General features: G+C 33.2%; 2 protein-coding genes across 3 annotated transcripts; one reads left to right on the top strand and one right to left on the bottom strand.

Moving 5' to 3' along the window:
• Positions 1 to 15,595: 15,595 nt before the first annotated feature.
• Positions 15,596 to 17,393, top strand: LOC18434868 (uncharacterized). The gene has a single exon (XM_006844930.4). It carries the CDS (start codon positions 16,011 to 16,013, stop codon positions 17,106 to 17,108), a length of 1,098 nt encoding a protein of 365 aa, XP_006844993.1. The 5' UTR covers positions 15,596 to 16,010; the 3' UTR covers positions 17,109 to 17,393.
• A 23,976-nt stretch (positions 17,394 to 41,369) lies between these two features.
• On the bottom strand, positions 41,370 to 48,580 carry DXR (1-deoxy-D-xylulose 5-phosphate reductoisomerase). 2 transcript variants are annotated; one of them, XM_011625344.2, is made up of 12 exons: positions 48,433 to 48,580; positions 45,794 to 45,969; positions 45,167 to 45,253; positions 44,895 to 45,020; positions 44,697 to 44,759; positions 43,703 to 43,852; positions 43,336 to 43,403; positions 42,995 to 43,106; positions 42,807 to 42,911; positions 42,426 to 42,547; positions 42,157 to 42,303; positions 41,370 to 41,924 (listed from the first exon to the last, which is right to left on the bottom strand). In XM_011625344.2, exons 1-12 carry the CDS (start codon positions 48,527 to 48,529, stop codon positions 41,759 to 41,761), a joined length of 1,419 nt encoding a protein of 472 aa, XP_011623646.1. In that variant the 5' UTR covers positions 48,530 to 48,580; the 3' UTR covers positions 41,370 to 41,758. The 2 variants fall into 2 exon arrangements, with proteins under 2 accessions (XP_011623646.1, XP_006844992.1); XM_006844929.3 differs by having other exon boundaries at positions 45,794 to 45,975.
• Positions 48,581 to 72,089: the final 23,509 nt, after the last annotated feature.

Here is a 72,089-nt window from a genome sequence, read left to right on the forward strand (position 1 = left end):
ACAATAACCCTCTATTTTGTAGGAAGTACCTCTTTACTAAACGCTAGATCAGAGGATTTACTTTCTAACCTTAGATGTCCCCCTTTACCTATCATACTTATCTAGAACATCTAATATACTCATCTAATATATATCCGTATAGATATATATCCATATTATATTTATCCAGACGATAACAATCTCCACATACATCATTGGATTTATGTGGCCATAGCAATGCAAAGAAGAGTCGGTTTATGTTGTCACAGCAATACAAAGAAGAGAAGGAGTTAGATGACAAGAAAAAACACAGAGGTAGGAGTCCAACACACACAAAAAAAATAGAATCCAATAGAAAAAAATGAAAAAAAAAATTGGATTCTAATAGAAAAAAAATGGAGGCAGCTATGAAGGAGATCAGAGAGAGAACCAATAGCAAGAATGAACATACGGTTGAATAGCAAAAATGGACATGCCCTTGATTTAAGAAGAATGATGCTTCAAAGAAAAAAATGGAGATAGTTATGAAGGAGATCAAAGAGAGAACCAATAGCAAAAATGGTACAGTTGAATAGAAAAAATAAAATGGACATACGGTTCCATAGCAAAAAAAAATGGATATACGGTTTGATTTAAGAAGAATGATGCTTCAAAGAAAAGGGACTCTTCCAGAATTGTTGTGGTTCATAGAATTGTTGTGGAGCATGGGCTACTCTAGTTTTCATGAAGATTGATGGTTGAAATGTGTGGGGCTCTCCTATTTTTTTTCTATGTAATAAGAATGTGCGGGGTGTCAATATTTTTTTTCTCTATGTAATAAAAATGGTCTTTTTATCAATGTAGTACCCATTCAAGAGAATGTCTTATTTTTTTTATTTTGTTTTCCCAACTTTGATGGCGTATTAAAAACCGGGCGATCTAACCAGTAGTCTCTCAATTAGATAGGAACCGGCCATTATGTAGTATCAATTCAAGACAATGTCTTCTTTTATTTTATTTTCCCGACCTTCATTATGAAAATGGTGTATTCCATTGTTAGAAAAATTGAATGATCTAACCGCTAACCACCCGGTTAGATCGGAACCGACCAATGGCCGGTTCTGGTTTTGGGTGGTTTTGGTGATCGACCGGAATTTTAAAAAAAAAAATCAAAAAAATATATATAAATTCCAAAAAATAAGGAATTTGGTTTGTAAACTATTTTTTAATATTATTTACATTATGGTAAAGTTTAAAAATTGTTTTTGTCATTAATACTCACTTTAATTCAAACATTGATTCGTTAAAATCTATTTTTCATTATTTTTCAACTTCATTTGAATTTTTTTCACATTTTTTTGACCGCTTGGGATTTGCTGAGTTAGAACATTTGAATCGGCCGGTTTACCTGTTAGGCTAGTTAAACCACTTCGGAGCCTATATCGAGTCAACCGTTCCGGTTCAATTTTGCGAACACTGGTGTATTCACTCAAACAATTGGTTGGCCCTATCCACTATCACATACGCGAGAAATATCTTTTATTCTCAATGGAATTGATATTCAACATATCAAGAAATATTAATAAAATGAATATTTTAATATTTTGAATTCAAAAAAATATATAAAAATGAAAATAGAATAAGAATGTAATAATGAATTGAACAGCCCAGCTAAAGAAGGAGGAGAGGGCCGAGGTAAGTTGCCACTATTGGTGATGACAGTGGTTTGTGGGGATTGGAAGAGAGCTAGCAAAAGAGGGAGTTGATATTGTTGGTTACAAAATATGTTATGTGCGTGCATTCTTATTTTACAAGAGACCGCGGTCCTAGTTTCAGTGATGCTAGCGGTTTTACTAGTGCGGATCTTGGGTCTTGTGGAGTGTATCGATGTCATTTTCATAGATTTGTGGTGGTAGTATTTCAGGCTCTTTTTAATACTTTTCAGTGGGCTTTATTGAATGTTTACGAAACTAATATTTATGCTTCGAAGCTAAGTGTTTTGAATGATATTAGTTTTGTTGTATCAAATCTTAATTTATTTTGGTGTGTGGGATGAGATTTTAACTTTATTAGATGATATGTTACTTTTAATTTTAATTCCTCGCGGAAAATGTTCAATGATTTCATGATGTCACATGAACTATTTGATATTTTGTTAATGGCATTTATGCAAGTGCTAATGATCTGAAAAATGAGCAAATTGGATCGATTTATGGTGTCTAGCGATTGGGAGGAATTAACGCTCTACCAAAATTCTCTTTGGACCGTAATCCTATTTGTTTACAGACTGATAGTATTAGGAGGGATCTAAGGCCTTTTAAAATGAAGATTGCGTAGCTCGAGGACTTAAATGTGATGGATTGTATAAAGCGTACTTGGAATAACACCACCTTTGTTTACAGTGGAAAAAGGAGATTAAATTCGATATCAAAAGGGGAGGCTATTGAACATGAGATGAAAATTTTGGGGATTATTTCAAAGGAGCTTTTAGGAGAAAAGAGGGAACTTTTAAATTCTTTGCAAAAACTGCTTAGATGTGCGGAGATTTATTGAAAATAAAGATCGCTGGTTAAATATTTCAAAATAGGGATATGAACACAACTTTTTCCTGCCATTGCTAATACTGGAAGTAGAATGACATCTCAAGTATGCCTTTTAATGGAGTTGAAGCTTGAGATGGTGAGTTCATTAAACTTTTTCAAAAGGCTTTTTTCAAGTGAAATGAACCTTGCGTTTAAATTGGAAGCTTTTCCTTTTCAAAAGGTTGCATGATCATACTGCAAATGATTTGGAAAGTAGGATTACTGAAGAAGAGCAGTTTTTTTTATGGCCAAGAGATAAAAGGCACCGGTTCCTGATAGATTCCCATTATATTTTTTAGAAAGATTTTGGATTGCCATTAAAGATAACCTTTTTGTTTACAGTGCAAACTCATGGAGATCTTTGACTGAAGATTTTGGGTTGCCATGAAAGATAACCTTTTTGTTTACAGTACAAACTCAATAGAGATCTTTGACTGAACATCCCTCAAATCTTAATATTACAAACTTGTTTTTTTAATTTTGATAGAGAGTGAGATTAATCGCATTTTAATCTAAGGGTAGATCTATTCAGAAATGAACAGATCGGCTCTCATAATAGCAGTATGGCCGACATTAATCATAGCACGAAATACTAAAATAAAATCAATGATCTAAATCAAATAAAATAAACAAAACAATTGAAAATGGAGAAGAAAGGTCACCTGGCCGGGCAAGTTGGCCCGGAACACCTGAGGCTTTGAGGTCTCGATCTGCGGTTGTGGCCATGGGTCATTCGTGTCTCTCTTCAAATTTGACCAAGCCTTGGCTTAGTTGAACTAAGATTTTTTTGATCTGATCTAAAGTTGCAAGTTGAAAGCGGTTTCCATGGCCTAGGGTTTTGTTTCTAGGGTTTGTCTAGATCTAGGGTTTATTTCTCACACTGTTCCTCCTTCTGGTTTCCTTTTGGCTAACACTATCTCCGATTTTCCTAGCTTTTTCTCTCTAACCCTAAATTGATTATGTAAATGCACTTTTAGAGACTGAAGATGAAGAAAATGGATAATTACCAAAAACTACCGGATCTGCTAGCTCAAAACCAAATTTTGGGGGTCAGAGGACTGGGTGACCCACGACACACCTAGTGTCGCTCAGACCAGACCAGTGCTTGTGTGACACAGCCTAAAAGTGTCCACATTCATTGAATTTTGATTGAGTTAGACTGGGAGTGGTTTGGAAATTGAAACTTTCTTGAAATCCAGGATTTGGCTTGATCAGGCTTGGGCGACACAGACTGGTTGCCCCACAGATTTGGGCAACACAGGCTGTATCACCCCACCTAGATTAGGTCCAAATTGGAAAATTCCAGTTTTGTGCTGATTTATGCACTTATTGTAGATATTCTTCCAAAAATTAGGTCAAAAAGAGATATTTTAATATTTTTTCTAGACTAATTTCCAAAAAAACAGTAATATGTCAGGATATGGTGTTTTGTGGTTCAAGGGTTCTGGGGAATAGTGTGGTCTTAATGGTGTAAGAAAATCATGAAATTTGTCAGTTTTAAAGTTGGGTGTCTACACTTTTACTTATGGTGGAGGAGTTCTTGGATAGGGGTATTTTACAGAAAAGGATTAACTCTACCTACAGTGCCTTAGAAGAAGTCTACCATTTCCTATATGAATCATATTCAGCCGATCAATTTGTTGACAATTTTATATATTGCGGTCATACCTTTTTATTGCAATTTTCTTCAATAATCATGGGCATTTCATGTGCTTGCTAGTGTACTAGTGTGATTGAAATTTTATTGTTGGGTGTCTTCGACTCTTAACGTATACATGTAGAAAAGAACAAATTTCAATCTAAACCGTACACTTTAGAAGAAATGCATTAGATGGGTTGTAACAAGTAGTTTTGAGTTTTCACAATACCAAACAGGTGAAAATACCACACCAAAGGTTATTAATCAAAGTTCTAACTTTTATGCTACCAATTTTCACTGTCCTCCCAGGTTCTAAGAAATTTGGTTAAGTGGGATTTTTTTGGGAAACTGCAAAGAAAATTATCAAGCTTAAAAGTTTGGAATTTTGCGCTTCTCTCTCAAACAGCTAAAAAGAGTTCTTATATTTTTCACTTCTACCTCTTGTACGAGAAGAAAAGAGAAAATATTACCACCTTAGGAAGATGATACCCCTTTTTAGTCTGTTTTATTTTATTGCATGTTTTTTAGGTTTTTTTATTGATCTTCTAAGTGGTTTTCTTTTATGGATGGCACATATATTCAAATCTCGTGGGTTTCACTTAATTGAGATCTCAGAGATTCCTAGATAGAGAGATTTTTGTAGCGATGTTGAACAAGGATGTCAAGTATCATAAAAGGGGTCCTCTTAAGAATTGGTGTTGGGCTTAAGTGGCTAGTAACTAATGTTTTGTAACGCTACATCTTAAGTTCGATTCCTACTACTAAAGCACAAAAAAAAAAAAAAAAAAAAAAAAATCCTCTTGGTTCTTTGAGAATTCATAGTTCAATAAAGCTTATTGAATTTTTAGTGAAAGGGAGAGACTTGCTAAAAAAAAATCCTCTTGGTTCTTTGAGAATTCATAGTTTAATAAAGCTTATTGAATTTTTAGTGAAAGGGAGAGACTTGCTCTTAAGGGAGAGGCAGGATTTAAAAACTAAATTTAAATAAATATCTAATCCAACAGGTGGAAATATCGAAAAAATACAATCAGACAATTACTCTTTGTTATAAAATGACCACGATCAACAATCACCTTAGCTTTAAAGATAGGAAAAATATCCGGTCCACATGATGTTGACAGGTGCCATATTAGTCTCTTATTTTATTTTTTTTATTTTTTATTTAAATAAGAATTTTGGTGTGTAGGTGTATTTTTATAAATATAACTAAATAAAATAATTAAAAATATCGTAAACAAAAAATTACCAAAATACATCTAAATGTATCTTGGTCAATTTTTATTCAAAACAGTTTTTTTATTAATTTTAATCAATCTTATTTATAAGAATGAACCAAAAACCAAAAATTCAGATTCATATAATTTTAAAATATAAATAAAAAATAAAAAAATATTCAATATTGGCCATTGGATGAGCATGGTTCATTCTGACCCATTAAAAAATGGGTGCGGTTTGTATAGAGCCTAGGATCTAAACAATCAAATTAGAGCCTACCTTCAAATAGTATCTAGAAATGTGATTTCAATACTAAAAATCTTTGTGATATCCTTAAAGTATATTTTCATCTTTATTTATAAAGTGTATAGTTTCAAAAATAGTGGAGATTGACAGATCTATGAAAACTTGAAAATCTTAAAAATTGACGGTTCAAAAATGTGTTACAAAATACAATATTTCCAAAACCTAAAATCCATTTTTTTCTCATGTCTATACATATTGAAATCCTCTTGTTCACGTAAAATTCATAATGAAATTAGAAATTTAAATTGAAAATTAAAAAAAGAACTTGAAAATCTTGAAAATTGACGGTTCAAAAATGTGTTACAAAATACAATATTTTCAAAACCTAAAATCCATTTTTTTCTCATGTCTATACATATTGAAATCCTCTTGTTCACGTAAAATTCATAATGAAATTAGAAATTTAAATTGAAAATTAAAAAAAGAAAAAAAACTTGCCTGACTGGGCCAAGACAATCAAAGACCTGGTGTTGAGACCTGTATTTAATTTACTCCTTTGCTTTCTCATTCTTCAAGAATTTATCCATAGCATGTTTGTTCTAGGGTTTAGTTCCTTAGGGCATTTCTTTCTAAGGCTTATGAATTTGGGTTTTGAAGATTGTAGATGATTAGGGTTACAGAGAATTGGTTTGTGGGTTACATCACCTAGAGTTTTCTTGAGTTTCCCACCTCTAGGGTTATTCTAGCCTAAAGGATTTTCTCAAATTTTTAAGGGATTTTTTTGTTATTTTTTTAGGATTTTATGTGGATATTTAGGTTATGGGATTTTGGTTTTTTTCTTAGTTTTCTATAGGTCTGTCCAGTGGTTTGGATAAGTCGAGATCAATTACAGGCAATGGTGTACTAGGTTTATTATGTATAGCTCCTAAAGTTCAGAATTTTAAAAATTAAAAAAATTAGTCAATGTCAAATCGGGTGTCCACACATGCATACATTTTTTTTCAAGACCTGAAATTCCTCAATGTCATTTCTCATATACAAAATAGACAACATCACTATCTCAGGAGTCCAGGTCAGCAACTTTGATCAATAATTGTTTATAACATCTCTGGCAGATGCGCCAGGGTCCAGGGCCCAATCTAAAATGAATTTGGATGTCGATAGAATTAGTATGAAATTAAGTGAAAATATTTGGTCTTTATTTTATTTATGGCGAAAGGAAAATTGTACGATACTCGAGGTAGATCATACATCACCATCGGTCTTTGTTTGGAGGCAATTGCGAGCTCTTTTTACGTGTTTTATACGTGTATGATGCCAATTTATGAGGATAAAGCAAAACAAAATTTGTACAATGAAAGGCAACTAAATTTTCAGTAGAATGCAAGAGAGATATTGAGATACCAAAACATGAATTCAGTGGTCGAATTGAAGCAAGATACTGTGAGGTGAGGTGAGGTGAGGTATCTTCGATATGAGCCTCCCCTGCTATTCTTCAAGGAGTATGAGCCTTCAAGGGGAGTCTGACTTTGCATCTTTTCCCACAATAACCACCTATGGGAAAGTGGGTTTCTTTCTCTCTTCTTTAGGGACAATTTCAGTTTTTTTTTGTTACTAAATTCACCTAAAGTTAATTTTATATATATATATATATATATATAGAGAGAGAGAGAGAGAGAGAGAGAGTATGAGTGAGAAAAAGATATTTTAGATGGAGAACTCGAACCCCTGTTTATAGAGTGGCGGTTGTGCTTGTTGTGTGTTAGTCAAAGCACCTATTTAAAGATGGTTTCCTTTCAAAAATTATCTTAGAAATAGATTTTGCAAAAAAATATTTCACTGGTATATAATAGTGACCAACATGATAATGATTCTTAAAAAAAAAAGAATTTTTGAACATTAAAATAATCTTTAAAACTTTAGTTTTAGACCATTCATCAACTACAACAGCTAGTCAGATCTGCCCTAATTTTGTTTTTTGATCTACAAAATGGACATACATCGATAGTAACTTATAAAAAATGCCAAATCTGGGGACCTGTATTTGAATAGAACCTCATTTAAGTTTTCCCTTAACTAAATAGAAAAAGAATGATATACTTGGCAGGCGATAAAGGTCGATTCTATCACTCTCACAATGGAGCGTGATTTGAAAGGACTTACCTAATCGGAATTGTTTTAGGGTTCCTGAAGCCTTATTTCTTCAATTGAAAGTTGAAATCTCCCAACTATAATATTGTTTAAACCTTTCTCCTTGCTATAACTTGTTTTAAAGCCGAGTCAACCACCTGCTTTCAATTTAGGGGTGGCAATGGATCCGACCCAACATAGGACCGAGGGGTAGACCCTGGTTTGGGTTAGAAAATTGGACCTGGCAAGTCGGGTCTAGGTCCGGGTCCGGCAATATTTTTCGTGTCTTAATTTATAAAATATATTTAAATATAATTAATTACATATATTTTTTAATTTTTGGGTCGGGTTTGGGTTCAGGTCTCCCACTATTTTTTTGGTGAATTCAAGTCCATTCGCGTCTGGGTCCCACAACTTCTTCCAGGTCCGGGCTGGAGCGTTATTGCCACCCCTATTTCAATTCCTCATGGTCAATCTCTCTCTCTCTCTCTCTCTCTCTCTCTCAATTTTAACTAATCTCTGTCTCTCTCTCAAATTTAACTAAAGGGAGAAGTTATCATACGAATGCATCCGCAGCAGTAGAGGTAAGGTGCACCTTCAAATTTTATCATGGTATATATTTTTGATGTAAAATGTCCTTAGGAATATCTCATAATCTATTTTTATATCTAATTATAAAATTTTAAATTTTAAAAATGGTTAAAATCAAGTAGATCTATAAACATATGAAAATCTTGAAAATGGACGGTGTAGATAATATGTTGTAAAATGCACTATTTTTGAGACTTAAAATCTTTTTATTTTTCATGGTCATATATCTAGATGTTGAGATGATCAATCAAAGGGTTTTTTAGCATTAAAATTACCTTTTCCAATGGATTTTTGAGGTGCATCCGTATTTCTACATTATAAAGTTGCATCCTTATAATGTAAAAAGGTGTAGTATGTTCTTTGGGAACTCCGCTCTTTATGGATACAGATTATGGATGTTGCTGCATATTTATCTGTTACTTTTTTCCATGTTTTTCGAGAGGCTAATGAGTACACCGGCTAAGAGGGGTGTTGATCTTGATTCCCTTACTATTTATGATGATGTAATCTCTTTTTATAACTTTTTAATAAGTATTGAACATTGGTAAAAAAAAAAAAAAAATTTGAACATTGGTAAAAAAAAAAAAAATAAGTTACATCTTTATATAAACTTTTTCCTTAACTAAATTCTTGGGGTTGACAAAAAGAGCTGATGACACAAGGAAGAGCTTAAGATCACGTCATTTCCCCTACCATTTCTCTCTACCCAAGCAGGGTCAAAACACATGAACATTATTCAATAATAAATCCAAGCAAAGGTAACCACACTAATTATTTTATAGTGCTTTATGAGCATCAACACCCTCTAGAAGTTCTTCTTAAGGAATTCATGTTATTCAAACTAAAACGTCTTTCAAAGTTTTCTATCTTCTACGACCCTATCCACAAAATCCCCACCCATTCAATATTTATATTTTATGCACATGACCATTGACTCATTCAAGATTCATATGTTCAAACTATTTACTTTGAATGTCTTGGAAAGCATATACAATTTAGGGATAGAAGCTAGGTAACAAGTCTTCAATGGTCCCATTTAAAAAAGAAAATAAAATCCTGAATGAGTCTTCATATGTTATCTACAAGTGTACTTGCTGGTCCATTTGGGCTAGTACACCCATAAATGAGCCTCCATGAAATGCAAAAGGGCATGTTATTTTTTATTGGTAATCATTGCTTCTGGCCCCTCTTCTTTGAAACTAGTGGACTGAAGAAAACTAGCCTTGTAATGCAAAAGAGCATGTTTTCTTTTTCATTTTTGTTTTGCGTTTCTAGGTATATTCTGATGTTTAAAACCTCGAGAAATTTTCTTATTTTGTATTAATTTTTGAAAGTTTTTTTTGTAGTTTTTTGCCGATCCGAATCATACGTGGGTAGATAATCCATCCCACCTATCTGGTTTTTTTTTAACAGTGATTGACACCATGCTTCTGATTCTTTATTTTTCAATTTTAGTTCAAAAAAAAAAGAACAGTAGCCTTCCCCACAATGGCATAGTGGATAAATTGATGGTCTTGACCATCGAATATTTGACATGCTAGTCAATGACGGTTCATATCACCTTACAGGCAAATCCAACAGTTCACAAGGTGCTACCATATCATATTAGAGTGGAGTGGCGTACTATTTGATCAAGGAAAGTATTTAATTAAGGCATTTAAGGCACATTTCGTTTTTAGAAGATGCAATTTTAAAAGATCGCGTCTTTCAAAAACAGTGAATAGTATAAATTTCCACCCATAAAACTTGCGGTATAACACTCCTTTAAAAAAATGTAGGAGAAACAACAACCAACCTTAGCTCAGTTGGTAGATTTATATTCATTATGTTAAAATCCGGCAGGTCGGATGATTCGTAATTTATATTCATTATGTTAAAATCCTCATTTTTATTGTCCAAAAAAAAAAAAATTTGTAGGAGAAAACGCATAATCCCAAGTCTCAAATGTCAATGTAAAAGCTGGAGCAAAGTGCGTCAAAATAAACAAAATTGCTGCAATAAATTCACGCAAACTATAAATTAACAAAAAAAAATGTTGCTACTATCAACTCGCAATAATGGGAATGAACATTTTCATGCCAAAAGATTTCATGCTCCCCACAGGAGCACACCGTTGTTTACTCCAAATTATGAAGATGTAACATTATCGACCCATAAAATAACTTCATAAAAGAAAATTTTCAAATCACACTCTCTATGCACTAGGAAAAACAGTGTAATAAGATTGAACTGAGACCGTTCACTTTTTTAGGGTGAGATTAAGAGTTAGAAAACTCAAAATTCAAATTTGGTCCTTTAAAAATGATCATATAATGATTTTTTTATAGATTCCAAAATTTTATATTAAAAAAAATCCCCCCCAGTAGGTTTTTGGCGAAGGGAGTAGATGGACAGAGCATAGTATACGTGCTCTACTTTCAAAGTGGGTGAACAGCTAAAAAAAAAAAGAGGAGCTGAATATGCTCTCTATTTTCTATATATTTCATTTATTAGGCTCCCTAAGTGACTTTAGTTATTTTATAGAAGAAATCTTGATTGTCAAGGCAAAGGTTAAGCAAATATTCTTTTTTGAGAGAAAAGTTGAGCAAAAATTTTTAGTTATTTTGTAAAAATGTATAGGATGAAGTTTGGCCTAGGCTTTATGGAAACAAAACAAAGCCTTACCTCAAATCGTCATCCAAAAAGCACTTTCGACATCGAAAATCTCCATGATGGCTCTAAAATTAATCTCCATCTCCGACAATAAATTTTGAAACTCAAAAAATAGTACAGATGTTGCGGATTTGTGAACACTTATTTTTTGTGGTGAATTGGATGGTCTAGGTGATTTGTTGCAATATACACTATTTTTAGAATTTCAAATCTTAATTTTTTTGCACAATCATAATGTTCCAGCTGAGCCGATCAATTTAATGTTTTTTCAATACTTGAATGCAATTTTTGATGAGGTATGTGGTGACGCTTTACTCATTTTGAAATGCAGCCCTATAAAACCATTTTCCAAAAATATATTGGGGGCATTTGGATCTGTAGGCATTGTACTCCTATGGCTCTGAGGTGGCTAGGTTATATCTAAAGGAAACAGTTTATATAGAGCCGAGGTTCTAAACCATCAAATTAGAGCTCACCTCAAAATTTTCATTAGAAGTGGTTGTTTCGATGTCTAAATATCTTTAAATTGATCATCTCAACATCAAAATGCATAGACATAAGAAAAAATGGATTTCAAAATTTGAAAATAGTGTATCTTGTAACGTATTTTTGGACCATCGATTTTCAATATTTTCAAGTTTTCAAAGATTCGCTTGATCTACACTCTTTTTTAAGCTTTAAATTTTATAACTAAAGATGAAATTTTATTTTAATGCTATCACAAAGATTATCAGTATTAAAACCATATTTCTCGACACCATTTGAAGGTGCGCTTTACTTTGATTGTTTAGAGCCGCGGTTCAATACAATCCGCGCCCCTATCTAAAGCCTAAGCTTTCTTTATTTGCTTTCTTTAAGTTGAAGACTCACGAAAAAACAAATGTTTTGAAGTGTTAAAAACTTACAATGCCTTGCATCTCATAACCTAATTCCTCCATTACAAAATTTGTATTCACACAAGTTGAATAGATGGTTACAAAATTTTATAATTAAAATATTCCTTAATATCGATTGGGGAAAGTATTTCATTATTGCTGTTTATATTAAATAATATATGCCACTCTTCAACAACAAAGGGTTGAGATGTTCCTTTCCCAACACACATGGTTTGACTAAACCGTAATTGTAGCTTTTATCTATGGTAACTTCTTATCTCCACAAATCTCACAAAACATTGGGATCTCACAAATATTGGAATGTTGGGCTTGTACTTTTATATATATATATATATATATATATATATATATATATATATATATCACTGTGTAAAGTAATAGAAGATAATTCAATTTTCTCATTCAAACTTTTTGTTAACAGATGTGTTGTTCCTCCGCTGATTCCTTATAAAGGAATTCACCTCAACTGTCCACTTTTCAAATGGGACGATTGTGAATCTGCGTGTACATTGTTTGAAACTAAAGTGTCACCTTATCTGCTTGCATATTGTTTGAAACTAAAGTGCCACCTTAGTTACTCTCTTGTATTTTAGTGTTATTGTACCCAAACTAAATAAAATAGTCTTATTGTATACTTTTTCTCTTATAAATTGCTAAGACTAATATATCTTTGTGACAAAAAAAAAAAAAAAAAAAACAAAAAAGAAGAAGAAGAAAGAAGTGGCATTGCAGCTGGTGTATATGGGTGCAGTTTGTATAGAGCATAGGCTTTAAACCATCAAAATAAAGTGCACATTTAAACAATGTCGTGAAATGTGGTTTTAATATTGGAAATATTTATGATAGCCTTAAATTATATTTTCATATTTAATTATAAAACTTTAAAGCTTCAAAAATATTGTAGATTGAGCAGATCTATGAAAACTTAAAATCTTAAAAATTGATGGTCCAAAAATGTGTTCCAAGATGTATTATTTCCAAAATTTGAAATCTATTTTTTTTTCTCATGTCCATATATCTTGACGTGGAGATGATCTATTTGAAGATATTTGAGCATCACAACAACCTCTTCTAAGGCATGTTTGTTTTTCTGAAAGATATCTACTGGAAAGTTGAATGTTTTTAAATCTTCTGAAAAATTGACTATTTTGTTCTGGAAGGTTTAAATAAGTTATGGGTATTGTGTTTGATAGCCTGCTGGAATGTTAAGAAAGTTATGAGTACTGTGTTTGATAACATATATATATATATATATATATATATATATATATATATATATATATATATATATATAAAATATATTTTATTAATATATATTTGTATTATATATAACATATAATATAATATTTATTATAATATAATATAAAATATTTATTATATATTATATAAAATATATAGTATAATATAAGATATTTGTATATTACGTATATAATATTTATATTATTATTTATTATATTATATATAATATATATTATATATTACATATAATATATAATCAATATATACCATATAATATACATATATATAAAAAAATATAAATATATAGTATAATATTATATTATATAATATTATGGTATAATAATATTATATTATATCATATTAATAATACTAATATTATGTTTTTATATTATGTACAGTGAATAGTAATCAACAAAAAAATTACGAGATTAAGTTCCTACTCCTTAACAACTTAATTTTTCATTTTTTAGCAAAGCAATGGGATTTTTTGTTGAAAGATTAGTTTATGACTTTTTATGGAAAGTGTGAAACAAACTCGAAACTTTTTCAAAATCTGATAAAAGACTTCCAAAAAAACAAACACCTCCTAGTGAATTTTTTGAGGTGGGCTTTAATTTGATTGTTTAGAGCCTCGGCTCTATAAAAACTAATTTCTTGAGGTTGGCTCTAATTTGATTGTTTAGAGAGCCTCGGCTCTGTAAAAACTATTTCGTTTTTTGGTACATGGTGGAATCCATCGGACACACCGAACCCAACCAGATAAGCCTGGAACCAAGTTTCAAAAAATTGGGGTGGGCCAGGTCCAGGTCTTTAAAGACCGCACTGAACCATACATCAAGGACCTAAAAATGTCTCATGAGTGAATCGTTTCGGACTTGCCACGACGATGTCGCTTGATGCCAGCGCATTGCATACGTGGATTAAAAACGTGCCACGTGTGAGTGAAGTTAGACCTAGACGACGCGCTCTCAAAAGCGTCAAATCCTTACGAGCCTTTGCGTTGCGTCAAAGCCGCCGTCACAAACTGCTTCTAACGTCTGCCCCGTGTGACACGCTCATCCGATTAAATAATGGACATAAATAAAAACACCATTATAATTGTTATTATTACAGTATTTTAACCCAAGTTTCTAGAACGTGTTCCATATTCTCCAAATTTAAATAGGATGTGGTTTTTATCTGTTAGAAAACTATTAGGTTCTGGCTTTAACTTTTATATGTTGATAATCTAAACACCATGAATAAATAAAAATGGATTTGAACTTTGAAAATAAATTATTTTAAAATTAATTTTTAGATCATTTGTTTTATTTATTTACAAATATCAATTTTTGAGCAGCAAAATCATATTCAATATGAAATTTCATCTAGAGTGACTCAGAATACATTTTAAATCCAAAATCTACCTTTAAATACACTTTTGCACATTTGAAGATAGAGACAATTCCTCATAAAAAATATTGAGGTTTCAGTGCATCCCATTCTTCGAATGCACTATGTTTTCGAAAAAACACATTTAAGTGATGGATTTTGGATCTAAAATTTTGAGAGGTCTTTTTAATTTATTTTGATACTTCTATTATCATGAATATTGTACTTGGACATGTATACTCTTAAAAAAAAAATGTCAAAATACATCTAAGATATTAACTATTTAATATTCTACTACATGTTTTAATTTAATTCCAAAATAACCATCAAAATACTTGCTTTTGACATGGAATAGTACAAAAAGGGTAAAATAATAAACAATTAAATGATAAAATATATTTTAATGGGCGTGCCTGGGCTCTAAACAATCAAATTAGAACCTAACTTTAGATAGCGTCCAGAAATATGATTTCAACATTGAAAATCTTTGCGATAACCTTAAAATATATTTTTATTTTTATTTATAAATTTTAAAGCTTTAAAAATGTTGTAGATCGATATATCTATAAAAACTTGTGAATCTTGAAAATTGACGGTCAAAAAATTTATTATAAAATATATTATTTCCAAAATTGAAATCAATTTTTTTCTTATGTCCATGCATCTAGATGTCGAGATGATCAATTTGAAGATTTTTGGTCATCAAAACAATCTCGTCCGGTTAAAATTTTGAGGTAGGCTCGAATATGATTGTTTAAAGCCTCGGCTCTGTGTAACTTTTCCCTATTTTAATTAATCTCCCTACTTGACAGGGAAATATGGACTTTTGGGAGAGAAGCTTTTAACTCTTTTATTTCTCTTAAATTAGATTTAAATAGATTTAAACATTTTTTTCAAAATAAAAAAAACACGCCCAAGCCAGGGGTGAGGGCCCGAACCTTGCAAGGGCAAAATAGTCATTCTCCGACCGCGGAAATCTCTTTTCCACCTGTCGTTTTAAATAAAGATGGATTTCACTTGAGTCAATTAATAATGGAAAAGACGTGGTTTAATATGGTCGCTCCTATTTATACATCGGAAAATGAAAGGACAGCAAAATCCGGAACAGAGCATGTCACGGCGACACAAGCTCTGCTCTGAGAGGCCATTTTAGCGGAGCGTTTACGCCCAAATTTAGCAGAGCTTTTAGCGGCCAAATATTATCTCTGAGGAGCCATTGGTCAAGAGGTATTGGGGCCAAATCTGGAGGAGTTTCTATAAGCGTTTTGAGCCCTTTCAGGAGAAGGGTTCAGAGGAGCTTTGGTAAGCTATTTTGGCCCACCTGAGAGGATTTTTTAGGGTTCTTTTTTTTTTTTTTTTCGTCATAAGGGGCCATTTCTGCCACCTTTGGAGGTGGTTTTGGTAGTGTTTCTCTTTTGCCACCTTTGGAGGTGGTTTTGGAAGTGTTTCTTCCCAGCAAAATTTTGGGCAGAGTTTAGAGGCGTTTCTCAGATGCAGAGCCCCGTTCTCTCCCACTCGCCGAGCTTTGGCAGATGCCAATCGGCTAGATTTAGCACGAGCCCCACTATCTTCAGAGAAGCAGAGGAGGAGGCAGCCTGTGCTCGACTAAGCGATGACGAAGACTTTGAGTTCGCGGCCCCAAACTTTGAGTTCGCGGCCCTTGACTTTGAGCCCAAATCTGCCGACGAGCTCTTCTTTAATGGCCAAATCAAACCGTTTTTTGGCAGGGAAATTTCTCCAGCCATCTTTCCGGCGACGGAATCATTGGATTCCGGTGAAACTCAGAAGCCAGCTCGGTTCCCCTTGAGAGACCTCTTCTCTGAGGAGACCCGGGCCTCATCGGTCTCTCAGGAGGATCGGCCCTCGTCGGCAAATGGTATCATCTCGCCTGAAAGTGATGTCCCTGTGCAGGTGAGTAACAGCAAGGTGTCGGAAACTTCCGATTTGGAGGGGCTCTCACCGGAAACTTATTGCGTGTGGGCCCCACACAAGACCGGGAAGAGTAGCTCGGCTGGATCTTCTAGAAGGTGGAGACTGAGGGATTTGTTGCATAGGAGCGGTAGTGAAGGGAGTATTCCGGGGAAGGTTAAGCCATTTGCCAGTGACGTTAAGGCGGTTTCCAGTGGAGGAAAGGCAATCTGTGGCGATAAGTGTGAACGGAAAGCGAAGGTCAAACCGGTTTCCAGTGAGACAAATGGGGCTTCAGGTGAAACTGGAGCCGGGAAAGCGAAAGTCAAGCCGGTTTCTTGGGAGACGAAGGTGGTTTTCGGTATGGTCAAGAAGGGCGATTCAAAAGCGGTTTTGGGTGAACCAAAAGAGGTTTCAGGTGAGGGAAAGGTGGGTTTGAATGGGGCTAAGGCGGTTTCCGGTGAACCCAAGGAAGTTTTTGGGGATGGAAAGGTTGTTTCAGTGGAGCGGAAAGCCGTTTCAGGAGGGGTAAAAGCGGTTTCTGGTTTTGCGGTGTATGAGAATAGCGGTTTTGCGAAGAGGAAATCTTATTTGCCTTACAAGCAAGAGTTGGTGGGGTGCATGGCTTTTCCCAACATTAACGGTTTGAGCAGGACGCTTCATCCTTTTGCAAGCTCATGATTTTCCCCTTTTTTTTTTAGGGGGGGTGATTTTTTTTTGTTTTTGTTTTATTGTTGGGTTTTTTCTTTAATGGAAAAGGAAATTGATATTCCTTTTTAGTTTTATTTTTAATTTGGAATTGGGTGTGTTCCATGTACATATTTGCTTGTGTAGAAATGGTTTTGGACCTTGTTTGTGGTTGGGGCTATTTTTTTGCTCCTTTTCTCTTATCTAAAAATCCCTTATTTTTGGGGGAATTCCTATATGTGTAATTTATTAGTCCTTTTTAAAAGTATATTTTTCTTATTTGGATTGGATGGAGCACAGATGATGCCTTCAGTATTTGGTGCATTTCTTGTATATATATGACATGTGTTGCTCAAATTTTATATTTTAATATCAATACTGAAAGTGTTACTTCCAATTATATTCTCTGGCTTCTTTTTGTCTCATTTTGTGTTTTTATTGACTTTAATGCATCTATACAATGTACAGTAAGGTGCATCCCTTATTATTTTACCTTATTCTATCTTTACCTATCTATTTTTTTTATTTTTGTTTTTTTTCCACCAAATCCAAAAAATTCATGACTCTTTAACTTACCTAGTTTTTGGAAATCCTTATTTCTGTCCTTTTTTTTTTTTTTTTTTTGGCCCTTGGACGTTTTGAGTCGGTATGTTGTTATTTATCGACTTCTTGTTTCATCTATACGTCGGATTTTTAAATATAATAATTTATATCATTGAAGAAAAAAATCGGGCGATTTAGATCGAACAGTGGCCCGTTTTGGGCTGGTTTTGGGCGGCTGGGTAATTTTTTTTTTAAAAAAATAATAATATAAAATCCAAGAAAAGAAGGGATTTTGTTTGCAAGCATTTTTTAATAATTTTTATCATTATGATAAAGATCGGAAATTGTTTTGGCCATCAATACTTATTTTTACAGGTTTTAATGTTTTTAAGAAAATTTGAAAAATATCTTTAGGCACAATTCAATCCATTAAAATCTAATTATTATTATTTTTTTTTTCTTTCATTTTCGTTTGCCGGTTAATTTTGAAAGTGAATGGGTTACTTATAAACTAAGAAAAGCTACATAGAGCGTGTTACATCCGTTAATGGAATAGTAGAATTCGACGTGCAAAATTTCGTAATGTTTCGAAGCATGGCCGGAATATGGATCGCTGTTCGAAATTTCGGCGTTTTGGCGAAAGTTTCAGGCCAAAGAAAATAAGAAAAAAGCATAAATCCCAACCCGTTGTAATTAACCTTTTTGGCCCTTCTCTTTATTTGGGGAGTTACTTTTTATGTGCCTTTGTTTTGTTTTATAGCTACACGTCTTTTTATTTGTTTTCTTTCTCATTGTATTTTTCCCGTTCTTTAGTGTTTTTGGTACAATTCCTTTTGTCATTGTTTCCTCTTAATCTTTCCTTTTTCTATTTTTTTTTTGAGCTTTAGAAGATTGGAGTACTAATCAGTTAAAGAACAAATCCACCTTGAAAGTAGAAAAATCTACCTTAATTGGATCATTTTTTATTTGAGTTTTGGCATTGCAACTTGGGGCATCTCAATAAGTATATGATGCCATTTTTATGGTATATTCTATGACATTAACCTAGATTAGCTTTGTACGTGATCATTCTCCTCTTCTATTCACCTCATTTTCACAACAAAAGAGTTGGGAAATGATTTTTTGCTCTTGCTGGAGCATACTATCCATCTAGTAAAACTGAAGCTAGGGTTGCTATGCAACTTTTGGAAGTGAAGCTAGGGTGCTATGCAACTTTTAGATGGCAAAATCCAAGTGTTTAAGAACTCGACATCCAAATTTTGTTTTTTGATTATATTCATCTGGTGATTCTCATATGGGTTTGCAAATTTTAAATTTAAAAAACTCTCCGTGGTTCCTCTTTTGCTCTAGGGACTTAGTGTATAGTATGCTCCCATGAAGCATAATATAGGCCCTAGTAAGAGTTGAACATTATTGATGGCATTAGTTGTTCGAGTGTTCTTGGCTTTAAATAAGGTGGTCCAATTGATTTTGACATGACTGATTCTAATCGATGTTGTTTGCTAACCATATGCCACGTAACTAAACTCAATTATTTATGAATTTGTTTCATGCGGGCTGGACCACACGTCTACATATGCGGTTCAGAAAGTGCAACGGTCCAAATATTGTCTCATTAGAAATATTATTTTTTATTTTTAAAATTTATTTGTTTTTTTCATATTCATGATCTCCATATTAAAGATTATATATCTTCAAAAATTACGTCTTAAAATCCATCTCAAAAATAAATTTATTGAAAAGCCCGCATTTTTACATATGCAGGGTTGGCCACATAAAAACAAGAACCATTATTTAATGGACCCTACTCTAATTAATTATTGCTTCTCCCTTCAATTTCTAATTTATACGCTTAAATATATTGTCCAGCTACTTATTTTGTTTACCAACCACAAATTATTAATCGCAACTACCTACAATAACACATAAAAATGAATTAAATTTTTATGAGAATTAACTTGATTTTGTATACCAATGTTGCTTCTTGCTTCTTCCTTTTGATTTCTTATACGTTTGCTTATATTCTCCAACTCCTTATTTGGCTTACTGACCCGTCCTTTGTTCTTTTTGGCAAGTACGTCCTATCTAATTTAAATTATCTTGAATTCCCTATTTGTTAAAGCCAAAAGAGTTTGTACGCCTGCAAGAGTATGCTGTTCATTTACTCTCTCAAGTAAAACCCATATAGGAGTAATTTTAGGACTCCAAATTTTTGAGATGCAACCTTTTTTAACCTGTAGACTAACCTAAGTAAATAATAATAATAAATCGAATTGAAGTCTTTATAGACTACAAAACAAAAACATCACCCTAAATCAAACAAGAAATGTATAGGGTCCCTTTATTTTTTCTGGTAGATAATGAATATTAGTTATCCTAGGAACCCATTCTGGGCTGGTGGGTTAGGGGAATACTTGTTCATATGCAGTCTCCTTCGAAAATCTATCGATTTTGGACCTAAAATTTTGGGTCGATTATTTTCTCACCACGATAGTGAATCTCAATAAAAATTGGACTATACACCATAAAATAAGATATTTTTAGACTTAATTTTTCGATAAAATAAGATATTTTTAGACTTAATTTTTAAATGATCGGGTATCTCTCATTTTGATTCTTCAAAAGATCATTAGATTTGCCTGATCTCCAAAATCATAATAAAAAACACATCTATAGAGACTTCAAATATTTTTCATGTTCTAGATCAGTATGGGTTTGGAAAGTGACTCATGAGTACCACCTAATTTTAACTTTTCCCTCCTTTCGATTGGAAAAGCATCCCGTCTACATTACGTGGACTCTTGGAAGGGTGCACAAGCACCTTTTATCTAAGAAAAATTTATGTGCCGACCATATTGTGGTTGTGAGGAGGGTAGCGCCTCCGTCGCGGTGTTTTTTTTTTCCCTAAGTTACCCCTGTTCAGTAATACAAACACCGAATATGTAGGGTTTATATCGTGCAAAGCAAATCAGTTGTTCGGTGTTTGAAATACCAGACAATTATCTGCAATCCTTAAAACCAGCAAGCCCCTTCTCTCGACCAGCCCCCCTTTCTTCAGACCTTCGACCCCCGCTCTCTCTTGTCTCTGCACTCAGAGTAGTCATTGACCCTTTGGCCTTGATCATTCATAAGAAAAATCTCCACCTCCACACTTGATGATCAGAAAAACCCGAACTCATATCGCCTTGTAAATTCTCTATGGCGAAGATGTACAAGCCTCAAGGCTTTGAAACAAGTCCATGGATTCGTGGTTGTCAATGACTACAATTCCAACCCCTCCGCTCTAAGCCAATTCATTTTCCATTGTGCAATCAACGTTTCAGGCGCCATGCATTACACCCACAAGCTTTTTGTACCAAATATTGTAGTCCGATTCCTTTATTTTCAATACCATGATAAGAGTCACGATGTTTAGAGAGGGAGAGGGCTTACTGGTTTTGAGGATAGCAGATATCTGTATGGTATTTCAAATACCAAACAACAGTTTTGCTTTCACTTGAGAGGAGGTGGTGGCTGTAATATGAGACAAACGTGATCACATTTTGTAATTGACCCCCCTCCCCCCAATATGATATGTACGTAAAATTTTCTTTGTTTAATGGCCAAAAATTAATTTTATATTATATTTTTAGTTTTATTTAAATATTATATTTATTGGAAATTTGACTAATTTATATATTTTTATTTTAATTTTATTCGAATATTTTATTGATTTGAAATTTGGTTTTTACCTGCATTCTCATAAAAGAGAACTAACTATAAATAATAAACAAATTCAACCAAAAAAAAAAACTAAGTACCCCTAAATATATTTCAGTCAATTTTTTAAAATGCTTTTATTATTTTTATTTAATTCTCCCTATAAATATTAAGCCAAAACCTAAATTTCAGATAAATATAATTCTCAAATTAAAAATTTTTAAAATAAAAATAAAATTGAGTTTTGGCCGCTTGGTTCAATCTGAACCATTTAAAAGTACTGAAGCACCCTGTAACTATCTCGAACGCAACATGTGGACTCAATACCAACCCTTGATTGCCTTATTGGGAAAGATAGATAAACCCTTGATTGCCTTGTCACTCCTGGGAAAAGATTAGGCTGGAATAAAAGAGGAAGCTTCTTCAACGCGGTTTCTACGCTTTTCTTATTTTCGAGTGTCGATTAAGTCCCAATGCTGTTCTTGCATAACATTAGAAATTTATAATATCCGTAACCGTTTATTGTCTTTTCTTTTTTCGACAAATTCACTAACTTTATTATCTATCTCCCATCGGCATTAGGCTTTTGAGGGAGATTTCTCTGAAAGCCTACCAAAAAAAAAAAAAATACAATAAGGTGAACTTTTTTGACAAAATGAGGATAAATTGACTCTTTGTCGTTGGATTTGAAATCTGAGGGCTGGGGGATTTCTTAAGGCAGATTGTGAACTCTTTGTATTGAATAAATGGCTTTATAATATACAATCCCAAAAAGTATACAAATTCCTTATTTGTGTTAGAATGGCAAAAGGAAGGGGCCTAAAACGGCATTGTTTTAAAAATAGTCAAGGAAATTCATCAAAATGCAACAATAATATCAGCTATTTAACTGTTTTACCGTTTTCCAACTACTCCAACTTTTAACTGTTTACCGTTTTCCAACTACTCCAACCCAAATCATGTGTATTTTGATGGGATTTTTTAAATTAAATAGAAAAAATGTAAAATGTTGACTAGCTCGTTTCTTAAATGTATTACCATATTCCATTAATCTCCTTCGATGACAATACACTGCAGTAAGTAACTTAGGCCTTTTAGACCGAGTAAGTCTTAGCGTCATTGGACCGGCATTTTAGGTACGATGGGAATGGAGGGTGGGACATTATGCTGCCGCTCCTCCGGCAAAACGTAACTTAGGCCTTTTAGTACCAGTAAATCTTAGCGTCATTGGACCGGCATTTTAGGTACGATGAGAATGGAGGGTGGGACATTATGCTGCGAACCCCATTCCCTGGGGTTGGGGCCTTATTTTTTACTTTTGTCACTTGATTTATTTTTATTTTACTAATAGACAATTATTTGAAAAAAAGGCTAAAAATTTTTCCATGAAGCTAGAGAAGGATGCTATCCATGAAGTATACGAGCGAGATATTTTTGATGCCACAACGAAAGAGAAAGGAAAGAGAAAATTAGTGTTGGATGAGAGGATGACATAGACATAGAGACAGGGGAGAGGGAGAGAGAGAGAGAAAAGATTCAGTGTGAGATAGAGAGAAAAGAGAGAGAGAGAGAAGAGTTAGTGAGTGAGAGTTAGTGCATCTCACTTTTGGTCCACCATAAACGTTTCTTCCAAGAAAAAGATTAGGGCGTGAGCCCACTTCTCGCACTAATCCAAAAAGACAGAAGAAAAATTGTTAAAAGTAGCAACACCTTTTGGGTAAATGGTGCCCACCTTATCTCAGGGAACTATCTTTACCTGATGCCATATCTATATCTAATCCGCATGTTTCTCACATGGCTTCTCTTTAAATTCCCAAACGCACTTATAATTATGGAAAACTTAGCTACCAAACATATTCATTGTATGGTTTGCAAATAGGGTTAGGGTTCCTGTCCTAAAATTAATCATATACATTGGATTTGGATTCAAAATTTTACAAATCTATTGTATTATCCGCCATGATCTTGAATCGAGAAAAAAAAGAAGAAGAAGGAATTGAGCCCTTAAATTAGTCTATCATTTTTTTTAATCATTCATTTCAATCATTATATCTGCACTGGTTTTAGTGGTCCAAATTCATGAATCTAAGGTGGAAAATGGAGTGTCGTGATTTGGCATATGTTTTTGTTCCCAAAATTGATTGAGACATATGGATGCCCCTAACCAAATACATTTCAATAACTAATATTCGAGATGATCCATAGTTGGCAGGGGTGAGGTTTGTATAAGGTGTCAACCTTGCACTATTGAAGTAAGGTGTACCTCAAAACTATGCCTAAAGTGCACTTTCGGTGCCACAAAAGCCTTGTGATGATATGAAAATCTATTGTTGTCCTCAGTTATTAAATTTAAAGTTCCTGGTGATGATCAAGCAGATTTATAAATACTTGAAAATGAACGGTCGGTCCAAATAACGTGTTAGAAGACAAACCATTTTTAGCCCTAGAAATCCCATTTTTTTTTCATGTCTATAAATCTTGAGGTCGAGATGACCGAATTGAGGGTTTTCCAGCAAAAGAACGACCTTCACTAGTGGATTTTTTAAGTTCGCCTTATCTGTACAGTATAAGGTGGAGACCTTGTATAACCTTTTTCCTAGTCCTCACACTCTGGCGCAAGGCCTGCATTTTATGTGTGCCAGATATTTCAAACATCTTATTTCAAATTGCTATCATTTATTTTAAATAAAATATTCATATTTCAAAGGAAAGGTTATCAAAATATCCAAAGGACATGAACTATTATTCCAGAACTTTTTTGGGAAGTGTTCCAACCAAGGATCATCAATCTTTTAACCGATATTTTGAAATTAAAGCAACAAAAATTGGTAAAACATCATATGGATATTTTGATATTTTTTTTCCAAATCATTGTTGATATAATATGTTATTCTTAAACATAAAAAATGTTAATTATTATATCATAATATAGATTTGTTAAAATGAATATAAAAAACATAATAGAAATAAAACATACCTATAAATTTGATAAAGGATGCAGTTTCCATAGGGTATAGGATTTGTGAAAGGAAAGTAAAGCTAAGTTCAAATCCTTTTTCCGAAAGCACTTTGGGCATTAGAAGTCTCCAACATGACTCTAAAAACAATTTACAATACCAACTACAAAAGTTGAACTAAAAAAAAATGATACAGATGTTATTGATCCTTGAACACTTATTTTTGAGACAAAATGTACTATCTAAAATAATTTGTTACAATATACACTGTTTTGAAAGCTTGAAATCCTAATTTTTTACACAACCATAATAGTCAAAGCTGAGATGATCGATTTCAAAGTTTTTTTGACACCGAAATTGTAAATTTTTCTGAGTTTTGAATGGGGTTTTACCTATAAAACTGATTTACTTCTATAAATTAGAAGTTTTAAAAGTTTGTGATGACTAGGAGGTGTGGGCTTGGGTTACCCAGGGAGTAAGGAGACCAACCCGAAACCCTAAAAACTTTTTGCCTTAATACCACCCAAGTTCAGACCCAACTCAAAGCACGTCATTTCCTATGCCCAATGTTCATCGTTCAAACTGTGGTTTGATGTGACTTTTCGTTTTTTTTTAGGACGCTGCGAAGCTGATCTCGCGGGACCACTATGGTCTAGTGGCCGAATAGAGTAATTTTTTAAACTTGAAAAGTCCCATAAACAAATTTTGCCAAAAGATTTCATTCTTTCAATAGAGCATGCTGTCCATTTACTCCCTCTTGCAAAACCCAATTTAGGAGTATTTTTAAGAAATTTTGGGGAACCCTTTACGCTATACTAAATAAAAAATCTTGTTAGTTACGATCTTTATAGGTTGAAAAAACTAATAACTCGAGATTAAATTGAAACCATCCAATTTTTGCAGGATCAGATCTAAGGATTAGAAAGCATTAAATTCAAATTGTTTCCTTTGAATATAATTGTATGGTAATTTTACATGGTTCCCAAAGTTTTGGACCAAAATGTTCTTCAAAGTTAGTCTTATGCGGGAGGGAGTAAGCGTAACTCAATGCTCCCAAAGGAACATTGTATACATGCTTAATAGCTTTTATCCACTCTATTTAGCAATCCTTTTTTTTGCTAATACATAACATATTTTTTATAAATAATGCACCGTGGTCTGAGAAATTTGGAACTTCGTCTCTCTTCACATACGCATGCAATATGCAAGTGAGAGAGAGATTATTCCTCTTCAGTTAATCAAAAGCGAGGTAAAAATTGTCCCTGAGGATTTGAATCATGCCGATTTTTAACGGAAACCTAGCATCGGCAAGGTGACTATGGTTCTATAGAGACCAAGGTGACTATGGTTCTGTAGAGACCAGGTGCGTTACTTAGGGAACAAAGTAATTCCGTTGAAATATTTTTTATTTTTTAGTACTATTGGTCTAATGATGAGGATCCTAAACTTTTTTTTTAACCAATCCTAAGCTCGAGTAAAGAAAGTTGGTTGTGTTAGGTAGATAGCTGAGCATAAAATTTTGTCACATCTTATCATAAATCCTGAATTTGAGAAGAATGAAACATGATCCAGGTATCCGATCCTAAATCATTAAGACAAAGCTTGGATGATGATAATGGTTTTTTTTTAATTATTGTCAAATTTATAAATATTATTTACTATTTTTATGAAAAAAATGCCCAACTCTCTTAGGTCAACTATCTAGGTCCAATCAATAATCCCTACAGACCACCTGATCCAGTTTTAAACCAGTGGTGAAAAGTTACCATGATGCTATATTGCGACATAAAAGATAACGTTTTCAGGATTTTTTTTAGGATATTTTGGTTTATTAATTTATTATATTAAAATAATTTTCACCTTAGTAAGGTATTTTGGTCTATTAATTTATTATATTAAAATGATTTTTCGCCTTAATGATTTCATCCTTTGATGGGGTCATTTCCTTGCCTTCTAAGTTACTAAAGCTAAGATTAAGAATGAGAATTTGTTCAACTTGCTCTAATTATTTGTTGCAAAACCAAATTGAAGGCGACAAACAAAAGGAGGGAACTCATTATTTGGCAGCAAACAAAACTGTCAAAAACTTTGGATGAGGGATCAATTGCCATTGATTAGTTACTTGAGCTTATCTCATCCTAGCTTTCCGTGTATGGAAAACATGCGAATCTCTTGGGAACTCAACCAAATCCCATCCCCTTCCCTTTGTATAGGGATTCGTGCCCTCCGTTTCTCTCTCTATCTCTAGACAGGGACTTTTTATAAAGTCTAAACTTTAACATGTTACTCTGCGTAAATTTATGCAGTGCTGCTTCTTTGCTTTTTTTTTTTGCATATAAGCATCAAAGCAAATCTAGTCATCTCTCACTCACTCACACACTCTCTCTCCCCCCCACCCCTCTTTCTCTCTCTCTCTAATACACACGCATACAGTGATGGTAGCGGTGATCCAATGTAAGTAGTGATTCAATATAAATCCGTCATTTTGGTTGGTCTGGTTTAAAATAAAAATTAAATTCAGTAAAATTTTTTGTCAACTGATCTGATCGGCTGGTTTTTATCAAACAAGCTAAACAAAATGGGTAACATTTTTTTAATGGGAAAAATTTGTATAAGGTTGCAACCTTAAAATGGAGAATCACATATGCACCTCAAAAATCTATTGGAAATGTTGTTTTAATGTTGAAAATTCCCTCTAATCTATCATCTTGACATCGTGATCTGGGAATATATATATATAAAAGTTTTTGAATCCTGAAAATAGTGCATTTTGCAACACATTATCTAGACCGTCCATTTTCAATATTTTTATATATTTATAGATCTACTTGATTTTAACCATTTTTAAAATTTAAAATTTTCTAGTTAGGTATGAAAATATAGACTTTAAGATAATACTAAGAATTTTTTACAACAAATTACATGTTATGATAAAATTTTAAGGTGCGTTTTACTTGGATTGTTTAAGGTTGCAACCTTATAGAAATCACACTCTTTTTTAATATATTACATATTTTTAAGGGATTGTACATTGTGAGACAATTTATTTTTGGTACAAGAAAGTCATAATTTTTCTTAGCAATTAGATATACAATTTAAAATATTAAAATGTATCACAACTTTCGAGAAAATTTATTTTGGACTTTGTGGCCAATTACACATCAACACACATCCGATTTCACATCCAACGGTTGACAATGACTATGACTTTCTTATATAAAAAATAAGAAAAGTCTTTTCAACGGCTATATGAAACAATGAACAACGATTTCACTTACCCTCATCACCATCCAAAGTTTATCGTACGGCCATGATCGTTTGATAATGTTTCATTTTCTATTTTCTACAAATCTGAATGATCTTAAATTTTGGGCGTGTGTACATCTTAGTGAGGCGTACTTAATAAAAATATAAAAAAATAATTCACAAAAATAAAATTGACCAAAGTACCCCTGAAACTTTTAGGTGGTATTTTGTTCAATTTATTTCATGTAAAATATTTTTTGATATTTTTCTATTTTGATGAACACATGCTCCAAATTTCAGATAATTCCGATTTGTAGAAAAAAATGAAAAATGAAATACTACCAGACAATCGTTTCTGTGCGATGAACTTTGGACGGTGATGAGGGTACGTGAAATCACTGTTCATTGTCCCCTATAGGCGTTTTGTAGTATCTTCCTAAAAAATAAACGGTCTCATCATATACATTTCCTTTTAAATATGTTCTATTTTTAAATTACTACATGTTTTAAATTATTATTCAATTTTTTAATATTAGTGTATTTTACAACATATTATCTACACCATCCATTTTCAATATTTTCATATATTTAGAGATCTACTTGATTTTAACCTTTTTTGAAATTTAAAATTTTATAATTAGATATAAAAATAGATTTTGAGATACTCTTAAGAACATTTTACATCAAAATTATATACCATGATAGAATTTGAAGGTGCACCTTACCTCTAAAGCTACGGATGCATTCCTATGCCAACTGCGCCCATCTTTTTAATATACTATATATTTTTAAACTATTATTTATAATGTTTTAATATTTAAAATTCACCCTAAACAAAGTGGGTTTTAACTAGGCTAAACCCCTCACCAATTTGGTGGCTCATCCAATTTATGCTAAGTATTACTCTGCCGCTCTCTCTCCCTCCCATGCGAAACCGAATAATTCATCTTAAATACAAATTTTCAAATTAACGATTCTTTGGCTCCCAAATATTCAACTGGCCGATTAATTTCTTATAACGTACTTTAGTTTTCTTTGACAAATAAGTCAGCATCCATTAACGTTTCCCCATAATTTTACACATACCTCTTTGGGATAAAAAGTCCTTTTTGTGTAGTTCCAAATGTGAAGTAAGTTTTTGTATCTTATAAATGAAACAAAATACTTGAAATTCAACGAACCCCTTTTTTTTCAAATAGATGATATAAACGAATTTATGATCATAAAAGTCTTCTTTTTTTTTTTCCTTCTTACTTTTTCTCAGAGATGGATGGATATATGACTTTTCAATGAGGAAGGATAATGCAAGTCATCTCGATCTAATGCACGCAATAATCTGTTTCAAATATTTTTTCTGGCAAATTAATAACTAAAATCGATTGATTCAAACACAAAAGAAAGGATATATTTCTCCATTCACGAAAGAGAAGAATTTGTACCTCATAATATCTTGTAGATTCATTCTTAGATCCAATTGACGCATCACTAAATCCGTATCATATATCGTAGTTTAAGATGGCGTGTGTATCTATCTGTCTTTCTTCATATACACCGGATATAGTACATGACGTGATAGAAGATAGATAAGGGAATTTAAGATCAACTAATTCCGAATCGTGGAGACGTACGTATCCTTGACATACTAAAACGAGTACCATTATTGGTATCAAACCAATAGCGATTCATGCAAGCTAAATCTTCTAATCGATGGTTGGGCCAAAGAAACAATTTTAATTTAATGGCTTTATTTGTATATGTCTCAAGATGCTTGCCCCTATCCAAAAATTGCTTACAGTTCTGTATCTTCTTCCCATTGGAAAATGTTACATTTATGTTTCCTTTTCCGAGATTGAGATATTTTCAGGAACAAACAAATGATATTGATTAGACTAGATTTTCAGGAACAAACAATCACAATTCTTTTTGTCACCATTCACAAAAACCCTTCCGTTCCCTGGAATGAATAAATGGAAAAAATTCTCATCAATATATTTTGTTTCTCGGTATCTTGAGCCCATGTTACAGTTTCTCAATCCAATACGGTGAATCCCATGCAGACTAGGTCCAACGATCCCTCCACCTCAAAGCAAAGTGAGTACTATCTCAATCTAATACAGAGAGGTAGGTTCCACTTTGCTTTTTTTTTTTTCAGCTGTGCTCATGGCTACGTTCTCCCCCTTTCCTCATATTTATTTTGTACCCTCTCACTGAAGAAAAAAGGTTTTGGCAAACGCCTCAAATCATGAGAAAACAAACAACCAAATGAAAACACATGAATTAAATTGGGAATGAATCTAGCTGAATGCCTCATCATAGTGAAAAATACAAGCAAAAGCTAAAGGATGCGGTTTGTATTGAGCTGAGGCTCTAAACAATCAAAATAAAGCGTACCTTCAAATAGTACCGAGAAATGTGGTTTTAATACTGAAAATTTTTGTGATACATTAAAATATATATTTATTTTTAATTATAAAATTTAAAGTTTAAAAAATAGTGCAGATCGAGCAGATCTATAGAAATTTAAAAATCTTGAATATTGATGGTCTAAAAATGTGTTACAAGATGTTTATTTCCAAAATTTGAAATCCATTTTTCTCATGTTCATGCATATTGATGCCGAGATGATAAATTTGAGGATATTTGGGCATCAAAACAACCCTTGCTAGTGAACTTTTTGAAGTGGGCTCTAATTAGATTGTTTAGAGCCTCATCTCTGTATAAACTTTTTCCAAACTTATAACCCTACAAAAAAAGCCAATGGAAAGAGCCCCGACCTAAAGAGTCCAAGAAGCAAATAAAAACAAACACAAGTAGATCAAAAAGAAAAGAAGGGAAAATGAGATATTAGGTAACACTAATCTCAATTGGTGTGTGTTTTTTTTTATATGCATCTAAGTTGAAATTATTTTCTCACTTACCAAACATGGATTCGCATGCCGACAACTATTATGTATGTTTGAAAGCACCAAGGATACGACACTTAAGTAATTCATTTTAAAAATTTGAACACTTTATTTTAAAACTTTTTTATCTAAAAACTACAATATAAAAGTACTAAATCTCACCACCCTAATTCTTTAATAGCCACCAGAATATACTTCTTGAAAAGGGAGTTATAAGATCGGTGTTTCTAATTCTGGTATCTGCGTACGACATTGACACATGTATCCTTAATTTCTCACCTAAAAGCTTGTTTTATTTTTTAGAAAATGGCTCATCATCATAGGTCTCTTCGGTAATCATTAAATATCAAAATTTCCTTAAACCCCTTTCTTTTGCATCACCGGGCATGAGTAATCTACTAAAATGCTCTCAGCCTAGCATTTTGTTCTCTCTATGAGTCTGTAAGAGCTTAGCTAATTAAGGAAGCCTAACTATTTAATTTGGGTAATTTTTTCTATGAATTTGTACTTTCTTTTCTTTCTATAGAAGTACTCCATTAGAAGTTTTAAGCCTTTTGAATTCATAATTGACACCCTTTTTGAGTTCACAAATTAACACTCAGGTGAATAAAATAAATCTCTATCAATAGTTCTAGTGTTAACTGTCTCTCACACACACACACACATGCACAAGCGCGTGCACGGGTGTCATCTCTATAGATCAATTTCTTCACATTTTGCACACAAGTTTTTCATTTTTAGTGGTGAATGAGAAATTCCATTTTCAATAATCTTCTGATGTGAGGCATATATGGTATCTTGGATCCTTTCTTTTGTAGGATGTGGAAGTGGGAAGTCTAATGGAACCAAAAAGGTCCTTTGATGGTACATGCACTTTTCCATTTTGATCGTTTACATAAACTTCTTCTCTTTTGGGTGGGTTAGTACATGGACCTCATAAAATCTCCATGATCTCTAAACCATATAAAAATAGAGTGAATCCAAAACTACCTTTCAAATCACTTTTGTCCAATTGCAGTGGGTGATGGAGTGGGTAAGCTTGTGCTTTGAAGTAGACCCCAACCTAACACATTAATCATTTATATTTGAATCCAAGTAGTTTTCTAATGTCCAACTCTGCATAGCATATTACATTAACTGAAACTGGAAAAATGACAGCCTTTGAAAGCTGAAACTACATAAACTCCTAATGTTTGAGTCCAAGTTCAAGTTGTGTAGAAAACCACATGCCCCATAGATTAGAAAAAAGAACAAAAAAAAGAAAAAAATCCACACCTGTGAAAGAACCCTAATTGGCAGTCATGTATGCAAGAATATCTACTCCCTCAGGTAAAACTCTACTTAGGAGTAATTTTAAGATGTAAATTCCTCAACATAGCGACCAACCTAAATAAACAAATTCATATATAAAAAGTATTTTATTCTATATATGACAATGTCCTGGATTGATTTTTAGATGGTTAGATATAAGTGTTTGTTAACTCAAAAGTGCAATTTTATGTTTATAAAATGCTCATCTAGTGATACTAAAGTGGATTCCAAAATTTCACATAAAAAATATCCTTCTGAGTAGGTCTTTTGCCCCAGTGAGTATATATGTATAATATGCTCCACCATATGCAATCTTTCACCTAGAGGACAAGGTTGTGTTTGAACCCACACATTTTGTGCAACATAAAAGAGAGTCGTTTCCAGTTTTAGCTTTTCTACTTTATTGTAGCCAATGGGAAAGAAGGGTGGCTTGACCCGTATTTACAAGAGGGATAAAGTTTTTATGGGGCTAGGCTTTATGAAAACAAAATAAATCCTATTCTCAAATCTTCATCTGCAAAGCAATTTCGGCATCGAAAATCTCGACGATGACTCTAAAATTATTTTCCGACACCGATAATATAATTTGAAACTCAAAACATGGTACACACCTTGCGGATTTGTGAACATTTTTTTTAGGGTAAAATGAATAGTCTAGATAATTTGTTGCAATATACATTATTTTTAAACTTTGAAAATCTAATTTTTTTGCACAACCACAATGTTCAAACTGAGATGATTGATTTAAATGTTTTTTAGCCCTTGAATTGCGATTTTTGATGAGTTACAACATGAGGCTTCACTTTTTGTTTGATAGCCCTGCAGCCCCATCAAACCGTTTTTCTTTCGACAGAGGGATCAGATTAGGTAGCAAGCCCTATCTGTTTCTGGGAAATCTGGCTTCTTTAGTGACAAGAAGTCATGAGTGACGACAAAAAAGGGGGGGAAACCCTCATATCCAAGGTTTGAACCTAGCTTAAAAGTCACCATAAAAGAACAAATGAGGTTGGGGCACTTAGTTTAGCTGGTTAAGTAATCAGGACTCGACAAAGTCTAAACCCCAAGCTTGCACAAGAATAAGGAAAATCTATAAAATTCCTAACATCGGTCAGTCATAAAAAAAGAAAAAAAGTAATTGACAGGTATAAAAATATTATCCTAGTCGAGTCACATATTTATGGAATTTCAATCATATTCATAGGAAACCTACTACAACTTTGGATGGGAGTCAAAAAAACATAAGAAAATGCAATTAAAGACTTCTTAGTACAATTGATCTTGCAATTATAAATCATTTGTGATTTTATTATGAGATTGTCCATAAAGAGACTATTTATTTTTTGTACGTGGCAGTCATAATCATTTTTGTCTGTTAAATTTCAAAATGAATGGTTGTAAGAGTCTCATTGAATGAACACAAAGTTTAAAAATATAAAAATAAAAATTCTCGGACATCGTGATTCACCCCAGGCCATCTAATTTGACATCTAATGAGTGGGAATGATTGTGACCACCATGTGCAAAAGATAAATAAAAATGTTTATATAAGGTTGCAACCTTAAAATGTAGAATTACAGATGCACCTCAAAAATTCATCGGAAAGGTTGTTTTAATGTTGAAAAACCTTCTAGTTGATCATCTCAATATCAAGATATAAGAATATGAAAAAAAAAAAAAAGATTTTCAGTGCAAGAAATAGTGCATCTTGCAACATATTATCTAGACCGTGAATTTTCAATATTTTCATACGTTTATAGATCTACTTGCTTTTAACTATTTTTTTAGTTTAAAATTTGAAAAAATATCTCCGTATCCCCTATTTTTAAGTTTTAGATAAATCCAAGGTTTCAAAAAATATCTTCTAACCCCCTGGTCAATTTAAACCTGTTTTTTTAACCTAAACAAATATGATAAAGATAGCTATTTCTAAACCCAATAATTTCTCTCTCTTCACTTATATACTCTAAAATTCTTTCTTTCTCTCTCTTACTATATCTCTCTCACTCTCTCTCTCCTCCTCCCATGTTTCTTCAAACACCTCTCTCTCTCTCTCTCTCCTCCCGGTAACCTCTCACATCTATAAAGCCCTCCTCTCTCTCTAGAAGTTTGGGAGGATAGCTTTTAGAAAAGACATGTCTTTTTAGATTTGTTTGGCCTAAACAAACATGCTTAAATTAGCTCAGGAGGTTAGAAGAAATAAAATCTATAATTTTAATCCTCCAAGATATCTTCTAATACCTTTGGTCTATTGTGTAATGAAACTTAAAAATAAGGGGTATGGAGATATTTTCTCTTAAAATTTTGTAATTAAATATAAAAAAATATTTTGAGATACTCTTAAAAATTTTTTACACTAAAATTATATATTATGATAAAATTTAGAGGTGCACCTTAATTGGATTGTTTAATATTGCAACCTTATGGAAACCACACCCAATATCTTTGGGTGTGGTTTCCATAAGGTTGCAACATTAAACAATCCAATTAAGGTGTACGTCCAAACTTTATCATAACATGTATATTTTGTGTTAAAAATTTGTAAGATTGTCTAAAAATATATTTTCATATCTAATTATAAAACTTTAAAAATGGTTAAATCAAGTAGATCTATGAACATATGAAAATCTTGAAAATAGACGTTTCAGATAATGTGTTGCAAGATGCACTATTTTTGAGACTTAATTTTTTTTTCATATTCATGCATCTCGATGTCGAGATGATCAATTAGAGGGTTTTTCAATATTTAAATAACATTTTCGATGGATTTTTGAGGTGCATCTGTAGTTCTACAGTTTAAGATTGCAACCTTATATAAACTTTTCCCAAAGATATTATTATGTTCATATTATTTTTTTATGAAATTTTCCCATGACTATTAGAAGACCTAGTCCATAGTCAAGAAGGCCACTTTGAGAGTTGCATATGGTGTTTGAACAAGTGTCTTTAAAAAATTAAAAATAAATAAAGAAGACAAAAAAAAAAGAAAACTACCACTCTTTTTTTACTATTAACATGAAGGGAAAAGTTTATGTAGAGCCTAGGATCTAAACAACAATCAAATTAGAGCCTACCCCAAAAATTTCACTAGAAGAGGTTGTTTTGATGTCCAAATATCCTTAATTTGATTACCTCGATATCAAGATGCATGGCCTTGAGAAAAAATGGATTTCAAGTATTGGAAATAATGCATCTTGTAATGCATTTTTTTACTGTTATTCAAGTTTTCATAGATTTGATCGATCTACACTATTTTTAAAGCTTTAAAATTTATAATTAAATATGATAATATACTTGAAGGCTAGTAAAAAATTTTCACGAATGAAACCACATTTTTCGAGACTATTTAAATGTGGGCTCTAATTTGATTGTTTAGAGCCTTGGCTGTATACAAACCACACCCTAACATTAATGGTGCAGTTTACGCAAGCATTGACCCTAAATTAGGCACAACTCTAAATCAAAGATGCACTTCTACTACTAGAAACCCCTATAATATCATGAGAATCTATATCACCTATGATATGAAATTTAAATGTCCATAATGGTGTAGATTGAGCAATATACAAACACTAAAAAAATCTCGAAAATGGACAGTCCAAATAAGGTATTACAAGATGTACTATTTTTAATACTTGAAAAATCCTAATTTTGTATTGATGCATCTCAAAGTCAAGATGATCAATTGGAGGATTTTCGATGTCAGAACAAAAAGGCATGGGCTTGCTAGTAAAAACTTGGTTCCATAATATTCTACTGTAGTGATGTATATGCAATAAGCGCTCTAAAGAATAAGATGGTCATGTTTGAAAATTTAATTTTCCAGGTGAGATATATTCCATTTTTGTGTGTCTTTTGTGAACCTTATTCTTGAGAAGGTAACTCCTTAATATCAAAATGCAAATTTATTCAGAGTTTCTATAAGGCGCCATGCTTATACTAGGGTGCCCCTTAAAAACCTATTTGAATTAGGAAACCCTCTTATTGATCATCTTGACCAGATGTATAGATATAACAAAGAAATGAATTTAATTTATAAATATTGTACATCTTGTAACACATTATCTAGTCTATTCAAGTGTCTATAGATATCTAATTCTACATTATTTTTTGAGCTTTATATTTCAAAATTAAGTGTCAAAATAGATTTTCATGCTATCATAGGTTGGCAATGGTATTGCATCTCTCGTAGAGTTTGGAAGTGCATCTTACTTTGATTGTTTAAAGTCAGCGCCTTATAGCGACTACTAATTTAAATTGGATATTACAATATGTCTTAAACTAATGAAAGAAATGTTAGCGTGTATAAGAAAAATTGGATTATCATCAAACATACATCTAAAAAGACTTGGGGAGCCAAAGTCTTTTTTTTCCCCTTTTTTGGTGTATACACTATTCTCATACCGGATCATAATGTACATTTACTCCCTCGAGAGAGGAAAATTGTCTTGAAGAAATTTCAGGATCCACTTCAGAATCACCATATAAAGTATTTTTTATAATAAATTGTATTTTGAGTTTCTAATTCCCTAAATCTGATACATTAGGATACCAATTTCTTAACAGACCCCTAGTTTGTATTGAACCATGTTTTTCTTTTGGGTTGGTCGCTAGATTGAGTTGTTATATCTCAAGAACTTGAAGTCTTGAATACATTCTTAAATATAATTTTATCGTGGGAAAAAAAGTACATTTAGCTCAACATTCAGCATGAGCATAAAGTATTCTCAAATTGTTTAATAAGAGCCTGTGTACTACACTCCCTTATTATCAAAATTTGCATTTCCTCCCTCAAAAAATTGGCTTGCATAAGAGGATGTCCAGATCTAAAATCATGAATGCACTTTATTATGAGTATTTTAAAAAAGAAGAAGCGATTTACACACCTGGATATGACCTTCCACAAAATTAGATGATTTGTGGGCAATTCTAAGGCATACTTTTGTTCTACGAAGTTGCAGGCGCCTCTTTTTTACTTGGTTATTTCTTGAGTAGGTCACATCCTCAAAATTTGTTGTTCATGAAACAATGTTTTAAAACCCATAACACTCACCGATCAGAATTGGGAGACACCAATCTGAAATGGAAATTGGTTGAGATTGAACCAACTTTGGGAAGGTATCAATACTGGCCGTGGAACACCCCCCACCCCCCTCCCCCGAAAAAAAAAAAAAAAAAAAAGTCTCCTCAGAATCCCCCACCCAAACCCTTATTTTTTATTTTCTATTTTCTTTAATATTCTATAGATTGCCTATTCAGAACGACCTAGATTAATCTCAATTGCAATCCCGTGATCCGACACGGATACATGAGGCAGAGGATCCACCCAACCGAACTAGCACCGAAGTGAGTGAAGTATATCCTTCCTTTCGTCATTCTCAAATTCTGACTATTCGTAATGTCAAAATAATAAAAAAAAAAACAAAAATTCAAAATTTTCCAAGAAAATTACCTCACCAAGTGAATGATGATGTATAATTCACCGAGTTGGAGAGCCACTCCAATGAAAATGAAATGGGCTGAATTTGCGGGAGTTTGGTACATGATGTAAGGCCACATGATGACTATGCTCCTCATCTCTTGCTCTTCAAATCCACTATACCAACCATTAGTCATCATTACTATTCGCTTTGTATTGGATTGGATTCATTCTCTCTTTTTTTTTTTTGACAAAATTCATGAATTTTATTAATGAACTTTATTAAAAAGGATGAAATTACAGCAGTGAAATTACATCATAAGAAATCACAGTAAAAAAAAAAGAGGAGCCCCCTCTTAACCAGAGCATCAGCTAATTCATTTGATTCTCTATACAGATGATCAAATAAAACCCTCAAGGAAGCAACCAAATCAAGAATATGAATTCAAGTACATCTAAGTTGCCAAGGCATATATTGCTAACATTCATAGAATCACCTTCTATCGAACAGCAATCACCTACATTCTTCTCTTTAAAGATCTTTAATCCTAGAGAAATCAATTAGTCATTGCCTATCTTGGATTGCGCAATAAGCTTCTACCAATGTTGAGCTTCAACGAGCCTTCACCATTCCCAACTTAAATAGATTTGAGAGGTTGAAAACTTATTGTGAAAATTCTAAATTAAATAATTCAACTTTTTTAAAATTTTTTTTGTAAACCACCATGATTAAACATTAGTAAATAATTAAGCATTGCAAATTATTCAGTTAAACATTGTATTGTATTTAATCCGAACTTTTAAATTCTTATAAATATTCCTCTTGACATTTATTTGGGAAAGCTGCACAAACACGCATCATTAGACATTTATATGGGAAAACTACACAAACACGGAGAGAGACTAATAAAAAAAGTATGATTTTTTAGAAATTTGACTCTTTATTTTCAATTAAGTTTTTTGACTAATTTGACTTTTTATTTTTAAAGAAAGGAAAGTAAGATCTAGTTTTTTTTTGCCAAAAGGTATCCTACTCCCACGGTAGTAGAATGCCCATTTACTCCCTCGGGTAAAAGCCAACCTATAATTAATTTTAGGACCCCAAAATTTGGGGTTGTAACCTCTTCAACCTATTGATTAACATAAATAAAAAAAAAAATCCTAATTGTACCCTCTATGCACATGAAAAAGATAATGTCTCAAGATTGAATAGAGACATCTACTCTTTAGATGCGACACTTAGTGTTAGAAAGCTCAAATTCCAATTTTCTTTTTTGAGAATAATCATCTAGAAATTCTCATATGGTTCCCAAATTTTCATATTAAAAATATCCTCCCAAGTAGGTTTTCTAATTGAAGGAATTGAAATAAACTATGCTACCGAGGGAGCATAGTATACATGCTCTTCTTTTTTTTATCATGATTTTTGGGGACAATGTTTAGCAATAAAAAGGCCCTATGCAATCAACATGGAAAAAAATGCAAAGAAAGAGTAAAAAATCTTCTAATATAGTAGCATTATGTTTTAAGAAAATGCAATTTAAACTCAATTTCCAAACCGAATGGTCTAATAGATCTACTTGATGTTAATCATTTTTTGAGTTTAAAATTTTATAATTAGATATGAAAAAATATTTTCAAAGAATCCTAAAACAAATTTATACCAAAATAACATGTTATGATAAAATTTGGAGACGTGCCTTAATTAAATTGTTTAAGGTTGCAACCTTATAGAAACCACACCCTTTAACAAACGTATGCCTCCTAAGCAAATGACATGAGGAAACTAATGCACACATTTTCCTTTGCAAATTCTCTATGGAACGGTTTTTGCACTGGATTATTCCCTCATCAGTCAAGGCAATTCAATGGAGACCACCGCCTATGCCAAAGCTAGGATTTAAAACTGTGGAGAATGGTAACGGCAGAATAGTTAAAAATTTGAAGCAATGTCCCGAGACTCGCCTCACCCAACCCAGGAAACTCCCTTGGTGGAGGTGAGTTAGGACTCGGCTAAGTCATGCAACGGACTGAAAAACCCAAATAAAATTAAAAGACGATAAAATTTCAAAAAAATAAGAATTTATTAGAAGTAATATAAAAACAAACACAATCTTTAGAGTCCAAATACGCTTTAAAAAGTATTAGAAAAATGGATTTATAGTTGGGGGCAAAACTAAATAAAAAATAAAAAAAGGGATTTATGGCAAAAAAGACTCAGGATCTTTTAAAAAACAAATGAATCGTACACAAAAAAAATATATAGATCAATTCCACATTTGTATAAATTTTTTTGGAATTTTTTGATTTTTTGATTTTTTTTTTAATATCTTTGAGTTGTGCACATCTCAGAAAAACTCGACCTCCCCCATAGGACGCGTTCAAGTGGACTCGGCCGAGTCCTAGCAAATTCTTTGAGGATATGTGCATTGTTAGTTGGAATAATCGAACTTCGATAGCACCTTGGGCAATAGCTAAAGAAGAGTTTAGGGGAATGTACTCTTAAATCATAAACAAGTTGCTTAACTCGAAGTAAAGAATTATCAAAAGCTAAGTGATTGGTAACAGCCTCCATATATATGCGTGAAATTTCACTTTTGATGGGAGTGCAAGGGGCAATCTTGGACCTGTTGGAGGATTGATCAGGGATCACATTGGTGATATACTTCTCTCCTTTTTGAGACCTCGACAAAGTTGTATAGCTAATAAATCAAAGTTGGGAAGGGAGTCAAGGCATAGGTGGTCAGGGTGATGGGTGCCACAAGATGACGTCTTGAATTTCATTCCTACAATAGATAAGAGACCCTTCCTCTACTGACCAAAACAGGAGTACAGAGGCAAACATTTGGTAATTATCATATAGGGACTTCAAAGTTAAAAGGGATTCAACTAAAGAATGGTTTGTAGCAATTGGATACGCAGTTCTGGATGGCACACCCTTCTTTGCTGAGGGCTAATGTTACCAGATATTAGGGTTGCTTTGAAGCAACAAGCTACTCTTATGAAGTGCATAGTTTGTTGTGCTTTGAAGTGACGAGCTTCTTTTATGAAGTGCATAGTTTTGTTGTGCTTTGTAGTGACAAGCTTCTTTTATGGATGGGTGCAGTTTGCATAGAGCCCAGGATCTAAACAATCAAAATAAAGCACACTTTCAAATACTGTCGTGGTTTCAATTGACTATATGACAACTGTGTACTCATTACCCAAATGCTTGATTGATTAGCAGTTGATACTGGTAGAGCTACATCTCAAGTTTGATCTCAAGTGATGAATTAACCAAAAAACAAAATCTAGTATTTAAAAAAAAATTTACAGCAAAGAGTTTTTGCTTGCCAAACACAATTAAATACCAATCCTTTTTTTCTGACCAATTAAACACAAGATTTTCATAGTTCAATTGGTTCACGTAAAGGAATTAATGGGAGTTTCTTTAATGGACCGACCAAATAAATGGTGGACCTAGTGGAGCATTATAGGATGGGCACTCAAAAAGCAGTAAATAAACATTGGACACGTTCAAATAATGACTATATCATGCCCCTTCCAAACTATTCAACACATTAAAATAATGACTATCATATCCCATTGAAACCGTGAGAGGGTTCAACAAAATTATTTTATAAGGTGAATTTCTAATTAATTGCTTGAAGAGGCCTTTCCAAATGCTGTGATATGATGAAATCCAGAAAACTTTGAAAAAAAGGCATATAAAAGAAAGAAACACATGTCAATAAAGATTCACATATCATTCTAAAAGAATCCAAATTACAATTATAAATTTTATACATGATCCTATATTTATGTATTTCTTATTTACTTTTTTCTTTTTTTTAATATGACCGAGTTGTACCCAGGAGCTCGGCTCGGAAAGGGGCTGAGGCCGAGTAATTCACTTGGTCCCAAATGGACTCGATCGAATAGTTAACAATGGTTCACGGAGAAATTTGGAGGCAGACCAGTTGGCTAGAATGGTTGATAGTCTCAATTCTATATCTATAATTTGCTGAAGGAACAGTAGAATAGCTATTTTGGACTCCAAGCGAGTTGTACAACAATATTGATCTTATTAATGAAAATTCTCAGTTAACAGGAGGTGAGAGAGAGATTTTTGATCTTATTAATGAAAATTCACAGTCAACAGTAGAGAGATATTTTGATAGTCCTTCAATTTGAAAAAGAATTTCAGGGCCAAATTTTGAGAAATTGTATTCCAAGAAAATGAGTAACACGAATTTATTGGGCGGGCGCCAGCACACACACCCAGAGAGAGAGGTCACCACCTTCCACCGACTTCCATCTCATTTTTATTCCTACTACCAGAGAGAAGAAATAAACCCGCTGCACCCCCTTCCCACCAACAACTTTCTTATTCTCCCATAATTTTTCTCAGTTTTTGCCCCTCCAACTTCCATTGAAACATGCCCACAATCTCTCTCCGCTCTCTTTCTAAGGCCTTTCTCATTTTCTAACACATTACTCTTACAACACATGCCCCAAAATCAGGTGGGGAGAGAAGAAAACATAGGCATAGCATATTCTATACAGTTTCCAATCTCTCTCTCTCTCTCTCTAGGCTGCAACAGGGCTAAGGCTAGAGGGCTGCAACTTAGCTGCAAAATCCCTCGCCCAAAGGTCATAATGAATGATCTCTTCCAGAGAAGGCTCCACAACCAACTCCTTCCTATGCTTATCACATGTAATCTCCACCACCTTAAATATATCCAAATAACTTATCCTGCATTTTCCAAAACACCCCATCACAAAAATATGTGAGAGACAGAGAGGGCGGTGGTGGGATTGTCGAGGTTTCATTACAAAAGTCAAGAGAAACGGAATATATCAACAAGTTGCTTTTCTTCTTCAAGTGAGAGATGGAAAAGTAGTTTAGCTAGAGGGGAAAAATGGTAGTACTTACTAATATTGATTTCTTTTTGTTAGAAAAAAACTATGGAAGGAAGAATTCTTACTGTTCATCGATGAACATCTCCACTGCCTTCTCGTTGGCGGCACTGAGAACTCCAGTCATGGTGCCACCAGCACGACCAGCAGCATAGGCAAGATCCATTGATGGGTATTTCACATTGTCTGGGGCTTTAAAGGTTAGGGACCCCAACCTGCAAAAATATAATGCAGTCATTATCAATGGGAGAGAGAACTACTTGAAGGCAAGAAAGGGTCATACTTGGAAAGGTCAAGTCAAGACCATATACACACAAATAGAGAGAGAGAGACATACTTGCACAGATCAAGTCGAGGCCAAGTGATCTCAGAGCAATATATTCTGTCTGGCCACGACATTGTGTAAAGGATGGGCAACCGCATGTCCGGCCATCCCAATTGGGCCAACACCGATGAATCCTAATTTTGGAATGGCAAAACAAGGGAGATAAAGCACTTCAGACTAATGGAATCTAATTTGTGAATCCACTGTTTAGATCAAATCCACAGGCAAATTCATTGTAGACCAATCACAAAGCCTAATCCAGCTTCAATTTGAACAAAATAAACAATTTAGTCGTTAAAATCTTTTGTTTGTTTCTGGGTTTTTTGCGGGGGTGGGGAGAGGGGTGAGCGAGAGAGAGAGAGAGAAAGAGGCATGGGCATCGGTAGATTGAACCTGAGTTTCAACCATTGAATGTATAATTGACTGTGGATGTATCACGATCTCTATGTTGTCATATTCGGCTCCAAACAGATAGTGTGCTTCTATAACTTCTAAACCCTGTTAATAAGCATGCAAGGAAACTTTATTTTAAATCTACTATCAAAACATAATAAAACTGGGAACAAGAGAAAAAACCATGCCTTGTTGAAGAGAGTGGCAGAGTCAACTGTGATTTTCTTCCCCATATTCCAGTTAGGATGCTTCAAAGCATCTGCAACTTTCACTTGTTTCAATTTTGCAACCGGCCAATCCCTATAGGAGGGAATAAAAGACTTCAGTTTAAACTTATCAATAACAAACAAAAAGGAAGAGTAAGTTGACGAAATATTTGACAACTAGAATCATTTGTGTTACAAAACAGATCCAAAGAACACTGAAATTATATCTCTCACTAAATATTGGTCGTTGTGCATTGTTTCTCCAGCACCTATTGCTATAGTCAAACAAAAGTTCATTATTGAAAAGAAAATAGTGTTCAGACCTGAATGCTCCTCCTGATGCCGTCAAAACGATACGACGAAGTGCACCTTCTGGCAAGCCTTGAATGCACTGGATGCATGAAATCCTCTCAGCATTTCCAAGCAATATATGATGAGCTAACCAAATGCAATCTCTCTCTCTCTCTCTCTCTCTCTCTCTCTCTCACACACACACACACACACACACACACATGCACACTCACTCACTCTATACACACACACACGTACATTCACACTCACTCACTATACAAACACACACGCACACACATTCACACTCACTCACTACACACGCACACGCACATTCAAACTCACTCACTATACACACACACAAAACCACACAGGAGAAAGTTGTTGGCTCCTTAATGGCACCTGGAATATTGCTGAATGCTCAGAGTCAGCCGGCAGAATTTTAACTTTATGCTTGCGTGCGAGGGGAAGAACAAAAGGGCCCCCAGCAATGAGAGTCTCTTTATTTGCCAATGCTATGTCCTTTCCTGCCTCTATTGCAGCCACTGTAGGCTGGGAAAACCCAAACGCACCTTCAGATACAAAACTACTATAAAAAGATCCCAGAAGAGCCCAAGCTTTCTAAATTCAAGTACTGTTCCAAGCTATTGAACATATTAAATATGGGCGCAGTTTGTATAGAGCCTAGGCTCTAAACAATCAAATTAGAGCCTACCTTCAAATAGTATCGAAAAACGTGGTTTCAATATTGGAAATCTTTGTGATAGCCTTAAAATATGTTTTTATATTTATTTATACAGTTTAAAGCTTCAAAAATTGTGTAGATCGACATATCTATGAAAACTTGAAAATCTTGAAAATTAACGGTCCAAAAATGTGTTACAAAATACACTATTTCCAAAACTTGAAATCTATTTTTTTCTCATGTCCATGCTTCTTGGTGTCGAGATGATCAATTTGAAGATATTTGAACATCAAAACAACATCTTTTAGTGAAATTTTTAAGATGATAGGCTCAAATTTGATTGTTTAGAGCCTCAGCTCTATATAAACTTTTCCCATTAAATATTGTAGGGCGCAACAAATAGGCAATGCGAAGCTTAGTAACAGAGATTCTCAGAAGAAGATCACAATCATAAGAGATAAACATGGATGGCCATTGCCTCTTCACTCTGCAGTTGTTGGAAATGCAAAGGATATGTGTTCGACAATCACAAAAGAGATGCGTATATGAATAACTCACATGTATTTATGTATGAAATACAACCACATAAATAAATGCTTCAAACAAATATTTGTTACCTTGACATCCTATGAAACTTGAAATTTGAAATAAGGTCATGTGCAATAAGAACATTTGAGGAAGATATAATGTGAAAAGGACTATGGAAGTTACCTTTAAGCCAGCGCATCCTACTATGCCTGTAACTACTGTGACAGCATCTGGATGACGAGCAACCTAAAAGCAAAGGCATAGAAACATAATAAAATAACAAAAGAATATATGATGCATAGAAGAGTAAAGAAATCATCCATCCAGGGTGATGAGAAATGAAAGCACTCACTATTAGAAGAAAAAAAAGAGGTAGCTCACCTCTATGACACCCTTCTCTCCAGGAATGATCTCAGGCTTATAATCAGCATCAGCCAATGCCTCTTTAAGTTCATCAAACAAAGACTCATTTCTAACAGCCACTAATTGAGGTTTGAATGTTTTCACCTATAAAACGAAAAACATGCAATTAACATAAACCTAACATGCCATGCTTACCAATTTTTTAACCTCAGTGTGGTCTCAAAGTCCATAAAGAGAATCACATTATAATAATTTTTTCTTTTCCTTGTGAATGAATTTTGTATAATCACCTGATCAGCAAGAAGAGTCACATTTGAACCTGCCGCAAGTGCAACAACTCTGAATTTATCAGGATTCTCGGCAACTATGTCCAATGTCTGAAAGGTCAAGTTACGCGATATTCAATTAGAAGATTACGCACAAATTTTGATTTTCTTTTCTTTTTATCATTTTCTAGATTGCAAAAGTAGTAATTAGTTTTTAGCTCTGACCTCCAAATGAATAATCACTGGCAATAACCAGTATTTCAAATTCTAACTGATGAAGTGAAATAGTCTAAGAAATTGCACATTCTTTTCTCCATCATGGAATGCAAATTTGTGGTAAGAACTCAGCTTCATTTTCTTTACATGGATTTGGTATTCATCTCCTTGTGACCAAGATTTATCTAATCAACCCTACCATCTTGTTATTCAAGCATATCTTACTAAGACATGACCGCCAATTATCTACAATTCTAATGAGCAACTCTGTCGGTTCCCAATCTATTTGTACGATCCTTCTCTCATTATTGCAGGCGTTTCTAAGGCATGTTTGGTTAATAAAAACTCTCAATTTAAGAACCACAAGAAATTAGTGTCACCAAATTTCAGAAATTACATAAATATGACTACTTGAAATATTAAAATTTTATAAACCTGGGTTCCAATTGAGCCAGTTGAGCCCACGACTGAGATGGGCTTTGGACCATCCCATGTCTTCTTCTTGCCATCCTCCAAAACAGCTCTTCCAGGCCAGGCTGGTGGTGGTTGGGTGGCAGCTGAACAATAAGTTCTATTCCCACAGAAGCCTCTATCCTTCTTCTTTAGACCAACTGTTCCTGACAGGAAAGGAAGTCACAAAGCATTAACTTTTTCTATAAAGTTTTCAGTCATGAAGCATATAGTATAAAGTTTTCAGTCATGAAGCATGAAGCTTACAAGTATTAGCACTCTTTGATGATTAGTGCTAACATGGGAGGTCCAAATGATACAAAAATACATAACACTCAAACTGACAAAGCAATGAGCTCATCAGGCAACAATAAATTAATGCTCCTCTATAGAAGAAAGTTAAAAATCAACCCCATAGTGATGAACTCTAAACATTTCAAACATAAAGCAATCACCCATGCATAAGGTATTTCAGAAAGTTCACAGAAAAATGGTTGTTTGGCTCAGCCTTGACATCAAATGGTAATTTACGAACTCTCTTGAGATCCAAATTCAAGGTTTTTATTCAAAATCCGCTAGAAAGCTCATTTTCATTTGATTATAAATATTCAAAGTGGTAAGGAATCCAACTGAATGAATTCTTAAATTTCCAAAAATTGGAAGCATATAACCAGAAGACACAAAACTCATGCACCCAAAGCTAAAAGACATATTAAACAAGTTTAGACTCATCACTCTCCCTCACACTCAAACCAGAGCAACTTTATGTGTAAATACAAAAGAGAAAATAATGCATGAAAAGTATTTACCAAAGAAGTATTATCTGCATAAATCACAAGCAGAGATTAACATTCCCAACTCCTAATGAGAAATTAAAAGCCTTACATGAATATTAGTGATTGAGAATGGTTTTCTTCCAGAACTTAAGAAAAAAACTTTTGAAAGTGTAATTCTAAAAGGATACTCATCCATCAAAGTAACACACGATTAATGCAATAATAAAAAATATAAGCAGAGAAACATCACAAGGGCAGAAACTATATATATATATATATATATATATATATATAGATAGAGAGAGAGAGAGAGAGAGAGAGTATAAAGACAGAAATTTATCCATAACTTTGTTTGGAGGTGCATAGAACATCCCAATGGTCAAATCATTACCCATTGACTATGCCAACTATTGATGAATATAGAAATCACAAAAATCCCCCCAAATGGAAATTATTTATAGCAAAATTCATCAAACCAACATTCTTCCATAAATAAGAACATATAGAAGAAATATTATCATAACCAGTGTACAGAAAATCGACTCGCCCAAGTTATTGGGCCCTTGGCCGAGCCAAGTAACTCTTCTGAGTCCGAGTGGACATGGCCGAGTTAGGTACACCCCAAAAAAGTGAAAAAAAGCTAAAAAGAGTAAAAAAATCTCTAAAAAGTCTTTAAAAATAAGAAAAACTTGAATGGATTATTGAAAAGTGGATTTGTACGTTGAATCTTTCAGAAAAATGCAGAACAAGAGAAAAATATTACAGTTCCCAGATGGTCTTAAAAACTAACAAAATCGTCTTAAGAAGTATTTCTAACCATTATGTTAGTGTTTTCTCTTTTTTTATTATTTTTTATTTTTGCTTGCATTTTTAAACCGTTTTTTGGAAGTTATTTGGGCCTGGAGACTTGTACACCTAACTCGCCAGGAACTTGCCTGGCCCATAGGACAAGGTCAAGTTCCTCAGCCAAGTCTGAGTGGATTTGGCCGAGCCCCGGCACTCCGATCATAACAATTACACTTTTTAGTATATTTCCTTCACGAGAGCAAACCAATGGAAGTTTCTCTATTATACAAAACCTGGTACCAAGTCAACATAAGAGATCATCAAGGAAGCAGCACGAGAAGCATTATTTCAACATCATAAAAGAATAAATTCCACCCCAACCTTAACAACCAGTATATAATGTAAAAAAAAAAAAAGGACAATTTGAATTTTACGAAGAAATATTGTAAGAAATACAATTTCGGATCGATTATTCAAAGGAGAAGCAACATCAGAACTTAACGAAAGTCAGATTTAACTTGAAAGAAAATGAGAAAACAATACACTTATAAAAACGATAAAAGTATAAACTTTTCAGCAAAAATGGAAGCTGAATGTGAGTAATTAAACACAAAATACAATTCTGTTACAGAAGATGCAAAATTAATAAGCATTTTTCCCATCAAATATTGATAAACAGTCCAGAACCAGAATTCTAATCAAATCATTTGGAAAATAACCACAAATATAAAGTTACATAATTTATAATTGTATACTAACAGAGGAACACTGAAGAACGATCAATTCCATGTTAAATAATCCAAAAAAAACGACTGCAACAATCTCAAAAAATCATAAAAAAAAATGTCTCCCAATTGGCACAAGTGAGTCCTTACCATCAGAAAACAGGAAAATGAAGCAACGGAAAAGCATAACAACAAATGTCTATAAAAGAAAACAAGAAATCTCCATAACAGTTCAAGCCTAAATCAATAAAAGACTACATGCAGTTTCATATATCAAAGACATTTCCTAATCACCAAATCTTTAAAAAGCTAAACAGCGGAGAGAGAAAGCTAGTACCTTTGATGAGCTTGAGAGGGCTCGCTTTGCCATTGGAGTCCTTAAAAGAGAGAGCGGCAGGGCCTGCTTCTGCAGGCAAAGCTAGTCTGAGAGACATATCGCTTTTTCACAAACAATTGAAACCAACACCTCTCGAACACCACACAATGACACACGTACAAATGAGGAGGCATTTATAGAGAGAGAATGACCGATAATACCCTTAACTTTCATATCTATCACACACTTGTTTAGTTTTTCCAAGAAAATGCCCCTAGGCGATTGCTCTTAACAATGACTGTTATACCCGTTACTATATTAGTATTTACACCAATGTCCCATGGAAATGAACGGCTAAAAAATACTCCCCTACATTTCGAAACCCCATTTAGTATAAATAGAGAAACTACATGTAGTTCTTTATATCGGTGTATATCAATTGATCGGACGGTGATGATGTAACTATTATTTATCGATAATCTATGGCATCATGCTATACACTTTTTTTTTTTTTTTTGGGTAGCTAATGATAGGATTTGAACTTATGACATAGCAGTCGAATCGTCAACGCCTTAACCAATCGAACCCAATCCTGAAACGTCCCTCTGAAGTGATAATATACATCAATACCTTTTTAATATGATTTTCTTTCTAATGTATAGTATTGTATATTTCATTTCCTTCTACACTTCATTTCGACACTAGCCTTTTGATCTATGAATAATACATCATGGTGTTTTGTTCTCTTGGTTAATTGACAAAGAATAATTTTAAATCATGTATCCAAACTGGCACATAACTACGGGACTTTTCCACAATTCCCACTATCAACGAGTGAGATTCTAACTTGGACGGCCTGAATCTATATTACGATGCACCATATCGAATTCGAACCGTTGATTGGGACTATGAAAGCACGACAGAATACTCAATTCTTAGGTGCATGCTGGTAATTTTGCAAAATAAAAAGGCAAACTACACCATTTTATAAAAAGAAAAGTTTATATAGAGCCTAGGCTCTAAACAATTAAATTAGAACCTACCTCAAAACTTTCAATATAAGAGGTTGTTTTGATCCCCAAATATCATCAAATTGATCATCTCGACATCAAGATGTATAGACATGAGAAAAAAAATGGATTTTAAATTTTAGAAAGTGTGCATCTTGTAACATATTCTTGCACCGTCAATTTTCAAGTTTTTATAGATCTGCTTAATCTACATTATTTTTAAAGCTTTAAATTTTATAAATAAAGATGAAAATCTAATTTAAGGCTATCAAAAAATCTTTCAAAGTATTGAAACCATATTTCTCGATACTATTTGAATGTGGGCTCTCATTTGATTATGTAGAGTTTCAGCTCCATACAAACTGCGCCATAAATAAATGGACAAGATGATTTGGCCATTTAGTCAAAAGAGTAGGGTGATTTAAGTTGGGAGGCCTGGCTGATACGACGAGAAAGGGCATCAAGAGAGCCTCAAGGATTTAGCGGGGTTCTTTTATTCTCTGCATAATGCATGCAATTTGAGTCCTCTGAAATGACTATCATACCCTTAACTTTCTTTAAATGCTTACTAGCTTTTATGGAGTATGCCATACCAGTCCTTATCAAATACAGCAAAGGAGAAGAAAATATATGCAAACGCTAAACATTTTGTTCTCGTGAAATTAGTGTTCTAAAACTTGGATTGTCCGGGTGGGTCGACCTCTCGCCCGGCCGACCGGTATTCTAGAGAAAAATATGAAAATAAAAAAAAATAAATAAATAAAAAATAAAAAAGAGAGAAAAAGAATAGCATAAAATGTATTTGTTTGAAATTAAACATGAGGTTTTCGATCTAATAGAAAAATGAACCCTACCTTTTTGTGATTCCTAATTAAAGTAGTGATTTTTAAAACAATAAAAGTGAAATGCTTCAAAATATTAAATCATTTTTGACATTTTTCATAAAGGTCACGTAGATATTGGGATGTGTTTGACATTTTACAAAACCTTTGGGTTTTTTTTTGGTTATTTTTCTATACCAGAAGTGTGAACATCGACTTTGTCGTTGTAATGACCCATCATCAAGGAATCACACTAAGAATAAGAGGTATATGCATTTTAAAACTTTGGAATTGTATATTACGAGGCTGTTTATCTTTGTTAAAGGAGATTATAATTATTTCTAGTAGTTGGATGTCAAATTAGATTGGATGGTTTCAAGTGTGTCATGAAATTCAAGAAATTTTTTTAAAATTTTTTAATCCAATCAATGGCATTCTTACACCCATTCCATTTCAAGAGTGTTTATAACCTTTTTATACCAAAAATGAATACTATTTTATATATTTTTCCTAAAACTTTTTAAGGAGTGAAATGCCTAAAGACTTGTAAATAAGGTTCTAGTTAATATTCTTCTTAAAGTGTGCTAGTAGGTGACTTTCCTATAAAAACGGGCCCGTGTTCCCTTTTTCCCACTTTGATTTGATGCATTTACCCGTCCAAACTAGAGGGACCACCCTCTCTCTCTCTCTGTCTCTCTCTCTCTCCCTTCTTTTATTTGAGGAGTGCTTTAATTTTGGTATTAGAGAAATCCATTTATTTCTATGTCACGTTAGAGTACTTTTTTTTGATGTTTTTCAATAAGTGAGCCGGCATGGTTTGGATGGCAATTCAATTTATCTAAAATAGATTATTTTATCGGAAATTAATATAATCTGGTTATCTGAAATTAATATAATATGGATAACATGATTTTGCTACCTATTTGCTATGTACCTTGTGTTATATATAATGTTATTTAATTATTCAACCTTCTCAGTGATTTCAGCTATTTTAAGTTTCTTGACTAAAAGGATGTAATTTAGGCAAATTATTTTAAATGAAGTAAGAACAATTTCTCACAAAGGATAAATTATATGTAAGATTGTATATAAATTGATCTCACATAATTTTATAATAACCACTTCCAAACACGATAAATCACAATCAATATTACTTTTATTGAAATTATGAATTCTCACCACTAATGAATACACTCAAACATGCCCATATATGTGGGGCCTTGATGTATCTCTACGGTCCGTAATTTTGTGTAGACATGGCGTTCATGTTCATGAAATATGGTCGAAAGCTCAGGCCAAGGTCAGCCCAACTTGAACTCGGCCCGTTAACAACCCTACTTGAAGTCAATCAAACCATGGCTTATGATTAGTGTCAACTGATAACTAGATTCAACTCGGTTACCGATGTATATAATTCTTGCTGTATTTAGTTAGATACAAGACGGTTGGGACGTTGGGAATGTATTCTACATGATATAGAATTTAAAATTGAAAATATATTTTAACAAAATATATGAAGACTTATAACCTCGTTAAAAATATAGTCTTCGGCGTATCAAGATTTGTGTAGATGGCCCAAGTAATTGAATAAAGGCTGTGGTGATGACCGAATGGTACCACGCAAATAAAATGTGAAGTTGGTGGCAGAATGGTAATTCTGCCTTCAAGCAAAGACGAGAATCACGTTGGAAAAGAGCTCCTTTTCGTAGAAAGTTAGAGCGTACAAAGAGGTCAATGAAAATTTGGAAGCATTTTCCCACTACTCTGACGTTTACTAAAATTGTTCTGACCCCTTATATACTGAATACCCGGTTCTACTCCACATGTAATATAAATAATGACGAATACCTGTGGCTCTAAGTTTGAACCTGGTCTACCTAAATTATTATACTGCCATTGCATTTTTTTTTTTTTTTTTTAAAAAGAAGCTCCACGGCCCTGCTCAACTAACCCCTTTCACTGTCGAATCTTTGTTAGAGAGTTACATACCCACTTTATCTTTTCTCAAAATGGGTGCAAGCCCACATTAAAACTAAGCTAGTGGGCACTTTTTTTTTGTGATAGTTTAATGCAAAACCATTTCAACATTACAAAACAAAAAAATTAATATATATAAAATATATAATTATATGGAAGACCCAAGTGCACACATGGTGGTTGCCTCGAACATTCTGACCAGCAAAGCTGAATATTGGTACTCAAATGCTGAACATTCAAAGCAAAGGAACAATGCATTAGCTTGAGTAGGCAAGTCTTTTTAATGGGTTCTTTTGGTTAAAGGAATTTGTTTTGGTAGTACCAAGGAAATTTCATGGGATGAGAGGGAGACATGATAATGGGAATTTATTTATGTATTCAGTTTTTTTTTGTTTTTGGAGGATTTATCAAAATATGAGTAATGGATCAACTATTTAATATTTTATCAATTTTTTTAATTTGAAAAATTTAGGTACGACACTAATATATGATACGATGAGAGAAAGTAGATTTAGTGGGCTAGCCATATAGAGCGTATGCCTTTTACAACACCTGTTAGGAGGTGTAAAGTAGTTCAGGTGGAAGGCTAAAAAATAACAAAAAGCAAGCCCAAAAAGAAATAGATTGGAAATAGTGAGAAAATATATAGGGATTCATAGCCATACTGAAGGTATGACCTTTAATAGTACAAAATAACGGATCAAGATTTATGTAGCTGACATCAATTAGTTGAAAAAAGACTTCAACAATGATGATTCATATTTTTCATTTAATTTCAAAATACCCATCTAACCGCGTGTGGCATAAGTCGGAATATTTGAAAAATGATAAATTATTAAATTAATTTTAAAAATATAAATCTATTTTGACAAAGTTCTCACCATTTTTCTTTTAACATGATTATCTTCTCCTAAAAAATGCCCATGTAACGTGAACCATTCATTTTTCTTCTTCCCTGATCTCCACCGTCCATTGTAGGTCCATGTCGTATTTTACCAACGGTTAAAATAGCGCATGTAGCGCCAAATTTAGGATTGATCTTTGTTGTTAGCGTTTATGTATAGGCACATAGATGCAACGGGTTTTAAATCTGTGATTTCTGATTCAAATTGTCAATTTGGATGGGAATCGATCAAGACTAACTGATTTCAAGATAGTACGGGTCTCGACCCCTTCCTCCTTAAAACTCATTTTTATATTATTATTTTTTCTGTTTTTAAGCTTACGTAAGAAATTTTTAAGCCTCCCTAAATTCCACCTCATAAATCTCGATTTTAATTTTAATTTTAATTTATTTCTTTTTAATATTTTCTAAGACCAAACCATACCCGATCTAAATTACTTATCCAATACATGGGTTTTAAGACAAATAGATGCAACCCCAATTAAGTCGCCCTTCCACTTGTTAGAGTTTTTCCTTCTTTCTTCTTTTCTTTTGGAAAATATAAGCTTTCTTCTTTTCTTTTGGAAAAAATAAGCGATATCACAAGGTTAAAACCATAAAAATCTACGATGTGTATTTCTTGATACAACTAACATCCATCTCAAAGATGGATGTTAGAAGGTAGATGTTAGAAGGTAGTGGTCCTACTCCTAGCACCACTTACAAATTAATGGTACAAAAATAAATAAATCGTAATATATTTTTTATTTTTAAAATCATTATTTTTGGATTCACTTTTGTCATAGTATAAATTATCAGCCCCTAAAATTTTTGGATCCAAAATGCGTTACGAAGAGATGGATTTTGGGAAGAGAGGATTCATATAAATAGATGACTCGGCTGACTCATAAAAACCCGGTCCCTTATTAAAAAGAAAAAGAATACAACAAGAGCATTTGCCTTTGAGCTGGTTACAATTAATCTTGACCTTTGGACGTAAAATTGGGTGGCTGCATTTATTCCATTGACCAAACACAATGTTGAAAATAGAATTTTTCAAACTTTATGACAAATTCATGCTATCAAATTTCATATCGGATGTTTATATGCAATTGTGATCTCCTTGTACATTAGGTAATTGGTTTAATTGTATACAATCCCAATTAAGATACATATAAGAGATCAAATATCTTTTTGAGAAAATATAAGAGACTAAATATTTAACATTAGGTTTATACATTTTGATTTAATTTCAAAACATCCATCAAAATACATGACCGTCATTTAGATAGTTAAAAAAAGATACATTTTTAAATTGTTACCAAAATCTTTTTTTTTTTAGGTTCTTACCCATAGATTAATTCAGTATACATATGGAGAATTTGGTGTATGGTATAATAATAAAAATTAGAAAATAATAAACTTCCCTCCATGAAATAAAATTTAAACATACATCTCCATTTTCCATTGTTAAGAGAAATAGTTTTGTGAATTCACTAAGAGATAAGGTAAAACGTTAATAAATGATCTTCTATATCTAAACTGATTCCTTTTTGTATCTTATCGTCAAAAATTCGAACTTAGCTGCTAATAACTTTGCTAATTGCAGTATTCATAATTTTATTTTGTAATTTGTGTCAGAAGTCGATTATTTTCACTACTGCACACAAAGTCGTCCACATAATCCTCGCATGGAGAAAAGGAAAATAAAATAGAACCGAGAGGCTTGTGGTTTGGATCGCCCAGCTTTGAGGGCTACAATGTACCCAAAGCAACAGAATGAAATTTAGGAATGCGTTCAAGGTTTGGAGGCCAGGGTAATGGGTGCCACAATATTACGTCATGAATTCTATTTTGGTAATGGGTGCCACAATATTACGTCATGAATTCTATTTTTATGATAGGGTATCACATTCCCGCTAACCTGCTAAAAAAAAATAAAAAATAAAAAGAACCAGAAGAATTGGAAATACTTCAACCCTTGAGTAGAATGGTATTAAGAGTAGAACCTAGTTATGTCTACTAGGTTGCCCACGTAATATTATTCATCACAAGGATCCTCTAGTGAGATGCGTGGAGAAACCAAAGTAAAGGGAACCGGCTTCTTCTTTTGTAAGAAAATTTCAGCCGATGATGGTAGGTGTGGGAATTGGATCAGGTTGACTCATGGACCAATGGGTCGACTAGACTGGGTATGGGTGTGGGTTTGGACTCAGATTTTGGACATGATGTGTTGGTCTAGGTCCATTTGACATTGACCCGACCCTGGTCGAGTTTGGGTTCAAGTCCAACTTAGATCTTGTCAGGTTCGTTCAAAGTCAACCCGACCAGACGTGACCCAATATATATTAATATAAATACATATTAATAATATTAAATATATAATATAAAATACCTACTATACTTTTTGTTTCATAATTTTTTATCTATAGACTCAGATCCAATCTCACGGTTAGGTTTGGATCCAATTGACAGACTGGGACCTGAGCTTAAGTCCAACCTATAACTAGCCGGATTAGATCATGGTTTAGGTCGACCTAGACTCAAACCAACCCATTCCCACCCTCCGCCAAAGGTACTAATATTGTAAGATACTGAGTTACCCTAGCTAAAGTTGACGGATATAAGACCTCTTTGAGGTAAGAGACATGCACACAAGGAGAGGCCTATATCCGTAGGAGCCTTGGGAGCGTCTCGATATGGAAAAGAGTTTGGATTCTAGGGAGAGTTTGATCCTGGTCTATTGTTTTTAAGGAACCATAGGAGATATTTTGTTGGTCCTATAATTTAATTTTTTTTTTAGTGTCAACAGTTAATAATCGATTTGTAATTTTTGAAACCATTAGTAGTTTTTGAAAACGGTTAACATCGGTGGGAACAGAAACCGAGATTGGTAGCTTGAGTCAGAGGTGGTGTTACCACCTTGGCCTCAACCCCATTCCATGGTTCGTATACGTACGTGGTCCAATCATATTAAGGTAATGCCAATAATTTCCAAACTTGGACGATTGAAGATGTCTGTGAAATGGGATGCAAATTTTGGTAGTGCTACGATGTAGTTAAGGTTGTCTTTTTATATGGTTAATGTTGATTTCTTAGGAAACAATCTGCTTAGTTTGGTATTTAAATAAGTAGATCATTTAGTATTGTGGATATTTAAGGGACATTGGGCTTTTTATTTTGTGATAGACAATCCGATAGGAGATATATAAGTTCAGTTTTGAGAAGGTGAAGGGCTAAGATTTGATAATGATTAGAGTTTCTTATAAGGCAAATTAGAATTTTTATGGTTTTTTTGTCTATAAATTTTGAACCTTGGCTAAGGAAAAGAGATAGATAGAGAAGAAGAATTGATTTGTGGATCTCATGAGTTTTTACGACAAACTCCCTTGTATACCTAAGTGATAGTCAAATCTCTCCACCTTTGAAGTAGACACCTCCATAGACTTAGAGACACGGTATAATTCTCTCATCTTTTTCTTTTATTTTCTTCTTCCCTCTTTTCTATATATATATATATATATATATATATATATCAGCCTTGATATTCACATAGAATGCCACGAAAAATATCTACTTATCCATTTCTGGAGCGCTTGGATCAAATACAGGAGACAACCTAAAAACATTGGGAAGAAAAGCCTTGATACATTAATGTAATAAGTGGTACATGACCTATGAAACATATTAATGCTACATTTGGAATAAGAATTATGAAGATGAGGAAGATAAAAATGGCTCTAATTCAAGCATCGATCAAACACCGCAACATGCTCCAAAAGATGAAATGGTTGTAAGGTAAAAAACAGAAGTGGTGAACGTAAGGGATTTTAAAGCATGGACTCCTAATATCTTAGATTTTTCCAAAATTCATCGTTTGGATTGCTTAATGACTAGGATACTTAAAATCAGGAAAATCAAAATCATGGAAATGAGACCTACTTTTTCATGATTTCATTTCCACATCAAAACCTGTTTTTTTGCATTTACAAGGCCCATGGATTTCACTCATTGGATCCCTCGACCTGAAACCTAGAGAGCATTTGGTAGGTATGAAAATCTTAAAGAGAAAAAGTACCTAAATTTTTAAATTTAGAGATAAATTTTTAGAGAGAGAAACTATCTTAAATTTTAACTTTTAGAGAGAAAAAGTATATTAAAATTTCAGAGAGAGAAAGTACCAATTTTTTTAGAGAGATGAATTATCTCAAAATTTTAGAGAGACGAACTATCTCAAAATTTTAGAGAGAGAAACTATCTCAAAATTTAACTTTTAGAGAGAAAAAATATGTTAAAATTTTAGAGAGAGCAAGTACCAATTTTTTAGAGAGATGAACTATCTCAAAATGTTAGAGAGAAAAACTATATCAAATTTTAACATTTCGAGAAAGAAAGCATGTTAAAATTTTAGAGAGAGAGAGAGTACCAAAAAACTATAGAGAGAGTATCAAAAAATTTAGAGAGAGAAACTATCTCAAAATTTTAGAGAGAGAAATAATCTCAAATTTTAAGTTTTAGAGAGAAACTATCATATTTTAGAGAGAGAAAGTACATGCAAATTTTTAGAGAGAAAAACTATCTCAATTTTTTGGAGAAAAACTATTTCAAAAGTTTTAGAGAGAGAAATAATCTCATATTTTAATTTTTAGATAGAGAAATTTATATCCAGTCTTAAGTTTAGAGAGAGAAAGTATTCTTAAAATTATAGAGAAAGAAAGTATTATTAAACTTTTAGAGAGAAGCTATATCAATTTTGGAATTTTAGAGAGAGAAAATATATTTAAATTGTAAAGAAAAAAATTATATCAAATTTTAGAGAGAGAAACTACCTAAACAATTTTAGAGATAGAAACTATCTCAAAAATTTTGGAGAGAGAAACTATCACAAAATTTATGTTTTAGAGAGAGAAAATATATTAAATTTTTAAACTTAAGAGAGAGAAAGTATATCAAATTTTAGAGAGACACTATATCAAATTTTCAAGAGAAAAACTATTTCAAAATTTTAGAGAGAGATACTATATCAAACTTGAAGTTTTAGAGAGAGAAAGCATTTTAAAATTTAAGAGAGTAACTATATCAAAATTTAGAGAAAGAAAGTACATAAAATTTTTTTAAAAAAGAAACTATCGCAAAATTTTTAGAGAGAAATTATCTCAAATTTTAGCTTTTAGAAAGAGAAAGTATATTAAAATTTGAGAGAACAACTATACTATATTTTAGAGAGTGAAACTACTAACAAATGTTTAGAGAGAGAAACTATCTCAAAATTATTGAAGAGGGGAGCTATCTCAAGTTTTAAGTTTTCGAGAGAATCTTAAAATTTTAGAAAGAGAAACTATATTAAATTTTAGAGAGAGTAAAACACTTAAAAATTTTAGAGTGAGAAATTATCTCAAAAATTTTAGATTGACAATTTCAATTTTTAAATTTTGGATAGAAAGTTTATTAAATTTTAGAGAGAAAAACCATATCAAATTTTAGAGAGAGAAACTATCTCAAATTTTTTATAGATATACTATCCTAAATTTTGAGTTTGAGAGAGAGAGAGTATATAAAAATTTTAGAGAGAGAAATTATATCAAGTTTTGTTACCAAACAATGAACATAGAAGTGATGGCAAGGAATCCATGAATTTTGTATAGTTTATCCAAACACGTGATTTGATGAATCCATGAAAAAAATATTTGATATTGAAAATTCATAGATTTTCTTGGATTTCATATGTCTAAGATTCCTAATATCCTTCCATCCAAATGGGCCCTAAAAGATTTTGGCATCACAATCGACCTCTTAACATTATATGGGTTTGCTAGGATATCGCAACTTTGTGAGATTAAGTTCGACAAACAAAATTCGATAGGAAAAAGATGAAAATTTCTGGTTAGAATAGAGTGGGAAAGTACCCAGGTTAGGGTTTATTTCTTAGGAAAGAGTCGGATGAGTTTGGTTTTTAACTTTTGCAGAGAATCTAGAAATCGTTGGGTCATTTAGTATTGTAGATGTTCTAAGGGCAACATGTGTTTTTATATCATTGTTAAAAAAGTGAGAGGTAGAATTGTAATTTAATTTTGAGAGTATGGAGGACTTAGATTTAATAATGGAATTTACGGAAGATGCACAATAAATAGGCATTTAGACATTGCCTTATGACTCAATAGACCGTCATGTCCATATTTAGTGGAAGGTGGCTCTTCACAAATAATTGGAATCATCCTTTTAGGACCCATGTGTCAATGTAGATGTGCCCAAACGTCATCATCAAGAGTCAGATATGCTCTGAAAATTTTGGCATGTAATCATTTAATATGCTTTGGTGACTAATCATTGGAAAATTCCACCAAATCATATAAAATTTATATTAATAATATATATAAAGTTTTATGTTAGCTGACTACCTAATAATACCTACCTCCTTTATTAGAATTGTTTGATATGGCTTTGAATGCACTGCATATTAGGATACACCTGATGTGGCTTTGACCCTACTCCTTACTAGGATATGCCTATGTAGCTCGGTCGCAAGTCTAAAATCTCACTATCTCCAAGAGGCATAAAACGTATAGGAAGTTTAATCTAAGTGATCATAAGCATATATCCAGAGTTTTAGATCACTTAGAGGTGGTTTATAACTTTATGCACATTATATACTTTTGAGCAGTTAAGATTTACTACTAGCTTTTATATATTGTTCATAAAACATGACGAAATTTGAGTTTTCAATTCGAGATTTCTCCAAAAATATAAGGAGTTTCCTATTGGAATTTAGAGCGATTGTTCTTTACTCAAACCTTTATCACTAGTGGGAGTGTCGTTCCTCATGTTTGGATTTTGGAAGTAATTTTGACCATAGTGAATCATTTCAATAGGTTGCAGTCTAGCAGCCTCTTGGTACTTCAAACTGAGATTTCTCCTCATCTATGATGAGTTTTCTCACGAAATAGATCTTCATCATAAGATCCTCGACCAGATTAAAGGTTCAGAGTTAATACAAAGCTGATTTGAAAGCGATTTGAGCCGTGATGGAAAATTTGAAAGAAATAATGAAATGGTACATTTGATGAGTATATCTCACTCATTTCTGATGCTATTGATATGTAACTGTACCATTGGATTCCTTTTTTAGTCATCTATGAGTATGCAACAGATCAAAATCTAAAACCTCATAATTTGGGAGAGATTTGAGAAAAGTTAGATAGCAGTCATTTGCTATTTGCTACAGCATTGCAATAATACCCCAAATGTAGAGTCTCTCGGTGTGCATGATTGCATTTTGTTAATTTTCCTATGTCGGTCATAAGCTTTGGGACCATTAACTCCTTCATATACAGGTTTTATGTAAATGGAATAGGAAGTTAAAGCTCTTGGAACTCCTTCCTTACCAATTTATATAGTAAAAAAGCTCTTGGCCATATGCATCCTAAGTTCTTTTTAGAGGCAAATTACATAGATACTTTTGAGGAAGGTCAACTACCAAATGAGATGTTATTTGTCCGAAATTATAAGCATCTCCTTTTTACAATATTTTTTTTCTAAGTTGCCTCCATATTCGGCAATGCAAACACTAGACGAGGATGGGATGGGGGGGATATTCTTAAGTGAACTGCTCTTTGTTGTTTGACACTTCAAATACCAGATAGCTAACCACATCAAGCTCCCGTTCTAATCTTCTAGTCCTCTCTCTCTCCCTCTCTCTCTCTCTCTCTCTCTCTCTTCCTCCCTCCTGTTGCCTCACACTCACCCCTCTCAGCCTCTCTCAATCTGTTGCTCACCCCTCGGCAAATGCACAATGCAACAGATTCTTCAAACCGTGACTGCCTCCTCCGAAAGGCGCTTCGCTATGAATTTGCCTGATATATGCGAGGCAAAGAGGGTGAGAGAGAGATTGAGAAAGGGGCAGAGATGGTGGAATGAGTGGCAACAGAGGAGAGAGAGAGGGGTGAGCAAGAGATTGAGAGAGGGGTGAGTGAGAGGTAGCGGGAGGGAGGGAGAGAGAACGAGAGATTGAGAGAGGGGCAGAGAGGGTTGAGCGAGAGACAGCGGGAGGGAGAGAGAGAGAGAGAGAAAGAGGGCTGAGCAAGAGGCAGCAGGAGAGAGGGGCGGAAGATGGAGAGAGAGGGATAGTATGGGTAGGAGAGAGGTAGCGAGAGAGAGAGAGACTTTGATGCGGTTAGTTGTTCGGTATTTAAAATACCGGATAGCAAAGGGCAGTTCACTTAAGAATAACCCCTGTCAGGTGTTTACATTACCTGACATGGAGGCAACTTAGGAAAAATAAAACCACCGGAAAGGTGGTACTCATAATTTTGGGCAAATAATACCCTGTTTGGGAATTGACAACCCCCCCTCCGCGCCAGAAAAAAAAGAGTATGTGCATAATTGCTCTTCTTTTTATCTGTGTTAATTGTCTCTATTTATTTCAAGAGAATGGGGGAGAAGCCTTCTCCTAATATTACAAATTTTGATATAATATGTGTCCATCCAATTGAGGCATAAGTATAAAACTTCATATTACCTTTAAACTATAGTAGTGAATTCTGTGTCCAAGAAAATATATTATTAAGCACGCAATGGTCTGCCATTTTCCACTCATATAAGGCTCAACCTTGTACAATAAAAATGCACCTAAAAAACCCATTAGAAAAATGCTAAGTTTGAGATATATACATATAAAAAGAAAAAAAAAGATTTTAAGTCTAAAAAATAATATGTTGAAGGCTATAAAAGCAAAATATTAAGTTTCTTATCTTGTGAATCACAAAGATATTAAGTTTTATATATTGAGTTTCCTATTTAGTGGGTTTCCAATTTTGTGAGATTATATTTGTAATAAGATTTGTTTTCTAAAAGACAAGAATTATAACTTTATAAATATCTGGTAAACTAGAGTATTCCCTATTAATGAGATATTGGTTTACCTTCCGTGGACATAGGCACAATTGACTAACCATGTATATCTCTTGTTGATCTTTTTCTTTCTCGCTCGTAAGTATTTCTCTTATTGAAAATTCTACATGATATCAGAGCATGCCGATCTATCAGTAGTGATTTGTTGCTTAACGATGGTTACGTCGTCTCTCTTGATCGACGTCCATAGTTGGAGCAAGTTGAAGATATCCCTATTTCTCTCTCTCCTTGTTTCGCCACCTTTCTCTATCTCAGTCGTCACTATTTCTCTCTCTCTGTCCTTGCTTCTTGCATCCATATTTTCTTAAAAGCCTTCCTTAGTCTTGTGTCCGTGCAAATCTAATATTTCTCATTTGGACGTCTTTATTTCATCAGTCCGTGCAAATCTAATCTAATCTAATATTTCTATCCTTGCTTATTGAAGCCTTTCTTAGACGTCCCTATTTCCTTTGTTCGTGCAAATCGAATCCAATATTTCTCTCCTTTGCTTCTTAAAGCTTCCTTAGTCTTACATCCCCCTTTTCTTTTTCTTTTTTCTTTTTTCTTAAAGCCTTCTTTGATCTTGCATGCGTCATAATTCTACGAGCAATTCTTTCTTAAGGCCATTATAGATGGGATTCTATCCACCTTAACATGCGCAGCGGCTTGTGCATCACTTGCGATTACAGTTCTTATTGGTAGATTACAGTTCTAATTGGTAATGATCTCGGACAGTGCTCTGCTATTGAAGCAAAGTCTCCACAACTCTCTCTAAGGTACTTTTTCTTGAATGCTTATTGGTCCAATATTCGTAAGATTTGATTCATGAAGGAAGGCAATATCTTATTGCCATTCACAAGCAGTTGGAGACACTTGTCGACTTCTAGAGAGAAAAACAATAGTGCCCATTAAGGACTTCGATTGATTCTGATTGAGGCATATTCTATTCTTTAATGGCTTTTTACTTATCAGGTCAGTCTTCTCGCTTTCTTTATCTATTCGTAATGGCAGATTCAAAACCTAAGTCTAGCATGAAACTTATTAATATTCCTTTAAATGGAGTTAATTATCTTGTTTGGTTGATTGGTTGAAAGCTGTTTCTCACTCTCTTTCTGAAAAATCTAAACTTGGGAACAATAATGGGAAGAAAAGGTTTCAAGCAAATATGATTTCTCATTTGAGGAATGACAATCCAATTAAAAACATCAAGTTTCTCAAACAATACAAAGGCATGAAACAATCACTGAATAGCTTGGCACTCTCAAAAGTATGTGGGATGAGTTGGCAATGTACTCATCCACAACTATCAACTTAGCAATCTTGTAAAAACATGTTAAGTAGGACAAAATATTTCAATTTTTGGCTTGGTTAAAGAATGAATATTAATCTATTAGGAATTAAATTTTAATGACCACGGAATTTCCTTCCTACAGTAATGCCTGTGCTACTATTCAACGTGAGGAAACTAGAAAATCATGAATCTTGGTTTCAAAACTTCTGAAGAAAATATTGAGAAATCTGCCCTATTTGTTAATAATGAGAAATATGAAACAAAAAGGCCTCAAAAACTTCAAAATAGTGGTGGAGGTAGACCCCTTAACAATTATCGTGATGGTGGAAGGGGTCGTAGTAATAGAGGGTGTCCTAGATATGATCACTGCAACAATATAAGACATAAGAAAGATAGGTGTGGGGTATTATATTCACACTTAAGACCTATTAATAATATGACAACCGACAGAATATTGAACAATATGAAATAAAAGAACCTCAAAATAGTGGTAGAGGTAAAGACCCTAATAATTATCGCGATGGTGGAAGAGCTAGTTGCAATAGATGACGTCCTAGATGTGATCACTGCAACAATATAGGACATATGAATGATAGGTATGGGGTATTATACCCACACTTAAGGCCCGTTAATAACATGACAACCAGCAGATCTATCCCTCAGACCATAACAACTCAAACTCGCTGCTGCAATTGTGGTCATTATCAGCAACCAAATAACAACAATGGATCGTCTTTCACACATGTTCCTTGTTCTTCACTCCCGGATACAGGTAACCCTTATACTTTCATGTCTCATATGACACTTTTCTTTGGATAATAGACTTAAGAGATGCAGATCATATGACTGGTAACTTATAATATCTATCCAATATTAAAAATAATGAAAATATGAACCATGTGCCTATTGTTAATAGTTCCTTGATTCATATCCATAGTGTTGGTAAGACAAAGTTCCTCTCCAAGTTTTATAACTTTGAAGTTTTGTTTATACTATCATTTTCATCTAACTTGATGTTTGTTAATAGAATTACTCAAAGCATGAATTGCAATGTTATTTTTTCTTCGAACTCTGTGACTTTCAAGACCAAGCCAAGGGGAAGAAGATTGGTGAATGAAGACTGTCTAATGGGCTATATTTATTTGATAAGGGGAATAAAGCTTTGGTTGCCAATCAAGAAAACTAAAGTGTGGGAACCAGCCCCAGTCGATTCTTATGTTGGCTTTAAATATTTTTGTTATTTTTATTGATGATTGGTATTGTGCTACTTGGGTATATTTATTGAAATAAAAAAAAATAAGTTTTTCTTATATTCAAAGAATCTTTCAAGCTAATTTCCACTCAATAAAATGGCAAAATTAGAATTTTGTGAACTGATAATGACACAGAGCATGTGAACAAAGCTTTTTCTGAGCATTTATGTAAGGGTGTGGTTTCTATAAGGTTGCAACCTTAAACAATCCAATTACGACGCACCTTCAAATTTTATCATAACATGTAATTTTGGTGTAAACAATTATTAGGATTATCTCAAAATCCATTTTCACATCTAACTATAAAAGTTTAAATTTCAAAAATGGTTAAAATCAAGTAGATCTATGAAAAACTTGAAAATGGATGGTCTAGATAATTTGTTGCAAGATGTACTATTTTTGAGACGTACAATAATTTTATTTTATTTTTCAAATTCATATATGTGGATGTGGAGATGATCAATTAGAGGGTTTTTCAACATTAAAATAACCTTTCTGGATGGATTTTTGAGGTACATCTTAAATTCTATATTTTAAAGTTTCAAACTTATGTAAACTTTTTCCTTTATGTAATTTTGGTATTATACACCAAACATCATGTATTGGAACACATTAGTAGAATAGAGTTGTTGAAAGGAAAAATTGACACATTTTGGAAGCTACAAAGTCTTTGATGTTTCAGATGCATGTTCTAAATATTTATTGATCTGAAGCTGTTTTAACTGCTTGCTATCTAATTAATAAACTTCCGAGTAAACTTCTTAAGAATAAATCTCCCCTTGAAGTTTTAAAAAATAAAACAATTGATTTATCTCATTTGTGTGCATTCATATGTGTATCTAATGTTCATATGGCTAGGCACAACAGGGATAAACTTGATAAACATTGATACTGCACTACTCAAAAGGGACACAAATGTTATGATCCCATAACTAGAAAATTATATATTTTAAAAGATGTTCAAGTTATTGAAACAAAATATTATATTTATGACACATTGGATAGTAGTTTAGAAAATAGGACTCAGAGGAATCTGTTCATTAGGCTGTTTGCTCTTGCCCAATACTAATACTAGTGATGTATCCAACACACTCGAAATAAGTCATGATGATCAAACTGAAGCTGAAAATACATCTGAAACTCACAAAATTGGTTTAGAAGAAGAAAACTCTGTCGTGGCCTCACCTGATCCTCCCTTGCACAAGTCTTCTCATATCTCTCAACCTTCATCTAGACTTCAAGATTTTTATACCTACCATACAGTTTCTTATCCTGTTCAAAATTATATCTCCTGTGAAAATATCTCTTATGGATATTTTATTTTTTTGGGTTCAATTTTTAATAATTTTGAGCCAACCAAATTTTAAAAGGCTATTTCTCAACCTATGTGGAGAAAGGCCATGAAAGAGGAGCTTCAGGTACTTGACGTGAATCATACTTGGGACATTGTCAAGTTACCTAAAAGAAAGAAAATAATTAGATGTAGATGGATTTTGAAAATCAAATATATTAGTGATAGGTCTGTTGAGAGATATAAGGTCAGGTTGGTGGCCAAAAGATTTACTCACACTTATCGAATGGACTATAAAATGTTTTTTTGCAACAGTTGCCAATATGAATATTGTTTGTATCTTTTTGTTTATCGCAATTAACTGTTGGGGATCCCTACATCTGATTAATGTTAAAAATGCATTCTTACATGGTTCCCTTAAAGAAGTCTATATCAATGTTGTCAGATTCGCATTGGAGTTTCTTCGGTTTGGTGAGAAAAATGAAGCAATTTGGTGATTCGATCGATTCAGGGGAAGACTTCAGAGTTTTTTTTTTAATTTAATATGAATAAATTAGATATTTATATATATAAGATATAAAAACCATGAAAAAATTAAAAGAACCTTTTTTAAAAATTAAAAATATTTTTATATAAATATTTCTTTTCCGACCGAAGCAGACCGAAGCTTCGGTTGAAACAAATCCAAAGCTGAACGAAGAAGCCCGAGTTTGACAAAAGTGGCAGCACCATGCTTCTCTTTGTTTCAGTTTATACTTAAAATATGAAGGCTTCAGGTGAAGGGAAGCGAATTTGATAACATGGTCTATATGAGTCTTCCTCCAGGCCGTTCTCAATAAAAGGATAAAGTTCTTGTATGCAAATTAAAGAAGGCTTTGTATGAACTTAAACAATCAACTCATGCATGGTATGCCAAACTCATATCAGCTTTGATGAGTGTCGGGTTTCTCAGAAACTCAGTTGATTCTTCGATATTTATAAAAAATGGAACTTCAAGTACAATATTTGTACTCATTTTTGTTGATGATATTATCATTACAGGCAATGATAAAGAAAGAGTCATGAAACTCAAAAATTATCTTCACAAGAAATTTGACATCAGGGATATTTGTCAACTAAATCATTTTCTCAGCATTGAAGTAGCACATTTAAAAAAGTGACACTTTATCTCTCAAAGGAAATATGGCTTAGACCTGCTGAAAGAAACTAAAAAACTGATAGCCAAACCCGTTGACGCCCCTATTAATATTAATTGCGAGTATAATTCAACAAATGGAAAACATCTTGAAGATATGGGTCACTTTCAAATACTTGTGGGCATATTAATTTATTTGATTGTGACACAATTAGATATAACGTATGATGTTAGCCTTGTGAGCCAATATATGTATGCTCCTAGATCATGTCATATGCATATTATCAATAGGATTTTTAGATATCTTAAGTTGTCACCTGGCAAAAATATTTGAATGAAACAAAATAGTCACACTAATATTTTTGGTTATCATGATGCTGAATAGGTAGGTAGTCCAATTGACAAGAGGTTTACTATTGGCTATTGTATATTGGTCGAAAGAAACTTAATTACTTGGAAAAGTAAAAAACAAAATGGTATTGCTTGATCCAATGCATAGGCCGAATATAGAGCTATGACTTCAACTACAAATGATTTGACATAGCTAAAATACCTACTTCGAGATATGGGGTTCCCAACGGCAATCCAATAAAGATGTTATGTGATAATCAGGTAGCTATACATATAGCCTCTAATCTAATTTTTTATAAAAGAACAAAGCATATAGAAGTTGATTGTCACTTTGTGAGAGAAAATGTTCAATGAAAAATTATTAGTACTTCTTATATTCAAAGTGAAGACCAATTTGCAAGCATGTTTATTAAAGCTATTGCAAAGACAAAGTTCCATCAGGTATCGTCCAAGTTGGACTTTGTGGATATCTATGCACCAACTTGAGGAGAGTATTGAAGGTTATAGCAACAAGATATTAAATTTCATAGCTTATGAATTACAAGATATTAAATTTCCTATATTGAGTTTTCTATTTTGCAGGTTTTCTATTTTGTGGGATTACAATTATAATGAGATATATTTCCTAAAAAACAATAATAGTAACTCTATAAATATCTGATAAACCAGAGTAATCACTATGAATGAGACATTGGTTTACCCTTTATAGACATAAGCATAATTGCCGAACCGCGCGTATATTTCTTGTTGATCTTTTTCTCTCACTCGTCAATGTCTCTTATTGTAAATTCTACATAGTACATCTTGTAACATATTATTAGAGTGTTCATTTTCAAGATTTCAAATATTTATAAAGCTACTTGATCTACCAATTTTGGAGCTTTAAATTTTACAATCAAGCATAGGAATAGACTTGTAAGCTATTGTGGAGTTTTTTGACATTAGAGTTGCATCTTCCGACATGGTTTGGTAGTACGTATTAAGTGACTGTTAAATTTTCGGCAATAAAAGCTTTTTATTGAGACCCTCTTAGCCACTTGTTGTAATCTCTCAATTGTCTAATGAAATCTTGTTAACTGGATAGAATAACGTTTCTAGTTATCAAAGTTCCTCTTAAGTGTTTTGGTCGCAGGACCAATGTATAATTTGGTCTTGTGGAACCAGCACATATGGGAGTTTTATATGTTTTTTTTAAGAAAATCTATATAAAGGATGAGATTTCTATAAGGAATATGCTTTATGAAAAGAAAATAAAAGTCTCACCTCAAATTCTCATCCTGAAAGTAAATAGAAATCCCTATGATGTCTAAAATCAATTTCTAATACCGACAATAAAATTTGAAACTAAAAAAATGGTACAGATCTTGTGGATATGTGAATATTATTTTTAAAGCAAAATGAAAAAAAGACTAATGCGATCTTGTCAAAGAATATATTTTTTTTGTTTTTCTTTTTTTCACCCATTTTCTTTTCTTTTTATTTTTTTTGGCAAAGATCACTTACAAGTAGTCTTATTACAATAATTCTTGCTTCAAAGAAAATAAAACTAGCAAATCCAAGATATCAAAAATCTTTGATGCCATTAAACTAATTTTCTTTAAACAAAGAAAATATCCACAATTTTTTATGCTTGGGAATATTAAACCAATATAATTAAATATAGCCAGAAACAAAAAAAAAAAAGTGTCGGCGATTACCTCAACCGGGCTTATTACACCCCACACCGAGGCTCCGACATCCGATGGCGGGGGATCAACAGTTTAGCTTCAATCTCGAACCGAAAAAACAAATTTCGACCAAACTGAGTATTCACCTTTAAATCTCTACAAACTCTAACCCCTAAAATTTTCTTAGCTTACCCCTAATTTCCCAACCCTTTGTATTTTTAAAGCATGAGAGAGAAAGTGGGAGAGCTAGGGTTAGGGCATGCCCCTCTAGAGGCTTAGGAGAGAGAGGGTTAAAAGAGAAAAAGTTAGAGAGAGAGAGACCCAAAGGAGAGAGAGTGGGGCATGCCCCTATGGGAGAGAGAGTTTTGGGGGAGAGAAAAGTATAGAGAATAGGGAGAGGGTGCATCCCTATTTATAGAGAAAAATTAGGTTTAGGGTTTCTCATAATTTGTCTATTTCTTGAGATTGAATATGAACCGTTGATCAAGGTGGCTTGTTGGGTGAGAGATCTGAGTCATCTATTCCATAGATGAGCTATCAACATTATGGAAAGTGCTCGAACTATTATCCCCCTTTCCTTAAACTATTTTCCCATCAATATATTTAAATAAATTGAATATTATTTAAATACTATTCATTCCATAAAATAGCATATTCTTTCCCATACTATTCAAAGATATGTCAAGTCAAGATAAGCTTTCAATATTTATGATAAAATGTGGTCAATCTTTTCCATATCTAATATTAGATCACATGCCACAAGATACATTTCCTAAAATTGAATAACTTGACAACAAAGCAAACAACTAAGAGGTGGGGGGTGCCACCCATGTGTGGCACGTGTGGGCCCCACCCACATGGTACATGGTGGGCCCATGTGCACTATGGGCCCCCATGATATTTAACAAATGAATTTCTAAAATATTATTTGAATTTTATACTTTTGTAAAATCAATAGCTTTATTTTTATAAGTCCAAAAATTATAAATAAAACATCAAAAGACTCATAAAAATTCAAATAATAATTTTAAAACAATTTCTATTATAAAAAAAACATAATTAAATTAATATGATAGGAAATAGATCCATATAGTTTAGGAATTGAATTAACAATCATGGGGCAATCCACCTTCAACTGTAGACTGCGTACCACACTTTCTTTAACAGACCGACCCAGTGTTTCCCATACCCCACAGTCCAAGCAGGGGCTCATTAGCGGGTCACTAAAGTCTAGTCGATGAGTCAATGGGTCACAATCCCAGTCTGTAGATTTCAGGTCCTCCCCTAGAGATGAATCAAGGTTACCAAGACCTTATGCTACCACAACTCTATGACGCATAAGAGTATCTCTCGCACATACATATGTTTCACCCTAAAAGGTAGATATCTGGCTTTCCCGATCGATCTATCGATATGCATGTCGTGTGATGGATCATAGATGAGGTTTGGCCCTCATCTTAGTAGGCCCATGTCACACCCCAAGAATTTACAGTACTGTTATTCCTGAGATGTGACAGACAAAACATATATACATCTATTGATAGGACAAATTTACAGTGGCGAGATCTTACATAGTAAGTAAAGAAAGCTAGCACAACAACAGTATCTTCCAAGGTTGATCTTGACTAGCACTCAAAATGAATCCGTAGTTATCTTGAAAAAATGTTTACCATAGTTTGATGAGTTTGGCTACTCAGTAAGTGATCATCATAATCCTAAAAATAATCATGATTGAAAGATATCAATATTTTTCAAATTGAGATCTATTAATAGAAATGCATCAACAATTTCACTTTCAATAATTGCATAATTAAGTATAATCCGAGTAATTGAAATGCTTATAACACTTTTAACGACAGTACATAATTCAAAGGATTTCACAAAATACCCTACTGGCGTCCCAAGTAGGTCACATATATACCCCATCAGCGTCTTGATGGGTCCACTTAATCCCTATCGGCGTCCCAGATAGGTCCACTTAATCCCTGCAGGTCCACTTATACCTCACCGGCGTACCGGATGAGTCCACTTAAACCCTACTGGCGTCCCAGATAGGTCCACTTATACCTCACCGGCGAACCGGATGAGTCCACTTGCATACTTAAATTATTTCTAAATCTCTTTAAACATTCGAAAGCAGTAATATCATGTACTCAACATATCACTGAAACCATTAATATGAATTTCACTTAAACCATTAATAACAGTCACTCTCTATAACATTTCAAAAATAACCAATCAAATATTTTGGGCTCAAATTTAGAAAGGTAGCAGTTTGTAAAGGCATTCTAGCATAATTGCCAATTTAATATGTATAGAAAAACTCTTATAAAAATTCAAGAATACGGAATTATCACAATTTATGGAATATCAATTCACAAATAAACATTTCACAATAATACTATAATCAATTGCAAAAATGTCAATTTTTAAATAATAAGGCAGTCATTTGCACATGAATTTTACAATGTCTAAATATTCAAAACAGTAGAAAGAAATATCACAATTTTACTAAAAGCACAAATATCACATTTATTTCTAACAATAGACAAGAAAAATAAATAAATTTATTTTTCTAATTTACAGCATTCAAAATTTCTAACATAGATAAAATATCACAATTTTTATTAAAAAGATTAATTTTCAAGATAGTGAGGTCACGTGCGCCTAAAATTTATTGCGTCTAAAATTCATGATAATAAGCAGAAATAATTATTTCATTTTATTTTTAAAAAGAATGGATTATTTTTCGAGACAATGAGGTCACTTACACACAAAACTGATAAAATAAAGATCCTAGACGGAAATATCACTATTTATTAAAAATAGACTATTTTTCAGAAAGACGATATCACTTACCCACAATTATTTGAAGGGAGCTTCCGATAAAAATTTTCGGTTCGAGAGAGAAGTTCACTGTGTTTCGACCAGAGAGAGATCTCAAAGTTTTGTTTTAGGGTGGGAGTGCTCACATCCCCTATTTAAATTCTTATAACGTATTATTATATTATTTTCTTACGCTCTACCTCATACCTGAGGTGTCGCGTTAAAAGCAAACGTTTATCGTACGAAAACCACGTCTGCTAAAGGACGCTGCCAGCTGCAAGCAGCAG

Source organism: Amborella trichopoda, chromosome 1, assembly GCF_054954075.1.
Source record: "Amborella trichopoda isolate Santa Cruz 75 chromosome 1, AtrichopodaSantaCruz75HAP2 v2.0, whole genome shotgun sequence".
NCBI classification, from domain to species: domain Eukaryota; kingdom Viridiplantae; phylum Streptophyta; class Magnoliopsida; order Amborellales; family Amborellaceae; genus Amborella; species Amborella trichopoda.

Excerpts from the sequence above, each read along its gene's own strand:
- LOC18434868 (XM_006844930.4), top strand. The coding sequence starts at position 16,011 with ATGCAGAGCCCCGTTCTCTCCCACTCGCCGAGCTTTGGCAGATGCCAA.
- DXR (XM_006844929.3), bottom strand. The coding sequence starts at position 48,529 with ATGTCTCTCAGACTAGCTTTGCCTGCAGAAGCAGGCCCTGCCGCTCTC. Across the intron at positions 42,912-42,994 it reads CTGCCACTCTCTTCAACAAG|GGTTTAGAAGTTATAGAAGC; the intron begins GCATGGTTTTTT and ends GCTTATTAACAG. Across the intron at positions 42,548-42,806 it reads ATTCAATGGTTGAAACTCAG|GATTCATCGGTGTTGGCCCA; the intron begins GTTCAATCTACC and ends TTCCAAAATTAG.